General features: G+C 44.0%; 5 protein-coding genes and 1 long non-coding RNA gene across 15 annotated transcripts; 2 read left to right on the top strand and 4 right to left on the bottom strand.

The window, feature by feature from the left end:
- Positions 1-27,307: 27,307 nt before the first annotated feature.
- On the bottom strand, positions 27,308-36,651 carry pcdh12 (protocadherin 12). 3 transcript variants are annotated; one of them, XM_037263032.1, is made up of 6 exons: positions 36,428-36,651; positions 32,433-35,982; positions 30,459-30,553; positions 29,903-30,054; positions 28,551-28,703; positions 27,308-27,930 (listed from the first exon to the last, which is right to left on the bottom strand). In XM_037263032.1, exons 2-6 carry the CDS (start codon positions 35,259-35,261, stop codon positions 27,704-27,706), a joined length of 3,456 nt encoding a protein of 1,151 aa, XP_037118927.1. In that variant the 5' UTR covers positions 35,262-35,982; positions 36,428-36,651; the 3' UTR covers positions 27,308-27,703. The 3 variants fall into 3 exon arrangements, with proteins under 3 accessions (XP_037118927.1, XP_037118926.1, XP_037118925.1); XM_037263031.1 differs by having other exon boundaries at positions 28,551-28,706; positions 30,459-30,550; XM_037263030.1 differs by having other exon boundaries at positions 28,551-28,706; positions 36,428-36,650.
- A 1,073-nt stretch (positions 36,652-37,724) lies between these two features.
- gm2a (GM2 ganglioside activator) lies at positions 37,725-39,918 on the bottom strand. Its single transcript, XM_037263043.1, has 4 exons — positions 39,702-39,918; positions 39,270-39,422; positions 38,551-38,733; positions 37,725-38,109 (listed from the first exon to the last, which is right to left on the bottom strand). The coding sequence occupies exons 1-4, from the start codon at positions 39,906-39,908 to the stop codon at positions 37,954-37,956; spliced, it is 699 nt and encodes a 232-aa protein (XP_037118938.1). The 5' UTR covers positions 39,909-39,918; the 3' UTR covers positions 37,725-37,953.
- A 334-nt stretch (positions 39,919-40,252) lies between these two features.
- Positions 40,253-51,582, bottom strand: shtn3 (shootin 3). Of its 3 annotated transcripts, none has more exons than XM_037263039.1 (17): positions 51,270-51,582; positions 49,551-49,611; positions 47,817-47,911; positions 46,910-47,090; positions 46,659-46,756; positions 46,466-46,547; positions 46,200-46,294; positions 45,447-45,593; positions 44,960-45,113; positions 44,639-44,825; positions 44,283-44,353; positions 44,027-44,124; positions 43,880-43,897; positions 43,751-43,813; positions 43,553-43,679; positions 42,343-42,625; positions 40,253-41,663 (listed from the first exon to the last, which is right to left on the bottom strand). In XM_037263039.1, the coding sequence occupies exons 1-17, from the start codon at positions 51,366-51,368 to the stop codon at positions 41,534-41,536; spliced, it is 1,989 nt and encodes a 662-aa protein (XP_037118934.1). In that variant the 5' UTR covers positions 51,369-51,582; the 3' UTR covers positions 40,253-41,533. The 3 variants fall into 3 exon arrangements, with proteins under 3 accessions (XP_037118934.1, XP_037118935.1, XP_037118936.1); XM_037263040.1 differs by having other exon boundaries at positions 43,880-43,894; XM_037263041.1 differs by lacking the exon at positions 43,880-43,897.
- A 519-nt stretch (positions 51,583-52,101) lies between these two features.
- On the top strand, positions 52,102-56,433 carry thoc3 (THO complex 3). Its single transcript, XM_037263042.1, has 6 exons — positions 52,102-52,320; positions 53,884-54,040; positions 54,396-54,600; positions 54,674-54,835; positions 55,250-55,350; positions 55,700-56,433. The coding sequence occupies exons 1-6, from the start codon at positions 52,141-52,143 to the stop codon at positions 55,858-55,860; spliced, it is 966 nt and encodes a 321-aa protein (XP_037118937.1). The 5' UTR covers positions 52,102-52,140; the 3' UTR covers positions 55,861-56,433.
- Positions 56,434-56,550: 117 nt separating this feature from the next.
- LOC119129673 lies at positions 56,551-57,395 on the bottom strand. Its single transcript, XR_005099295.1, has 2 exons — positions 57,342-57,395; positions 56,551-56,999 (listed from the first exon to the last, which is right to left on the bottom strand). It is a non-coding gene; the product is annotated as an uncharacterized LOC119129673 (long non-coding RNA).
- A 39-nt stretch (positions 57,396-57,434) lies between these two features.
- LOC119129668 (diacylglycerol kinase theta-like) lies at positions 57,435-66,382 on the top strand. 6 transcript variants are annotated; one of them, XM_037263035.1, is made up of 25 exons: positions 57,436-58,125; positions 59,654-59,733; positions 59,810-59,909; positions 60,522-60,607; positions 60,720-60,848; positions 60,974-61,136; positions 61,284-61,373; positions 61,459-61,559; positions 61,699-61,898; positions 61,984-62,074; positions 62,157-62,211; positions 62,285-62,346; positions 62,602-62,752; positions 62,822-62,860; positions 62,942-63,057; positions 63,716-63,867; positions 63,954-64,102; positions 64,211-64,386; positions 64,460-64,560; positions 64,678-64,824; positions 64,886-64,997; positions 65,075-65,227; positions 65,434-65,561; positions 65,592-65,775; positions 65,905-66,382. In XM_037263035.1, the coding sequence occupies exons 1-25, from the start codon at positions 57,927-57,929 to the stop codon at positions 66,019-66,021; spliced, it is 3,081 nt and encodes a 1,026-aa protein (XP_037118930.1). In that variant the 5' UTR covers positions 57,436-57,926; the 3' UTR covers positions 66,022-66,382. The 6 variants fall into 6 exon arrangements, 5 of the variants coding, with proteins under 5 accessions (XP_037118932.1, XP_037118931.1, XP_037118930.1 ...); XR_005099294.1 differs by having other exon boundaries at positions 57,435-58,125; positions 64,886-65,007; positions 65,434-65,775; positions 65,905-65,959; XM_037263037.1 differs by having other exon boundaries at positions 57,435-58,125; positions 64,886-65,007; positions 65,592-65,996.
- The last annotated feature ends 2,869 nt before the right edge of the window (positions 66,383-69,251 follow it).

Here is a 69,251-nt window from a genome sequence, read left to right as displayed (position 1 = left end):
CAGTCAAGAAGAGAAGAGGACTATTATCCCTTCTTTGACGAAATGACCAGAGCACAGTACAAACACACTATTGTCGGTCAGTCCTGTTGTTGGTTTTGTTGTACCATGATTTTCTTAAAAAAAAAAAAAAAATTTAAAAAAAAAAAATTTAAAAAAATTTGTACCCATGTATAATGCGCACCCCAGATTTTAGGACAATAAATTAGTTAAATTTTGCGCATTATACACGGAAAAAAACGGTATTCTTTTCATACTTGTGTAAAGAGTTTCCCTGGAATGTTAATAAATGTTTCAAATGTAAATTTACTGTATTTTAGTCCTAGTAGTCTTTTTACATTCAAGGTGAAACTAACCAACCTGTATACGCGCAAATATTTTTACATTTTGATGCCCAAATGGATAAAAAATATTTCACTTACAGCAATGCAATACTTTGTCATTGAAAAAAATATGTGTTTTAATAAACATTACCAGGAACACCTAAAAATAAATCACATTAGATTAGATCATCAAGGTCCCGCAAGGTACCTAAAGTGAGGAGGGGGAGGGGGGAAACTGCCTGTGGCTATTGAGTGCATAAGAAGCAATGAGAAGATTTTCTTTTGCTTCTTTCAAGGAAATTAATAAATCTGTCCAGTAATGACAGAAAAAAAATGACTAAGAATCGTTTAAGTAGCACGAGGAGACGGGACAGCTTTACAATCACAAAAAAAAACTCTCAAACACAGACACACACGCTCACGCTTTATCCTTAATGGCTGCGCTTTTGTCCTTTATTGCACTATAAAACACTTTGTGACACACTTATTTAATTAAAAGCACTAAAGCGCTAAATCATTCAGACTTTTGATGAATCAGGTGGAATAAAAAGAGGCCGGCGAGGGCAGCGGCAGCGGCGGCCCAGCATCCAAGACAGATGACATCACGCCAGGGCAACACCCGGCAATGGCCAATCAATGAGTTAATGTTATCCTGAAATGATGACATATTTTATGATGCATTGTTTCATCTGCTAGATTTCACTTCACTGGAAAATTGTACCCAAGTCGTGGCAATATGGCCTTAATATGAAAATGATATGATTCCAAACAAATAGTTCTCCCTTTTTGGGGTTTGCTTTAGTTTTCTTCGTGACAGTTTTTTTTCCTTATTTTTTTTCTTTCAATCACTGCCGTGTACGTTTCTATTTGTCAACCAGAATCCAAACGTCACAGCCACCGATGACTATATTTGTCAAGTACGTTTTTTCAACGGCTCAGCAATGATGGCTCTCTTGATCCATGTCTGTGAAATTCATTTCTTTTGGGTCAAACCAAGACAGATTACTAAAAAAAACGTAAGAAAAAAAAATCATTTTGAAGCAATTTAGCGTGACATATTCATGTAAATTTCAACAACCACCACCTTGTAATCACAAAAAAATGGCTTTGGTTTAATAAAAAAATAAAAATAAATAAACATTTTCCATTTTACTGCAAATGAATATCGGCTCCAAATATTGGTTATCAGCCTCCTTGGCTGCATATGATCAGTGTCGGGCTCTGAAAAAATATATTTGTATTAACACAGCGAAACAGGAACATCTTGTGAAATCCAAACATGATTGTAACGTTGTTGCAGCATCAATAGGGCTTTGCTGGTGTTCTATTCTTCTCCTCGCCTGATCTGTGGCTGTGTAGGCGGCTAGTAATGGTAGGGTTTCGTGGGGGTGGGGTCGGCGGTGGGGGGTTATACTTGTTGTCGTGACTCGGGTATAGGCAATCTTTGTATCGGCTGGAGCAGCTCCAGGCCCCAATGGTGAGTGACTCACATCATTTCACACTCATTCACTACCCAACACAAAAAAAGCGTTTTTTCTTTTAAAAGCGTCTCGTCGTCTTCCACTCTGGAACGCTCGTTGACCTCGACATTGCTCAACTCATTGTTCTTATCCACAAATGTTTTTTTTATTCATATCGTGTGTGTGTGCGTCTGTGTGTGTGTGTGTGTGCGTCTGTTTGTGTGTATTTCTACTTTGCATGTTCATGTGTGCTGTTGCGTTATGACTAAAGCGTGTAGTAAGTTCAACTCAAAGGAATACGACATACAGTTGCGCTGCTTCAGCAGATTGACGTCTTGACATCCTCAGGAGAGATGCAACCTAGGAAATGCTCTCGCCGAGACCGCATCCATCTAATGCACCCCCTCCACTTCCCCGCTCCCCCCTTCCTTTGCCGTTTTTGATTGATTGATCGGACCCGTCTCTTCTTTAATGAGACAGTAATAGCCCACGGTCAGCTCCGGCTCCCCAGGCCTCCTCAAATGCACACGGAATATTTTTAACATGCACAGTAATCGATTGTCCAGAAGAAAAAGGTGTTGTTGTTTTTTTTTGACTGATTGTTGCTCGCTAGTCTATGGCGCTCGTCAAAGATCACATGACCTGGAGGCAGTCTTCTACGAGCCCCATAATGCACTGCAACTGACAACTCAGCCCGCTCATCACCCTGGCGACCGGCTCAAATCAGCTCAGCAAAGAGCCAAAAGACAAGGAACAGATCAGCACACGCCTCTGGGGAGTAAGCAAGAGAGGAGGAAAGATGGAGTGAAGATGGAGGTAGGCAGGGGGGGGCGGAAATAGGGAGGGACGACCACTCGAACCGCATTTCAATTCAAATGAATGGAAATCATTTCCGAATTGAACTCATCCAACCTTGTTTCTCAACACGGTCATTTATCATTTTAAACCATTTCACCCTCAAAATGTTCAGTTCTTTACTGACATATTGGGAAAAAACATAATACAATAAATCTCCTCCTCCATCACGGGGGTCATGTTAATAACTAAATGAAATGAACTGTGCAGTTGTCACTTTCTGTCAGGATAAAAAGCAGAATGGAAAAGGATTGGACACTAAATGATCAACAAAAACAAAGCTCAGATGAAACGTGTCCTTTCATTCTACTTCTTTCAAATTCAGTGTCAATCAAAACAGTGCTGCGCCATCTAGCAGTTGACAGTGGAATTACACTAAAAAAAACAAAAGCAGGACAAAACAGCATGACAGACTTGAAATAAAATCATAAAATAGCGATGGCGGGGAGATTTCTACACATTTTGTTTGTATCGCAAATCCTAAACAATAAAAAGAAGAAGAATATTAATATTAATAATAGAGGTTCATCTCTGCCTCCCCCGCGTGTAGTCACGTGTTGCGATGACATCAAGGCAAGCGCATTTTTTGCAACGTCCTCTCATCAGCAGGAAGCAAGGAAGCCGCTGACATTTGTGTGGACGACCCCCCCCACCCCATTGCTCCCACCGCCCACATCACCGCCTACCGACTGCTTCTGCGGAAAGGTGAATTGTATCGGAAGAGGCGGGAAAAGGGGCCTGCGGGGTTAAACGTGTAAAAGATCGCAAGCGGCCAGGGGAGTCTGCAGTGTGCCGGAAGCTTCTCTCCGTGGAAAAGGTCAACGTGTTTAACATGAGGAGAGGCAGGAATAAAGCGCAATGGGCCCGAAAAGCAGCTCACCCGTGACGTCGTTCAACATGGATTGGAAGCGCTTCTCACAAACGAAGCCCGAGTTGCTAGATAGGCCAACGATGATCGAAATTGAATCTTACTCAACAGTGGGACAACATAAGAGTTTGGCCACAATGGACAAACAGGAGGTCCGGTTTTCCCAGCAATCTTCAGGAAAACAAAATCACTGAGGTTGTATGTCAAGACAAATGCTGGCACTGCTTTTCCCACTCCTTGTCCTCTTTGTCTTCCAAGATTCAGACCCTTCCAAGAATGGTCAAAAATGTGCCAGCGGCGAACGTCCGTCTGTCCGGGGACCTCATTAGCTGCTTGCCCCCTCGTCTCTGGTGGGTCGATTGGTGCCTGTGTCTTTTAAGGGCAACAAAGAGACGAGTGGTCGCCAGTGAAAGGCCGAAGCGGTGACCGGAACCGGCAGAAAGTTGGATCCCAATTAGATAATCAAATCAAATATCGCACAACTCCAAATCTGCCTCACTGTACATTGTCAATTTCATTTTAAGATTCTCTTTAATTCTTAAACTGGTCTTGCCCTACCCTATCCCCAAATGCTTCCCACCTTGACTGATAAGCAAACATATTTGTGTTAATTTGGGGGGCGGGGTCATGAGAGTGTTAGTTGTTTGTGACATTGAATGCTTATTTTATTGGCCACAGCAGAGCGGTAAGATCCATTAACACACACACAAACACGTACACTAGCGCATGCACGCAAATGCACAAACATTTCCAAATCCTACGAATGGCATTTGAGTTTGAAAGGCACTTGTCACAAATTTCATGTGTGTGTTTGTACAGGTGAAAATGATAACACGTATGTATGTGCGAGTGTGCGTGTGTGGGTCCGCAATGTTTTGTGCGCCTAATTGAATGAATGAATGAGTGTCAGATTGAAAGGTGCCACAGATCTTCTAATTAAAAAGCAGCCCAAGATGCTTGCAGGCCATTTTTCTCCATAAACAGATTATGAAAATTATTTCTGTGTATCTGATTAGAGACATTTGTTTTCCTTAATCGGCTTTTGGCTCAATTTAATCTGCACAAATGAAAATAAAAATCACATGACTTCACTCACTAAGACAATATGGTGCAAATGTTTATGTAATATTAATTATGGCATAAATATTCAACAACTAATATGCATTCATTGAATGTGATGAAGCTTTGCTACAACACTTTGTGGACATTCAATACAGTGCTGCCTTGAGATACGAGCGAGTTTTTCTGTATAATGACCAAAAAATGGAGGTCTGAGCACTGCATTGTGGCAGTGACTCAATAAACCAGAAGCCAAAAAATAATTTTATGAGTTTCACATTGCCTCCGCTTGCCTAATGAGTACTTTGAGGAACAAATATTTGAACACAAACACTGAAGCAACACGTGGACGGACAATAACCAACTCTCACAGGTGCGTATTCTTTATCCTCTGCCAAGACAGACTCATTTCTATTTAGTGTTATTATTTATGCATGTTTTCTTAAAGTATAGTGCTATTACCTTTTTTGTTTGGATTTTTGGGAGGGGATGCTAAAACAGGTTAATTGATGATTTGAGATACAAGCATGGTCACGGAATGAATTGAACTGGTATCTCAAGGGATCGTCATATGATGTAAATATGCAGACTGGCGGATATAATTCATACATATTATAATTTAATTTTTTTTTCAAGTGTCCATCCAATTAATATAATGTAAATACGGACCAGACCAGCATGCAGGTAGGCGAATGACAAAGATGATCTTAAAAAAGATTCCAAGAGGAAGTGGAGGTGTGGATGACAGCAGGTGATTCACGTGGAAGACTGACACCAGAAATTTGCTATTCCGCCAGATTCATTTCTTATTTTAATTCCTGGCGGCGGGCGGCGGCGGTAGGAGGGATGGAGGCCAATTAGCGTTAAGCGTCTTCGCTGTCAGCACTGACAGACGAGCTCCTGTGAGGAACAGGTGAACGCCGCCGCCATTAGTATTAACTACCCACCCGCTGCACACCCGCTGGGAATCCTTCAACACTGACTTGGACTATTGACGGAGTGTTCGCCTGTCAGTCCGCATGAATGTTTAGCTGCCACATGACTGGCTAGCGGTTTTAGCCCGACTAACTCAAAACAACTCAAATCAATTTTATTTATAATGCACTTTGAAAACACCAATGATTTTTATATAAAATGTGTATGAAAAGTAATATAAACAAATAAAAGAATAGGATATGTGATGTAGAAAATGGATAGATGGATAAGAGTCCAACATTGTGTTCCTGAAATCTGATTTTGCATCCAATTAGCATGCGAGCTAACAGAGAGCCGTGCCGTCCGCCGTTAAGTCGGGGGGCTTTGGTGCGATCGCGTTCTTTCCACTCATCTTTGCAAACTCCAATTCATCATATTGCTTCCCGCTCAAATATATAAATTGGCTAAAATAAAATTCTGGAAGACAGGAGCAGGGTTTGTTTTCACACCTCTGTTTTCATCTGAACTCGACCAAGTAGCAAGGAAAGCGCTTACCCACAAGCCACAGAAGCGGACGCAGCTTGTCGTTAATCCTTCGGATGAGCTTGACTCAAATTAACTGACTCGCTTGATGCAACACAACTTGTGTTGCTGTTTTTTTTTATCCTACTGTAGTGTAGTCAAACATGAATAAAACATTTAAAGCAATATTATGCGACTTCTTCATGGTTAAAACAAAGCCAATTACACAATTCAAAGTTAAAACAACAACATTGCCTCCGCTATCTTGGCTCTAACACATAAAGAAAAATACCATAGACGTGCTAATGATTAGCTTGTTGTTGTAGAATACATTTTTTCTCTCATTAAAAGAACATGTTGTTTTCCTGGTGTGCTGTAACAATGCCTGTGAGTATTGTGATATTATCTGTCTACATGTGTTGCTTCACTGTTTGTTTTGTAGCCATCACATACATCACTACCTTGATGCTAGCCCATCTATAGTAGTGTTTCCCATGATGAGTTAGCATCGAGCTAGCAAGTCGTTCCATTGTCAAGCAAACAAATAAGATTAAGCATTTGTTTATTTCTCGTGAATCTATGTGTGACCTCACATCCTGCTCTAGGCAGGAAGTGGCCTGGTAGCGCTTGCCGCCGTCGCAGCCGCTTCACTCCCTTCCAGCTGCTAATGGCCTCCCCCAAAAAGTTCCCCATTATAATTGGCGGTAAGATTGACAAACGGGTGTCAGCCGTCAGGCCTGCCCGGACGGTAAGGCGGGCGCCGCTGACAATAATTCAAATAAATCAGCTGCCAGGCCTTGGCGGCCCTCCCTCCAACATGGCAGCCGCCAGCGACGAGAGAGACGAGGGCGACGAAGCCCTTCGCGACACGTTAGCATCGCGAATGTTATTAGCGACAAAAAGCTGCCAGCTTGCCTCCACGGGGAACAACAGTCGTCGTTAGACGCCTGGCGTCCAGGAAGCGACTGGGACACGGGTGCCGTGACCAAATTGAGCATATGCAAATTAGGCAAGTGGGATGATGATGAAGATCAGCTTCCTCATGTGATGTGTATTGCTTTATTTTATTATTGAGTGACATCACTTTCCCTTTTCCTGACACTTTCACCTTGAGTTAGTATGATATTCCGATTTCAAACGTTTATAATTGTAAGAACTTGCAAATTGAAATAATTAAGAATTAACAATTACATTAACATACAAACACTTCATTATTAATCGTAATAAATATTGTTTTTAATTGTTTTTTATTTTTATCAACAAATACTCTTAGCATGCTGTCACATGACTCCCGAGGCCTGTAAATGTTAGCTGTTACTATCAATGGTTGGTTTTTCTTTTGAAAAGAGAGTAAATATGAGAAGGCAACATTGATTCTTTTTGTGTGAGAGAGAGCAAGATTTTTTTTTTTTTATTGTCTTCGATATGAAGGTCAGACACTAACCTTTGCACAAGCACACACTGCTTGTGTGCGTGTTGTGACATTTCTTCATCATCTCATTGGAAAGCAATCCACTTTAAGGACATTTCAGGTGGAGTGTTTTACAAGAGTTGATCGCCAGTCGACCTTCTTGTCCATGCGGACAGAAAACAAAGAAATAAAAGAAAATGTTTCTGTTGTGCATTTCTGATTTTCGTAAGTCATCAAATTTATTTTATTGTGTGACAATGACAATAAAGATCTATTCTATTCTATTATTCTAAATGAATCATCTCATTGACTCGAGTTGTTCCCCAATGAATGTTGCACAAATTAATCCTCAAAAGTCAACTTGACACGCCAAAATAATATTCAGAAGACCCAAAAAAAAAATCAAAGAAGTCAGCCATTTTGGTTTGAAGTGACCATTTTAGGCTCAGTCCATTGAGTTGTATCCCCGGGAGTCAGTCTGACTTAGTAACAAGAAATTTGGTGGTCATGAGTAGATGTCCAAAAAACTCAAGAAACCAAGTAGGTCCAATCTGGCTATCCCCAGGCTTCCTCCAAAGACAAACATGTCCACCAGAGTTTGATTGCCACCACTTTTGAACCCTGTATAGTGGACAGATGGCCATGACCACATTATGAAACATTTGCGTTTTGGCCGTAATGTGTGGGCGGCAGTTTCCCAACAAAATCTGCTCACTCGTATCGAGTCGTCCGTCTGCCGCACCTCCCAGTTTCTACTTTAACTTGAATTGATTTATTCAAGTACTTTAAACTATTTTTCTATGTTTAATTAGCACTGTGCAAAATGAAGCCCTGACGTGTTTGCTTCTCCGCTATCTGCTTCTGACAGCCGCTCTCGTCCTCATCGTCCCGTTCCCCTCGCAGCTGGATGGTGGCGCTGCCGAGCTGACGAACAAACAAACAAAGCAGAAACATCTGCTTGGGACGCTCACCCACATGTTTTATTTTGGTTGGTTTCCCGGAGGGGAGGGCCCGTACATGGGCGGCCATGTTGTTGAGGCCTGGTGGGGCCACAGAGACCCTCCACCAGGACATGTTATCACACTTACACACACATCAATATAAAAATACAGTATAGACTCACTGCAAAGGGATGCAGCGTGACAGTCACTGTGAGCACACACACACGGACACACACACACACCATAGGGAGTAAATGGGCTGTCGTTGCCATGGAAACAGTAGTCCCTCAACATCCAGAGAGCCTTCAGAGGAAAAAAGAAGTGTTTGTCTCATTTTTCATTTGTGTGTGTGTGAGACTCTCTCTCGATCACACACTCATACATTGTATGAGTGAGGGTGTGAGTGTGCGTGTGTGTGTACGTGCGGGCGTGCGCGCGTGCGTGCGTTCGTGCACGAGTGCAGCGAAGGCCCCTCTACGATCACAAAGAGCAGCTCTCATCCACGAGAATCTCATTTCACGCCCTGGCTTGGCATCGTGACTTCAGTGTGTTATTGTGGTGTGTGTGTGTGTGTGTGTGTGTGTGTGTGTGTGTGTGTGTGTGTGTGTGTGTGTGTGTGTGTGTGTGTGTGTGTGTGTGTGTGTGTGCGTGCCTGCGTGCGTGCGTGCGTGTGTGTGTGCGTGCGTGGTGAGATTAATCCCAATAAAATGAAAGATGCCGTCAACGCAACACAAGTGGAAGACGTCCAAGTGAAGCCTCTTCATCTGGATTGAAGAGCTTTGGTGTTGTTGTAGGGAGGTCCATTAAGTTTGAAGAAATCTATTGGGACACACGAGGAGTGAAAAGGGAAGGGAAAGTGTGTGTGTGGAGTCGCGAGATACATACAGCAAGTGAAATTAAAATTTCGGGACACTGGAGAAGTGAAGAGGATGCTGACAAAAGTATTGAGAGACAAAGATGGTCAAATGTGAAGAAAACCGTGGAAAGAAGTCATTTGATGCATACAGGAAGTGAAAACAATGTCAAAAGTATTGGGACATATTGGAAGTGGAAAGAAAATGTATTAGGACATAAAAACAATATTGGGACGCACGGGATGTGAAACAAAAGTCAGTCAAACGTATTGGGACAGGTGGAGTCGTTTGTTATTAAAATGACCACGTAGACTGTGAATAAATATATTTGCCTAATGAAGCTTCTCCTGGAGGGGAAAAAAAGCGTGTTTATTTCCTCCAAAAAGTTCATTTCTTTATTTAATGAACAGCTGGTGTGAGTGCAGCCTCCTCACTTTGTCAGGAAAAATAAGACAAAGTCTGCTTTTATTGTGCTGATCATGGAACACATGACGTGTGCGTGCGTGCGTGCGTGCGTGCGTGCGTGCATGTGCCTGCGTGCGCAGCAGATGGACGCTGACAGCACAAGTGTGATCCGCAGCAGATTAAACAGCTTCCAGCATCATTGCCCGTTTCTGCTCATTTTGTACATTTTTATGGATTATTTTTATTTTATTTTTTTATTTCATTACCGGCCGCCGGCAGCTCTTTGCATGCAAACTATTTTGCATAAAGTATGTTCATAATTGCACTTGAATGACATTATTTGAATAAAAACACATTCCAAATGCACATCAGTCAAGCCCACAAGCATTGTGGATTAGAATATTTGGAATAATTCCAATATTTGTGGTGGTAGAATGCAAGAATGTCGTGGGTTTTAAAAATAGTTAATGTTGGAACAGGGACAGGTCACGAGAGTGGAGACCTTTCCCAAGGCCAAATTAGTTTTTAAGAGCTATACAAGTGGATGGATGGATGGATGGATGGATGGATGGATGGATGGATGGATGGATGGATGGATGGATGGATGGATGGATGGATGGATGGATGGATGGATGGATGGATGGATGGATGGATGGATGACAAATTGATGAATTCATGAATGATGATGATAATGATGTGATGATGATGATGCTGATGATGATGATGAGATGATGAATGCATTCAGAAATTTATCACAGATAGAGGAATGAAAGGGGGATAATGGGATGAATGGGCAAATTAATGAACGAGCGAAAGAAGACGATGCCCTAACGTGGCCAATGAACTTCTTGAATCTTGAATCGTGAAATGATAGATGACGTTAGACGATTCACAGGCAGTCTGAAACCGTGTGTGTGCGACAAACCGCATGGCCCGATTCTCTATAAATGTTTTGTGTTTTTGCTTTCATCGGCAGGACGCAGATACACTCGTTAATGAGCCTGGCTTGTTAGCATCATTAGCACAAATGCTAATTACATTGTTGTTGCCGTGCGCGGGAAGCGAGTGTCGTTGTGTTGCCGCGTTGTTGTGTTGTGTAAACGGGATGAAAGGATCTCGCTGCTGCTGGTTCACATTTGGTGTAATCACAGCACTTGAGAGCAAAGCTTCACGTCTTTTCAATAACATTTGAGTAGTGATGGAGTCATATTAGTGAGGCAGTCATAGTGACATGAGTCTTGCAATATGCTTGCACGGGAGCCATATTGTGTAGTAGTGAGGAAGACTGCATCTTTGGGACAGAGTGTATTATCAAGGGAACCATATGTTAGGAAGGTTGGTGGTGTACTAGAAAGGGAATCACATAGTTTCTGATCAAGGAATTCAAACTGTGTATTAATGAGTGAGTCATACAATGCATTAGCAAGAATCATAATGTGGACTAGTGAGGTAGTCAAACTGTATGGAGTTATACGTTGTAATTTCTAGGAAGTCATATCGAAGATTCATTAAGACACAGGTGTCAAACTCAAGGCCCGGGGGCCAGATACAGCCCGCCACATCATTTTATGTGGCACGAAGACAATTTGTGCATCAAATTTGTGTGTCATTACTAGAATTGCAAATTGTCTTCACTTTTAATATCCTTTTTTTAATATTTGACCAGTTTTTACTCGTCTGATTTGAAAACGAGTTATTTGTCAGTTTGTTTTGTAGCTTTTACTGTATATAATATGAGGTGCTCATACATTTATTTGGGTTGACAGTCTTAATGGCCCTCCGAAAGAAGCTATGACTACAATGCGGCCCGCGAAAAAAATGAGTTTGACACCCCTGCATTAAGAGTATTGGTGAGGTAGCCCTACTTTGTATAGGTAAGGGAGTCATATAATGTATTGGCGAAAGAGTTGTGCAAAGGAATCATACAGTGTGGCATGAAGGTGTCTTGATAGTGAGCAGTTTTGCAGTCATTTTGTGTCAATGGAATCATATAGTGCTGTCGTTGTTGCGTATGTGAGCGAAGTCCTACACACTGAGTGTGTAGGGTGTATTAGTGAGGGAGTCATATGGTGAGAGTTGGTGTATTCATACAGCGTGTTAGTTGTGGACCGTGCGAGACCAGCTCTCCTATCTCCATTGGTCGCAAAGACCCACAGTGCCCCCCACAGGGTGAAGGAGGAACAGCAGGAAGACAAGCAGAACGCACCCGTCTGTGAGGAAGATTCATTTTGATAATAAACGCTTTGCTTCTTCCTGGAGACCTCAATAACCAAGTGCAGATGGTTTATTCCTTAATCTGTTTTACAATACAGTGCCGTTTGTCTTTATTCACTTTAGAGCTTATTCAGATGGTCCTGAACACGCCCGACGTTAGAATAGCACTTTGGTAAAGTTAGCCGTCGCTACTTCAAAAACGAAGGCAGTGCATTCCCTTATTTTCCCTAAAGCTGTGTAAAATGTTTTAGTGTCTTTTTTAACATCAAAATGTACAAATGCAAATTTGATTTTTTAATCTTAAAGAACAAGTAAAGTCAAATTTGTTCAACCCTTTTCTGACTTTAGTCATGTGTTTTGCAAGCTGAGCCATGATTGGTCAGTACTTGAACATGGGATGTCCTTTTCAGTCGACAGGAAGTAGCAAAATGGCCGCCTCATAGATCGATAAAACCAGGTGGATTTTTCTGCTTAATTCATATTCCACAAACCAAATATTCATCATATTTAGCCTAGTGAGACTTGCCACCTAGGGCGTATATATTTTTGGAAAAACAAACTTTGACTTGACTTCCTCTTTAATGAGAAATACAATGAACTTGAACACATTGAAATGCATATAATCAAAATTTTCAACCACACAAAGAATTTAACACATTGAAACTATTTTTAAACATTCTAAATGTGTTGTAGTGTATTTCATAGAAGTTAAGTGTTTAAAAATGGGCTTAAATGTCTTTTACTACATTTCAGTGTATACATATGTGTTTGAAAAAAAAGTTTCAATACATTTTAGTGTGGTTAAATGTGTCTAAAAATGTCTGCATACGCAGCGGAAATGGTTTATTTCTAAAGGAGTCATACTGTAGCGCGTATTAAGACTAGTGGCCATGGGATTAGCCAAAGCTAGCAATGTAAGGCTAACTGTAAGTGCCAGTTTGAGCGAGCATGTAATTTAGTGCATTCTGCTTTCCGGGATTTTAATAAATAAGGATCACCGTGAGTTAGTTGAGAAATCATACAGTCAGTGTGTGTCAGAGTGAATACTATGCAATTAAATTCCAGATGAAATGGTCTGGCAACTGCGTTATCTTCAGCTCAGTTGGTTGAGGCCTTTTGTGTGGGGACGCTTCGTGAAGAAGTGCAAACCCAAATGACGGTGCGTCACCATGGCAACATATCGGCCCAAAGGCTGGCCCATCCTCCCGGAATGCTCGCCTCCTCTCATCTGCTGTAAATTAGCGTCACACCATGATGATGAAACGGCGAGAAAGTGGAGTTCACAACAATGACAGACGGCCAGCGCCCACAAAACAATGGAGAGCATAAGCTCAATTCCATAATTTTTACCCATTTATTTCCTGCACTCGATTCTCCTCATTAGCGATCTTTTTTTTTTTTTTTGTCCAATAATATTCCAACCTATGTCATTCTAACCTATGTCATAATCTAGTCAGTCGTGCATACCATTGAAAATCAATGGGGCGCCCTCAAAATTAGTCCCTTTTCCCTCAACCATACTCTTTTGGGATACGCATAAATTTTCCCCCGGTGTCCTGAGACATCCCATACAAAGGAGGTCCGTGGATCAAAAGGTTTGAAGAAGTCTGAATTAAGAAGAAAACTCCAGCGATGACTGACAGCGTCAGATTCTTTTCAATGCGAATGAAATAAACATCCTGCAATAGGACCCGCATTCCTGGCAAGGCCTTCAATGTCAGCGGCTTTTCTTGAAAAGCTTGATGAAAAGAAAACCAAACCAAACATCACACTTTAGATGCCCACCCGCAACCACTTGGAACGCTTTAAAACATGAAAACCAGGCGCTGAGTGTCCTTGTCAATGTGTTTTTAATTAACTTCCAGCATTTTAATTGACTTGATTTAAGGGCCTCTGAGTATTTGAGGCCACATTTAAGTGTTAATTAATTAAATTCCCCCGTGAATCTGCAACTTGATCATCAGCGCGCTTGTTAGCCGAAGACGGTAAAACTTCCCCGATAACGACCCACTGGTGTATCCGTTACGTGTAAACATTAAATTATGAGCAATAGTAGAAAAAGTAAATTGCAATTAGAGCAGTTTGATTGATCAATGTATTCCAGAATGTCCGACCTAGACTAAATCAAACAGAATCCAAAACAACATTTCCTATTGAAAATACTGTAAATCCAAATAATCCGTTCAAGGAACCTCTTAAAGGGAATAAACAAAACGTGTTTGTTTTGTTTTTAGGATTTTTGTAAATATTCACATTATTCATCTGCAAATTTTATAACTGCCTCTTCTTCAGCTCTATTTATTTTGACAATTGATTTGACAGCCCACTACTGACACCCACAGGTCGGTGGTGTGCCAACAAAGAAATGAGGAGTTGAGCGGTATCTTTCTGAAAGAGTTGGGAAAATTGCGTTTCTGGTTCAAAAAAAAAAAAAAAAAGGCACCGTGAGACCAGTGACTTTGGCGTTATTAAATCACACTAAAATGTTTATTTGACTGTTATTGCCTTGATTGCAGCATTTTTGCTGGCACTTTATACGAAACTGTGGCTCTGCTAACTCCCAGCCAAGGATGTTTGAAATTTTACTCTGTTCTGGAATGTACTTGAAAGTACAATAAATACATTGAAAAGACATTGTAAGAGCTTTGCAGCAGAATCAAGCCCTTATGTATGAGTCGAACGGGGGCATAGCGGAAGAGGTAAGCGATGACGGGTAAATTGCAGACAAATGATACGTCTTTGCTTGCTCTCTGACAGACCAGTGGTAGACGAGCTACAGTTCAATAGCAGGTCTGTGACTGTTCAGGGGCATGTTAGCGACAAGTCAATGACATGTAACATGTTAGCTACAGGTAGGTGGCAGGTCAAAGAGAGGTCAGCTCCCTTAAATCTTAAGTCTTTCAAAAATTGCAACTGATGACTGTACGGGTTGGCCAAAATGGGAACAACATTTTTTTTGTGTCAAATATGGATGAATGATGACAATGGGATGAATTGATTACAAAACCTTTTTTTTTTTATTGCCATCCTACTTCTCATATTTTTAAATGGGATGTGTCTGCTCAGCGCCTTCCAGCTGAAGGATTGGACAAAAGAACGGCTTTGAAAGGGGATGAATCGGGATACTTTCAGTCTTATCTTCTCGCACACCAACAACTCGCTCTTCTTTTTTTTCACTTCTGGGAAGCGACGACAAAAGGCCCGTCCGTGCCTTGTAAAAGCAGGAGAAGAAGAAGGAGAGGAGAAATGACATCATGGTGATGAGCGATTGAGTGGCTAATTGTGTGGTAGGAGATAAAGACGGAGCCACCAATTCCCTCTTGGTTATCTGCTCCCCTCGGAGCCACTTTTTAGTTCGGAGAGGGGAGGAAAAAAAGCTTGTTATAAGGTGCGAGCGAGGAGGCACAAAAGACGTTTATCCTGGCGAAGTAAAGCCGACAAAGGGAAGAAATCTCGGCCCGAGCTAATTACAAGCCAGGTGATGAAACAGAAGAGCCGAGAGAGAAAATCCCGTCTTTTTCTCACCGTGGAGAAGTTGGAGTGGTTTCCGCTTCTCCTCTGACTTCGTCTCGTTCAGATGAACGAGACGAGGGGTGCCAAAGAGGGGCGTCTTGAGGAAGGTCGTTAGCGGACGCTCGTCTTCATCGTACAACTCAAGTGTCGCCATCAAAGGAAAGCCTGGGTTTCTTCTCCGGCTGTCAGTCTGCCGCCAAAGTGGCTTCCAAAGACTTAACCTTGTCTACGCTTCTTTTTTATCGACTTTTGCAATGGAATAAAGGCCATACTTGTGGGAGAGGGGAGCTTACTGGGTGGGGAAGTGCTCTGGTCGGTCAGTTAGCAACACTGCCGTCTATTTCAAAGATCATTTTCTTTAATAATTGATAGTTGTCTTTGTTTCATAATGTCTAGTTGATTTTTTGTTGCTGACAAGCCAGTTGTACGTCAATCGCTGACCAGTGGCAGCTAAGTATTGGTCTTTGGCGGGTTAGTGGTTAGTGACAGGTAAGTAGCAAGTCAGTAGCATGTTAGCGACAGATTAGTGACAAGTGAATGGCATGTCAAGGGCATACGCTTTGTTTTACATTGCGGCAGAACGAAAAGCTGATTTGAAAACGAGGCGCCGCAGTTAGATGTTTGTCGTGCGCGTTGCAGCAGCCGGGACGACGTCCAAGGAGAAGATGTCTTTGGCATGATGCGCCCTTCGTAAAGAATGGACTTTTGCTCCTGATTTATGTGCTCCTTCATCCTTTCACGCTCGGCTCCGCCTCTCCAAATAGCAATTTGAGCAGGATTATTTTGGAAATGTCTGCAAGCGCCAGCCAAGAGCGAATCTAAAGTACTCCTTTATTTTTTTATGATTCGGCTACAGTGGACACATCAGCGGCGTCATAATCAATCATTCAGATGGATTTAGCGGAGAGTTCTCCTCTAAGGACATTTATTTATTTTTCCGTCTTGCCTCGAGTCATGGAAATGTAGACACAGACATGAAATATAAATGTATACAAGCTGCAATATGCTTAATGCAACAGTCATTAGCACAGCGTTTGAATTGCGCAATTCAATGTCGGTGACAGCTAGCTAGCTCAGTGGTGTGACAGGTCAGGTGCAGGCCACTGGCATGTTAATGGCAGGGGCGGTAACTACAAATTGGCACCGGCCATTTCATATTAATGGCTAAGTTCATGTGACTACCCCATTCAGGATACTCTGATCGCCCATTCCGATCAAGATTTTCTTCCGAACCATACGGGTGCTTTATGTCGATTGTTAATCCAATCATTGAGCGTGAAAAAACTTATTCCGACATTTCGGAACAAACCGCCTTCACGTTGCATGTCTGGGAAGTCAGTATACAGGTTTTCGTTATTCCCGGAGACTGCCGGATTCTTCAGTTTATTATCGCATATGGAAGAATTTACAGCTCGCATCGTGTGTAGAAAATTAACACTCGCAAATACAAAAGTGCAGTTTGGAGGATAGGTTGTAGCTTCATTTGGAAAAGTGAACTTAACTGTGCAAACGAGGAAAATATATGAAATGTAACGTTTGGAGTATAATTGGACGGAGTGATGTTTTCGTTGACATGGAAGTCGCAAAGGATTCTTCTACTAGTATTTACGGCATATTTGCGCCTGTCAAGGATACATCTTTTTTGTGTCTATGAAAACAGAGCATACGTATTTAATCCAAATTCTGATTGGATTGAAGGCATTTTGTCCATGTAAACGTAGCCAATGACAGGTCAGTGGAACGTTTCCTGGCAGGAATACAACAGGGTACTGGTCAGTGACATACTACTACTACTATTTTTTTCCCTTGTACTAAGCCAATCAGTTTTTTAGGGAAACACTGTGTTGGCATACCATAAAAGTGAAACTTGAGTCAAACAGACTCGAACTTATTTGACTTCAACAGCACCATCGACTCTACCTGCTGCTGCTGCCAGTAGGCAGAGGCAGCGCCGACAAGACTACGAGTGGGAGCGAAAAGTGGCATGACGCCAGGTGGCGTGCGCCGAGCCACTTTGTCATCTGCGACACACGGGAGGAGAGTCTCGACATGTTGCCAGAGCCACTGGCGCGGCACCTCAGAAAACACTCTGCCCCGCTAAATAAATGCCAACCTTCACGCTCTTCGTGCGCTTGGGAAGAGCTGGAGAACAATGTCAGAAGATTACTAGCAAATCTCAGGTCAGAATGACAAGGCCATGCCACCGACTGGTAAGAGGAATGTCCAGTGGCACATCACTGACCTGTCATTGTCAAATTAGTGTGGAGTCAATGACAGTTCGGTGGCTTGTCGGTGACAGATTAAGTGGCAAATAAGGTTAGTTATCGGTTAGTCATCGGTAGATTGGAGGTATGTCTACAACACAGGTGTCAAAGTGCTGTTAGCGATCCGGATCATTTTAATCTGGCGTGTTGACCGAGGTAGACATCTGAAACAAGCCATATACAGGCCCTTGAGGACCAGACTGACTTTCGTGGTCCAGTAGCTTGTCTCTTGCAGGTCATGTCGGACTGAGGAATAAAATTTACGACTCGGGCGATTGCGTCAGATCAGCTCAGATGATCTCTTAAAGGGGCATCAGTGAAAAGTCCGTATGGAGTCGACGGTACTTCGGTGGCACGTTACCGGGACTCTTCTTTCTGTCAAGTGGCCATAACGGTAAATGTCGGGTGAGCCCGTTGTCAGAAGTCTTGATAGATTCTTAAAAAGGCATCAACCTCGACCATGTTGGAGAAAGCGACTTGGATGCAAGCTGCTGAGGCAGCAGAAAATAAAAAAAGGAGGCCATCTGAGAAGGAATGTCAGAGGAACACGCCGACTGAGCAGCTTTAAAATTAAGCTTGATGAAGTACGTTGTGCATATGCGCCCCCTTCACCACCACAGTCGCTACACTCAAGCATACGTGCTAAATCATGTGACTGAATTGGCGCAGCGGCCTACATGTTAAAAATACAAACGCAACACAACTGCTGACGACGCCTTCATTCTACAAAAAAAATAATGACCGTACGACGCCCCCTTGCTACTATTTGTGATGATGTCTTTAAAAATGTAATCAGAATAAAGAAAGTTAACTAACTAAAGTTAACTGACGAGAGTCAAGCTTCTCAGTTTATAATGCAAAAATTGTTTAGTGGATTATCATTGAGAAGATAGTGGGAATGAAATGGCAGGTCAGTGCCATGTAGCTAGCGATGATGTCACAGGCAGGTCATCGGACTCTCAGCGGTATGCGTGGTGGACAGGTCATTGACAAGTCAGCTAAGTGACAGTAAGTATGAGTCAATGGTGAGTCAAAGGCAGGTTACCTGCCGTTTCCGTGTCGCTTGCAGGTCACTGTGTCACATGTCACTGGTAGTAATGTCAGTAATGCTGTTTCCAATACAGCTTGGAAGTTGAAGCGAGTCAACATTGCAACTTCTCATAGAAGATGTTAAATATGCTAACTTGGATGCCCTGCGGGGTTCGTGAGTAGGGGGGGGAGGTACCCAGCGGAGGTAAACATGCCTGAGGCTGCGTGCACACGTGCGCTGACATGACGTGACCTTTGCAGCCCTCTGTGATGAACGTCACCGGTTGAGCGTTTGACCTTTTCCCACCTTGATGAAAATAATCATTTACTTGGCTCGCTGGTTGAGCGCCGCCACAGCCGCTGCTTTTAATGCGACAAAAGTTAGAAACGAACTTTTTTTTTTTTTATGTCAATAATACACTTTTGTTGTCGTCATGAAACTTCTCGGGGCATGTCATTGTCGTGATAAGTGGCAGGCTTAGGATAAGTCAGCAACAAGTCAGTGGCAAACTGACAGATGGTAAGTGGCAAGTCCAAAAAAAGAGACAATTTGACATTTAGCAGCTATTTTAGGCTCATTTAGGTCCACTGATCTCAAAATGTATTTTTAAGTCCTTAAAACCAGTTTGACTTAGCAACATTAAATGTGGTATACATATTTATTATAAGCAGACCCACAACAAATTCTCAAGAACCCACTGTGGAAAATACACACAAATTATGCCAAGATTCATCGGAATCCCCAACTGGCAGAAGTGTAGACATGCAAGAAGTCTGCATATTTGATTCGAATCCCCCATCTGGCGCGCCACTCAAATTTCTTTCGCTAAAACCACTGTTGAATTTATTGTTTCTTGTGTTTCTTTCCCCGCCGCTGTCATAAAGCATAAGGAAAGACTAATATGTAAAAGAATATTCCTGCTGTGATCTGCGTTGGCTGCAAGAAATAATTCTCTTTATTTTCAAACAACGGGAGAGCGCAAGAGGACTCATTACGGCGGCGAGGAAGAGGCGAGCTGGGCGGCGGAATCAGCATAATGGCGGGGTGTGTTTGGGAAGATTGCGTGGCCGCGTGTAAAATAAAAGTGCTATTTGCCGCCTGTCTTCAAAAACAAAAGGATAAATATGTTCCATTTTCCTCAACTTAGCTCTCATTTCACGCTGTTTCTCTCGCGTTTCATTTCACGCTCGGCTTCAGCCTATTTATAGATGACGTGGTTGAGGGAGGCCATTACTCCACGTGTGTGTGTGGGGGGGGGGCAGTGTCACATAAAAATCACATTCCAACACAAATTGAGTGAAAGCTACATTCAGATTTGAGAATAATGTGCTGCCTAGGAGCGTCATCTTTGGTGGAAGTATAAAAAAAAAGAAAGAAAAAGTAAAAATGTGTCAGGTGTGCTGAAATGTTTCACCTCAGTGGAGGCAATTCATTAAGCAACTTTCACTTCATTTTCTCCTCAATGTATTCCCTGGATGGAAAACAACAGAATGCAATTAAAATAAGTATAATTTGTCAATGAATCTGCATTTTAAAACTACAGTAGCGTACTATGGTCCATTATTATTTCATAAAGCAAGGCTATTCAATTATGAATTCAGTTTGGTCAGATTTCCAAATTGAGTAATGTAGACGGGCAATACACATTAGTGAATCGACGCTTGCCATTGTCAATTTTAAAAAAAAAATTCTCAGTATCTTGCCAAAACTCCTGCATCCATGATGCAAAATTTTAAAAAAACACACACAGCAAGCAGGTAGGATCACAAAATCATGATATCAGCGAGTATTCCGGGGGGAACAGATTCTGCAACTAAAAAGAAACCAATCCTGCATATGTGCAATTTACACACACACACAAATACACACACAGATTGGTCAGCATCTAATAAGATAGCCTAGCTAGCATTACACGTGAGCGGTCGCCTTTCGGGGGCATGTCAGGAAGGGATGAGCGGCACAGGATCGATACTGGATTAAGCCGTTCCGTCCACTTAGGCTGACATAATAGCACTAATGGATTCCTTCGGGAACACGCCGGGATTGGCCACCGTTCCGCGGCCGTTGATTTATGGCGGTCGCCGCTTTTAAAAGGGCTGTTTAAAAAATGAGACCTTTCATAATAAATACTTTCCCCCAGTGCCATCAATCCAACTCGGGGAAGCATGAAGACGGGTGTTTGGCGTCGCCCAACTTTTGGGACGCTCAAGCCGGGATTGCGTGGCCTTTTGACTGGAATCTATTCGTTTACCTTTGGTGTCTGCAAAACTTTCCTGTCTGGGTGATAGTAATGCGCCGTCGTATTATGTCGAGATGACTTTAAACTCATCATGAGGCATTTATATCTTGTCATGACGAATAAACTCGTAATGATGACTTTTATTGTGGTATGATGACTTCAAATCTCATCTTGTTTTTTGTCTTGTACCAAAATGATGTCAAATCTAGTGAGATGAAAATGACGTGGTTTTGTTTTTTTCAAGAACAAAATTAATTTGAGAAGGACTTGCAAAATGTATAACTTGTTTCATTTGACTTCAAATTCTTTGTTTCCCAACCTTTTAATGACTTGCAATACAACTTTACAGTAAGAAGAATCCAAAATAAAAAAGTATCCTGTTGTCTGTCGCACCTGTCCATTGTGTTTTGCCTTTCTCGCTCTGTGACCTTTCATTTTGTATGAGGATGGCAGCACAAATCTGTTATTTAAACGATAACAGGCGGGGGGAAAAAATGAGCCTTCCTTCCTTGTTGACACCCGTGAAGGACCACAGGAAGATGACCCCTGGCTAAAATTAATTCTCCAGTGGAAATGGATTTAAAGCAGTATCAGAAACGGCCTGAAATGGCAGCATTGCACCATCGTTTACAAGATGACGCGGAGATTCTTGAACCCCAACTGACCAAAAAAAATAAAAAAATTGACGTTATATTTCTATTTCTGTATTTGACAAAGTTCAAATCAAATATCCAATTTTGCCATCAAGGTCATAACAGACGGGGAAAAACCATTCTACTAGTATTTTTGTTTCATAGACATTGCATTATAATTTACATAACAGTCCACAAAGTCAAACAACTCGAGGATTGTCAACATTGCCCTGAAGATTTCTGGATAGAAAATATAGAAATGATTGGACCTGACCGATTATCAGGAGAAATTCTTAACACACCTCAAACCATTCTGAACACACGTCATCATTTTAGAACAGTCTTCAAAGATGTTAAAAAATAAAAAAGTCGGACCTTTGAATGAGACGAAATTGGGACTAAAACGTTGTTATGTGTGGACCTGGCCTAACTCGCAGATGAGTAAGCTAAAAAAAATACCTATCAATGCTAAAAGTAGTACTAATACTTACAGAAAACTAACTAAAGTATTCTGTTGATTTTTTTTCTTCCTTTTGTGCCACTAACTAATCAAAATGAAAAATAAAGTGTCAGAATGTTTATTTGTGGAAAAAGTCAAACACGCGGCATATTCATCTAGTAATAGTTTATTTTGTTCCATTTTGCAAGGCGATGGTGTAAAAAGGCCACGCGACCGGGCAGACGCGGCAGAGGCTTTTTAAAATGTCATTTTCTGCTCGGCTGCCTGGCCGACTTTCAAGCAAAACAAACACCGCCATTTAAATCACCGCCGGCTCAAATCAGCGCAGACGCACGGCGGCAAATGTCAACGCTACGCGGCACAGCCGCGGGGTGTTTGCACCGGAGAACACCTTCGCACCTTCGACAACATACCGACACTCCGATCGTTTCAAAGGAACGTCGCTTTGACACTCACCACTTCATTTTCATTCTTCCAGACTCGAACGCGATCGCAAACATTGGGTTGGAATCCACAAAATAAAACACAACATTCCAGATGAACTTCAATATTTTGGAGTGATGCTTTTGAGTGATGTCCAAACACACACCCCGAAAATTGAAATGTCCCAACTCAGTGCACCATCATGTTTTGTGGTTTGTTGGAAGCGAATTCAAATAAATTAAGAGTTTATTAGTTTTGACGAGGAAGAATCTCTCTCATTGACATTCGTCTGAAATGCGCAACATATTTTTAGTCTTTCCCAGAACATGTCGAGGCTCCGCTGAGAAATTTCTGTCTGACATAAATGAACAAAAAAAATCTCGATACTTTGTCTGAGCTGCTTTTGTTATGACAGAATTCTATCTTTTTTATATATCTATATATATACACACACTGTGGTTTAGCAGCATAGCAACAAGATAGCTTCATCATGAGGTCCTCAAGACTACAACATTTCTAAAGAGTAGTCACAGTCTTTACAAGTTCTTTTGAGTCCTCCAAATAAATCCTCTTGAGATGTTACGAGTCTCCAAAACTTGGAACAAGTCTTCACTAGTCCTTAGGATTTCTCACAGGTCCTCCAAATTATTAGTCATGCTCAAGTCAATTCAAGTATTTGAAACACCACATACAGTACATTGTCCTGTATCATTCTTTTTAAATCATATAAACAATCAAGAAAGAAAGGTCTTCCATCAGCACTGTTCATGTTCTGCATATATGCTTTACACTACTATCGATATTCATGAATATTGATTTTGATATTAATAATGATATTTATGTTGCGATCGTACGTTAGCCTGAGGGCGATTGTGAAGTTTCTCTCGTGGTTAATGACGTTGGCCGAGCGCTGGTGTGATTGATGGGTGGCATTTCGGCATCACGAGGTGTTACGCTTCGCTACAAGGCAACGGGGAAGCGGCCCAACCTTTTAACAATCCGCAGCCAGCCGTCCGTCTTTTGTTCTCATTAACCCACCAAATGAGGTCAGCGAATGGCGGGGGCGGCAAATATGACAACACAAAGACGGTGGCACGAGGAGGGCAAGGCAGGTACGCCAACACAAATGATGGCAACACAAAAGTGCAAAAATGGCAAGGCAAAGACAGGAACTTGAAGACCACCACAAGGTGATGCCTCGAAGATGGCAAAACAAAAAAGTAAAATGAAGACGGCAAGACAATGACAAGAACACAGAAATGGCGATGCAAAAAACATGAAGACAACAACATAAAGAAGACAACGCATATCAAATAATATCAACTTGACCATTGGTATGCTTGGAATCACATTTGCTTGTGATTTAGGGCTACTTACCTTGACTTGACTTGACTTGACTTGACTTGACTTGACTTGCTTGCAAAGACCCAAGTCAGATATGGTCCAACAAGTGAAACGAGATTTTTTTGTGACTGGTTGTCCGGATATGTTGCTCATCAAGCTGACGGGTTACAACTTGCCGACTTCTCCTCAGCTGTTGTCTCTTACTAATCTGGACAGGCAGATCACATGGCTTTATAAAAACAAAATGGCGGCAATGTCACCAACTTTGGCCCCAGATTGTCTTGATCCCCCAAACTGCCTTTGGAGGATTTATTAAAAATAAGAATCTGTTTAATGACTTCTCAAGATGTTTTTTTTGTGTCTAATCACAACAGACATGCCTACCAAATTTTATCTCATCCTGTCAAACTGACTGTGGAATCTGAATTTGCATGAATAACCAAAATGAGCCTAAAATGCTCGCTTCAAGCTCTCAGCATCAGGGGCTGAATTTTTCGATGGACCTTTTGGATTTCACACCTGCAAATGGAAGCGTCTCCCTCCACGAACACAGCTGCAACAATTTTGCAAATGTGAAAACCTCCAAATGTTGATTTATTTGGCCTGAGATTGGTCAACTTTCCAATTGGAAGAGAGTCTGGGCTTCGGCAACGGCCGGCGCTCTTCATACATGTGAGCATCCCTTCATTTGTCTCTGTCGCCTACTTTTGTTTTTCCGCATCGCCTCGGCCATCTCTCATCATTTGGAATCGGACCCCCTCCCACGTAGGCCTCCCAGCTAGAATGGAGGCAGGTCGGAACCCCATCAGCAGTTGACGCTAACGCAAATCACAACGCCTACCGCTTATTAAAGCTAACATTCGGATGGGCTTTGTTAGCTTGTGCAAAACATTCTGATTTTCATCATTATTTTGTCTCATTTATCGTCATTCTGATTATTCTAGTGCCAAAAAGTAGACTGCCGGCGTACTGTATGCACCTCCTGGAGTTCATCAAAATCAATAATTCGCATTTTGCTTTGACTTATATTTTTGCTTTTTAAGGCGTTTGACCCTGGGAGGGAAAACAAGACTGACTGTAATGGTCTACTGTCAGACGTTTATCTGCAGGAGGCTGCTGTCCTCTGGTGGTTTGATCTGCAACAACATGAGAAGAAAAAATCTTCCAATAAATGTGATAAATTCTCCAACTTAATGTGTTGCGGTTGTTGTTTTATGAAGTCAGCTCTGACAGTGTTCATCTAGAGTGTTGAGTACGTTTAAAATCAAGTGATGACCTTTTCATTGTGTTGCTGCAACTTTGCTGTAGTTTTGTTACTTTTTTTTATGCAAACATTCCTTGTCGAATTCTGGGCTTTAAGTTGGTGTATCAAGATGATGACAAGAAAATTAAACATTACTTTTATTGTTTGGCTAATATTTCTGTTACTTTTACTTGTGTGCCGCGCTGCCGGACTCTGAACTTCACTAGCGGACTGCTTTTAATCAGATTTTTATTACATTTCTGCTCATATTCCAAGTTGCTGTGGCACATTTAATACCAAAGCGCATTAGCCGCGAGCGCACGTGTAGGCTGCCAGAGAAGCAAAGTGTTTGTTTTGCTATTTTTCGCTCGCTCGTTCGTTCGCCTGCACTCTAAATCTTTCTTTGGATTTCCAACTAACGTCTAAGTGGAAGACGAAGCAAGCCGAGTCAGCGTTTGTTGAATATCGAGCTGATGTATGGAGGCCTAGTCGAGCTTAGCGCGGGAACCTTTTCACCTCATCATCAAGACAAATGTGCGACGGGGGCTAAATATGCGACACACCCTATTCAACATGGCAAATGGCAGCGTGGGAGAGAGGATTTGTCCACTTTAACAGCCTTTCCGTTTTTTATTATATTTCACTTAGGTTGCCATGACAACAAAGCTCAGGCAGTATACGAACACCATCTCACATCAAAGCCTTCTACATGCCTACAAATTTCCATCAGATTTTGTAATTCTTTCTGTGACGCTTCCTTTTTGACATTGTTGTCCGTTTTGTTTGTCGTTTTCGTTTGCTGTGACGGTGGTTGTTTTTGTGGTTATTTTGTTGTTGTTGAGGTTGTTTTGTCATTGTTGCCCATTTTGTTATCTTTAGATTTCTTTTCAAGGGCAAGTTTTTGTTAAGTTGTCCTTTTTTTGTGAACATGGTTTTGGTCGTTTTGCCACTGTTGGACTATATTGTATTGCTGTGAGTGTTGTTAATGTTGTTGTCGTCATTGGGTTTTTTTCTCTATTATTGCATTTATTGTTATATATATTATTTGTGTGGTTTCATTTCAGTTCTTATCATAGCTATTGTTGTGATTTTTATGTTGTCTTTAAAGTGGGTTTTGTGCTTATTTATTTTGCTGTCGTCACCTGTTTTAACCTTTTTTGTTCATATTGTCATGATGGTTATACCTGTTTTTGTCATTGTTGCCCATTTTTGTTTTTGTCAATATCACGCTCATGATTGACCTTTTTGTTTTTATTTCTGTGGCTTTTTTAAAAATCATTTTCTTTGTTATTTTTCTTTATTGTCATTTTCAATATTTATCTTAACTGGCTGTTGGCATCATCTGTCAAGATCTTTTGTTCATAATTAAACGCAAATGACAAAAATAAAAAAGAAATAATAATTAATAATTAATCGATAGTCCAACGTTGCAGAGCTAAAATAAATAAATAAATAAATAAATAAATAAATAAATAATCTGGAATCCAGAGGTTTATCCACGGGTGTGATCCATTTAATGACCAATAGAGGGGACCAGTGCACCAACCAAACGCTCACATACACCAACACACACACACGTTTCAACATCATTTTCAGTTTATTGGAAAGAAACATACAAACATGTGATAAGGAACCAGAATTATGTACAGAGTGCTTTTCCTCCCATGAACAATAGTTTGTAGCATTTCAAGTCTGCTCATCAGTCAACATGAGTTCTCAGCAGGTGAACATCTGCCAAGCTGCCCCCTCCCCATACATAAGCCCCCCACAGCCATACATAAGGTTTACCTCACTTAATAAGCCATTTTAAAACAAAAACATCAATCTGGTAGCCATTGACCTCCTTTCATTTAGCTACTTCCTTTCTCACACTTCCTGTTTCCCCCCTTTCATTGTATCCACCCGGCAACTTTGTCATGACAATTTCTCATTTTGTCCTCAAAGACAAAGTCTTCTTCCTTTATAAAATCAAATTTGATTCAGTGTTGACGCAAAACAAAACTGGGTTCCGTAAAAACCCCTGCTCATTTGTCAGTGCAATTAGCATTTGACATTAAAACACTCAAACGTGTCAAAATTGCCTTTTTTTTTTCCTAAGCTGTCATTGTTTGCTTGGCAGTTTGACTTCATGTTTGTCACTGTGCGGCGATCGCACAACATAGAATCACCCAAATTAATATTCAAATACGAAATATGAAACTTCCAAAACAAAATGACATCATAGTCTTGCTTTGGAAATTTGTACATTACAATGCATGATTGGGATTTTTGGTTGGGTCTATCGTTTTCGATACTCAGAATTTGCCATTTAACAGAGTAACTATTCTACATGATTTTTTTTTTTTTCAAGTCGGGCTCACGTAGCTAACAAAATTTGATAAACATCAGGCTGTCATGAGATGATCTCCAAAAAGGTCTCTAGAAGACACAACTGAAAAGATAGAGCAAGGCAGCCATTTTGGTTTTGAAATGGCTACCTTCCCTTTTTGTTCCCCAGACTGCAAAGGATATGATGAATAACCAAAATCTTTGTTTTGGTCATATTTGGGCGACAGTCAAGGCAAATTTGGGTCATTTAAGCACCATCTGGACACACTGTGCATCTTTTTACCTTTTGGTTCGGAAATGTTGCAGTCAAGCATATACAAATCACTTAGTGGTTTAAATTAAAGAACAAAATGAGATGATCAGACATAAGACTCACTTCATGTGATTTCTTTGGCTCCCAGTGTTAAAAGCGTCCAGGATGCGAAGCCAGACCTCGCATTGGGCTGCTCGTAGCGGGCATAGCTGGGTCCGCCTCCAACGAACGACGATACGCCGAGGACAGCCGGTAGAGGACGTCGGCTCGAGGGCCAGGGTGGGCGTCGGCTTTCTGCGTCATCAGCATTTCAAAGAGTGTGCTGACCTCCGAGAGCAAAGCCCCGCCCAGTGGGCCGTCCTTGTCTGGGGTTTTCCCTGAGAGAGGTAACAAGAGGAGTCCCATTTGAAATGTGTTTATGGATGTGTACATTTATCATTTATGATCATGATTATTGGCACACTTAAAGATGAAAATATAGAAATGCCTTACAACCAAACACAAAGACCTTTGTGGCATTTTGAGACTATTTTGTGGTCCAACTCAATAAAAGTCTACCAAACTAGTCTAGTGCTTTCTAAACTGACTTGTGTCTTATCCCTAAAATGGCTGCTTTAATCCAAAATGGCTTCTTGCGTCTTTTCAGAGAGTGCTGCTTGAGGCATTTTTTGTGGGGCTAGTCCCAATAGATATCCACCAGATGCATTCTTTAAGTGAGGTGCTGGCACTAAGTTTTATCATAAATGTCAAAAAGATTCCTAAAATGGCTCCATCTAACCAAAATGGCTGACTTCTTGTGTTTTTGGTGGGGTTGTTTTTGGTTGGTCTACTCATGACAGACATTACAAGGGCGACATTGCTATCTCCAACTGGCATTGGTTGTTGTTTTTTTACTTATTTCCTAATGTGACAATGCAGTTTTAGAGCCAGAAAATTAAAAATATCATCAAATAGCATTACGCGACACAATGATCGGCACAAATTTCTGTTGTGGTACCAAAAGTGGAGAAGGAAGATGAGGAGTCCAAGGCGTGACGCGGCATCAGCTCGCTGTCATCGGATGGCGGTTCGTTGGGCACGAAGACATTGTCATGGTAATCTCCCGAAAGGGTCACAGACAGACGCGCCATCCACGATGGGTCGCTGATGTCTTCTGTAAGAACACGAATGTCACGTTATTGCTATTTTTGTGATTGGTGTCTTCCGTGCTTCCTGTTTGTGTAGTTGCCGTGACGACAGCCTTGATATCTTTTACTGACTCAATGCTGATATTTCTTTTTCTGTTCTATTTTCATTTATTCTCTGTTTTAACAACAACTTTCAAATGGCAAACAGGAATCGTTCCAGATGATGTTTTCAAAAGAAGTTCAGTTGCCTCCTTTGTTCGAACTCAACCACGTGCAAGCCATTAATGTGTGCATGCGCGCACACACACAAGCAGTAGTTAGGGATCTGGCGCCCCTTTTTTCCTGTCTTTGTTTAAGAAGTTTAGATCCTTTTGAAAACCTTTTAAAGTTTTAGCTGGGGGGAAAAAAACAGAGAAAAACATGGTGGACCATCCGGTTAGCATGACTATCTGGCGGCCCACAAGTTCCAGTTTCAACCTGTGTTTTCGGTCGGTTTAATATCTTCTGCAGTTTTCCTTGTGATTTTTAGTTGTTAAAATATTGATTTGGCGCTTAATGTTTTCTTGCTTCACATTTACTTCCATCTTGATTTTTAATTTTCATTCTCTATATTTAACTCTTCAATGTTTTTGAGGGCAGTGGGTGTTTCATTGGGTTTTTTTTTGATCGACTTGATTCTTTACTCCATCTCACCCGCCACCCTCCCCCACCAGACTTCAGCCGTACAGAAGATGGATATTGCATTAATTCACTTCTTCTCCTCCTCTTGAAGTGTAACTAAATCCCCACCTCGCAGGAAGGAAAAGAAAAAAGTCAACGGGCCCAAAAGGAAAAAAAGGGAATTGGAATGTTGGCGGCGGATTCAAAGAGCCCACACCAGCGCGCACACACCTGCACACACGCACACTATATAGGTACACGCACACACACACACACACACACACACACACACACACACACACACACACACAGTGTTTGTCCAAGGTAATTCCCTCCTTAAGGAGCCTCAGGGCTCAGACCATCACAATAGCAGGAAGACAGAAAAGCACACACACATTCACATGACTCACAAACATGCTTATTAACACAGATAATTTGAAGGTTGAATATGAACGTAAAATGCAGATCACAACACAGGTCACATTCTGCAAATAACGAATTAAGTTTACTAGTTAGCATGCTAACTAATTAATGCTAATATAATACTCATGCTTGAACGCACCAGAGTGATTGAGCAAGTTATGCAGTCCCTCCTCAAGTTGGGGGTCGATGGGCGAGTCCCTGCCCGCGTCCCAGTCCATGTCCCCTGCCTCGCTCTCGCCATGCCCGCTATCCTTGGTGCTTTGCCAATCAGGACAGTCCTGACCTGCATATCTATGAAGCGTGCACACACAACCAAAATACCTCAGTTAAAATTCTGTTGTGTACAGTTTTTGCTCAAAATCAAGAGTCAGGTGATGTCTCACTTCTTGTGATTGTTTGACTTCCTGTTTGTCCGTTATGTTTATTTTAAGCATGGAAAATGTCTCGCCCACACAATCACACTCATGAGTCTTCACAAAACTTCCAGTGTTTATCTTTGCAATACTGCATCATACTGACGGCTGTCCCTAATTCTTCCACCACCTTATTCAGTTTCATGAGATGGTCAAAATGTTGGGAACATACCCCGAAAGTCGAATACTCCCAAAAGTTGGTCTAGGATTTGCAAACTTGTCAAAATGTTGTGCTTTATTTGTGTGCAAAGAGGAAGAAGATGAGAGAGGATACAGACTGACCTCCCAGCGGCTCGGTGAGAGTATTTGTTTCCGCGGAAGTTGGTCCGAGGCTGCAGCTGACCTTGACGGAGGAGCGACAGCAGCTGCGAAATCTGCTGCGAGACGACACAAACATCAAAATTCTATCAACAGCAAAATAATAAAAGAGAGGAGAGTGTGTTTGGGGGCTGGGATGTATGCAAGCAAGTTGTGACTCCGGACCTCTACTACATACAAAGTACTGGCTCTTTCGTGACATGCGTAAGTCATGCGACATTATGACTTTCATATAATTAAGTCTTGTAGAAATCCTGTAAGCTGTGTGTGTGTGTGTGTGTGTGTGTGTTTTTATTACATGTGTGTTTTTATTACGGGAGAAGCAGCTGCTGATGTCCATCATAGAGAAGGTTAATCTCTCAACGTGTGTGTGTGTGTAGACAAATATATGACTTTGTGTGTTTTTGCACGTGTGCTCTGCAGGAAGTGACCTGAGCATAAAAAAGTCTATTCTTTTTTTTTTGGCTGCCTTCCTTCCAGGATGGACGCTGAAATGTGTGCATGGTCTGTGTGCGCGTAACATGCAAAACTTCCTCTCCAAGTCAGAGGGAGGAGGCCGACGTCCGAAGCAGTTCTTCTGCCAAATAGGCCACCAGGGCGCGTGAAGAGTGATGCATGCTGGGTAGAAACACTAACTGCTTCCTTTTCCTCAAGGTGATGAATAGTTCTATAAACGATGACTCTACAGATAAACCTCTAATGTGGCAGCAAGAGGCCCGCCCTTGCTACTAGCAAGTGCGACCTACTTAGCACTACTAATGACGACTAGTATTAACCACTACTAACACTGTGGCTGCTGACTACTACTGACAACTTCTGACTACTCGGCTGTTGACACTACTACTGACTTTAATGATGTGATGATGTGATCAGGTTTTTTTTTTCATCTCAAAATATGTTTCCTGATCTAAATAGTTCTCCCTAAATTTGCTCAAGTGGCCTAAAACAAAGTAAATTTAGTGTTTAAAAATAATAGCTTTCTTATGAATGTGACTGGCTTCAAATCTTTTCACTTGTTTGCCTTTGTAGCAAAAGTGACATTTTGCCTCGTTTTGTCAAAGCGGAGCGATGGTGTTAACTTACAAACACGCACACACATTCATTGTGCATTGATATGTGATCTTGAGTTGAAAGCAGTCTCTGGAGGCAGATGACACTGACGAATGATACACAAGAGCATGAATACACTTTCTGCTTTTTGCCCATCACACTCATCACTCACCTAACAGACACACACAGCCTCACTGATTTTTTCCAGGCTCCTGTTTGATGACTTACTCAGACACGAGTGTGTGTGTGTATGCGTGCATGTGTGTGTTCCTTCCAATTCTCTAATGGACTTCAGATTAATTTCAAAGCCTGCGGGGGACGGCGAGAGAGGGAGCCAATGGGGAAGGGGTGTAAGTTAATTAGCGACACGCTAACTGTAAGCACATGTTGAATCCATATTGGCAATGGCGGGCCAACACAATTAATGCACAGACTAAGCCAGAGAGTAAATAAGACTGGCATTAAAAGGACATTGAGAAGATTTAGGGAAATTATTAACACAAAGTCAGGTCAGGTCAAGTCAAGTCGTAAAAGTCAAAGTAACTGGAGCCCTGCCCACGTCCGATTGGAATGAAAATTGAAGGCATGTGATAGATGGACATCACGTAGTTCTATCTTAGTACTGCCATACAATGTTGCTCAGAAGCACAGCATAACAGTACGCATATTCACAAGGCAGTTTGTACGATTTGCAAGACAACAACCTATGGGGAACGTATCATTAGCATTAGCATGTTAGCACTCAACTGACTTTGGGCAGTAGGTGGGGTACACCCTGAACAGGTTGGCGGCCATGACACACATATGGTCACCTCTTGCCATATGTAACTAAAATCATGCATGTCAATTAGGTTAGGAACCCCCCAAAACAGAGACTTGCGGACTCACTTGCACTTCCGGAGAAGCAGACGAGAGCTCGATGGAGTCTGCGAAGGCCGCCATGGATAGTCGCACTAGATTCCGGAGGATCTGTCGCTGTTCCGCATCGCTGGACCCCCGACTCTCCGACATTTTGGGTCTCCTGAGGGTTGCCTGAGGCGTGGAAGCCGTCGCCTCCGCCGTCTTCCGCTTCAGCGTGCTTGAATGGGATCCTGAAGAAGACGCTGACGACGGGTTTCTTGCCTTGCGAAGGGTATGATAGGAACTCGCCGGTGTCAAAGGCAAAGCAGCGTCCAGTTGGATGTTTCCGGGCTTTCGCAGTGTTCTGCCATGAGGGACATCGCCATCCAGGTGCGTTTGGGGATGGAAGCTCGAGTTCATCGTCATCGGTGTCAACTCAAAGTGTTTCGCTGTACGCTGGTCGTGTGATAAAGTGAGTGGTGTCTTCTCGCTCTCATCCAGTGGGATTTCCTCTTTGCGCTCTCTCATTACAGGAATCAGCTGAATGTCAGACTTTCTGATGTTTTTCTGTGGACGACGCGGGTGGCGGGTATACGTAGACTCGGCCTGCCTGCAGTTGTAGGCCCGGTAGTCTCTTTTGTCGGGTCTGCAGAAGGTTGTAACCGAGGCAATGGCGAGAAGCAGCAGAAGGCACGTCGCCCCCAAGCAGATGGCCAGCATCATGGTAAAGCTGAGCCGCCCCCGGCTCCCAGCGGCTGAGTTTTTCAAGTGGTCCTTGAGGTTGATGAAAGTCACCTCCAGTGTGGCCTTGGTGGAAAGGCTGGGGGTCCCCATGTCAGAAACAGAAATGTCCACCTTCACGGTTTTTCCAACCAGCTGGGTGGCGTTAGTGGTATTGACAAACAGTTGGCCCGTGGATTGGTCTAACCAGAAGAGGCCATGGGGATTACCGTCGGTGATAAAATATTGGAGTTGTCCGTTCAGTCCCGAGTCGAAATCTTCAGCCTTTATGGTAGAGGCAAAAAAAACATCGAATCCTTCTCGGACTGAGTGCTTGATGGGCGAAGGGGTTGTTCCGTCCTCGCCGATGCTACCCAGCTCTGCCACAACCTCCCCATGGTCCACGTTGATGGGAACAATGAGCTGAGCCACGCCATGATTGGGTCGAGGTTCCTTAATGACCGGGTAGTTGTCATTCACATCCTGGATGTCAATTTGAACCGTGGCTGTGGTCCTGAGGGGCGGGTGGCCCTGGTCCACAGCCTCCACCAGAAATAAATACGAGTGGTACTTCTCGTAGTCCAGAGGTTGAAGGACGCTGACAATGCCGCTGGTCGGGTGAATGGAGAAGGGCTGGGTGGAAGTCTTTGCGTCGCTGGAGTTATGAAGGTGGTACAAAACTCTGCCACTGAGCTCCAAGTCAGCATCATGCGCGTGGACCTTGAGTGCACGGTAGCCTGCCACGTTGTTTTCCTTTAATGAGGCTTTGTAGACGGCCGAGGAAAACAGCGGCGCATTGTCGTTTTCATCCAGAACTCGAACGGGAAGGTGTTTCACGCAGGACAACGGTGGATCTCCATAATCCTGCGCCACCAGCGTGATGTTATATTCCATCACTTCCTCTCGATCCAAGACACCTGCAGTTTCGATCATGTAATTTTCACCATGGATCTTCTTAATATGGAAGGGACCTGAACCGTGTTTCATCATGGCTGTCACTTTCCCGTTTTCTCCTGAGTCAGCATCCGAAACCATCACCAAGGCGAGGAAGGTGCCCGCTGGCAGACCTTCCAGCACCATTGCAGCAGGGGAACTGGGATGAGTCCAGGTCATGTGGATCCTTGGTGCGTTGTCGTTGACATCCACCAGCTTGACATGGAGCTTACAATGTGAAGGAATGGAGTTGGGTCCAAGATCACGAGCCTGGACTACCACTTCATGGGACGTCTGGGCCTCGTAGTCCAAAGGAGCTCTGATGCTCACAGCACCACTATGTGGATCCACAAAGAAAAGCCTCTGAACATCTGGATGCGAGTGCTTACTCAGCGAATACTCCACCTCCCCGTTGGTGCCCTGATCGGGGTCTGTGGCTTTGAGGTGGATGATTGTTGTCCCACGTTCTGTGTCCTCAGGTATCTCCACTATGGGGGCACTTTCTTCAAATGTAGGACTGTTATCATTTGAGTCCAAAATATTTACTCGGATTAAAGTACTCCCAGACCTTGGTGGGTTCCCTTTGTCCCACGCCACCAGGGTGAGCTCAAAGGTTCCTTGAACTTCCCGATCCAATTCTTTGATTACCACTAGCTCTGCCTGTTTGGTCCCACCTAGCGCAGAAGTTACATCCAAGGCAAAATGCTGGTTGGTGGACAACGAGTAGGTTTGAAGCCCGTTGGCTCCCGCATCTGGATCCACTGCAGACTCCAGAGGAATCCGCATCCGTAAGACGGCCGTCTCGGAGATCTCCAGCTCCTGGACGGGGCTGGCAAAGCTAGGGTTGTGGTCATTAAGGTCCATCACCTCCACGTGAACCCGCAAGCAGTGCACCGCCCCGCTCTTCCTGTACAGGACGCTAAAGGCCACTTCGCACTCGTCAGCACTGCGACACAACCGCTCCCGGTCCAACTGGCCTTGGGTGGAGACCTCGCCATCTCCGGCGTTGATGGCAAAGGGAAGGGCCCACCCATGTTCCACAATCTGGAAGTTCTCAAAAGGACCCACCTGATCCAATTGCAAGAGGTCGTCCACCAGCCGGCCCACCCGGGTTCCTGCAGGTTGCTCTTCCCAGACGCGGTACTGGATGGTGATGGACGACGGCTCAGAGCAGCGAACCCTCCAGCCAAAGTTCAGAACCAGAAGGATATGAAGAAGAAGCATGATGAAAATGTCTACTGAATCATCCACATCCAAAAAATAAAAAAAACCAAAATGAAATAAAAATGATCAAATCATTTTTCCGAGTTGCAGAACAACAATCTGAGTTATGGTAAATTTTGGATTCAGGTATACGTCCACCGTGCTCGAAGTAGATCTGCTAAAATCATCAAATAAGATGGAAGGAGAAGTGATGATCAGATGGTTTTTTCCAGTTGTAAAACAAAAAGAGTTTTGTCTGGTTTAGTTTTGGTCCAGGAGCAAATCATCATTCCCGTTTTGATCACCGCTGGCATTGCTCACTCCAACAGCTGCTTCCACCATCTTGCCGTACACTTCATCATCATCCTCACCGCTGGAAAGTTTTTCTCTTACTGAGGAAGTTTGGAAGTGAGTACCCACATGCCGACAGGCTCGACCAATGGGAGAGGAGGTGGGGTGGGCAGTATGTAAATGAATCCCAGGACAATCCACCCCCGTCTCCGAGAAACCTGACACCCTTGTACAGTCTCTTCCCAACCTGAGCGTGATTCCCAAAACTTTCGGTCTGGAGTGTATGCGACTTGAGGACACTTCCGGTGGTTATGGATGGACCTTCCTGTCGTGACTGTTTTAAATGTGTCCATTGTGAGTGGCATATTTCTACCACCCCTGTGGTACAATTACAGCTTTCAGATTCTCTTCACATATTTTGTTGTGTTGCTTGTGGTCTCAGACAGCAGCACTGAAACACATAGAAGAACTTTCAAATATGCATTCCTGCTTTAGCCACAGTTGTATTTAGCAAAGATGTTAGCATTGTGTGGCCACTGCGAGGAAGGACAGCACAATACTATGCGTCGCTGCACCTTTTTTGTTTAAATGCCTGTTGTTGTGGCAATTATTGAAAACTGTTGGCATGTCATGTCCATTTTGCTATCAATCTGTTTCTTTGGTTGCTTTAAATATAGAACGTCTTCTTCTTATAAATATGTTTAGTTCCAAAACATGATCAACACTTAAATATAATTAGTCGCATGTATTTATCACAATTTATCTTCACATGATTTTATTTTACATTCACATTAGATTCCTGCCACACTTGTGTTTCATGATTTTTTTAAGTATTCACCCGTGTACGTTTATGCATTGTTTATAGTAAAATGTGAACAGCCTCTGAACTCGTTCACCTTTTTTTCCCTGCAATTGTTCTGTGCCGCTGATTGCGCGCTGACCCCTGGACCCGTTTGCTTCCCTCCACATCATCGCCTCATCACCCCCCTCGCCACGCCGGCCGACTCCTTCGGCCACTTTGACTCCCTCACCCATCTTGGCCTCCCTCAGCTCCTCTGCCGTCTTTCTTTTCTCTTCCTGTGAAGGAAGTGGTCGGGTGGCGGTGAAGGCCGTAGAATTGGGAGGATGGGGGTGGGCGGGCACGAGACAAAACAAAATGCATTCTTTCTCATTGTACACATTCTTAGCAGAAATGTACAGTTCTTTCGTGTGTGTGTGTGTGTGTGTGTGTTGTGGAGACAGGAGTTTATATGTGTATGTTTGCTTTTCGCTGGTGATCTAATCTGATTGGCTGACAAATGACCAACTGGAATGTACACCAGCTAAATCAACGGATGACATCAGATGTAAATAAAATAAAATACATCTCGACGTAATGTGTCTCCATTGTATGCATCACAAGTATGCACCCTATATTTCCTTATCACAAACGATGGCTGATGTATTTTGTTAGCCCCTCCCGCTCAAGTGTTGACAGCCAACGCCAACACTCCATCCTCCACAGACTGGTCTACTCTCCTCAAACAAACAAACATTAAGCCAGGGGTCAAAGGTGAAGCCTTCGCTTGGTGCTACGTTACAAGAGCGTGCTAGCAATGCGCTAACATGAGAACATTCACGAGTGGGAAACAAAACGAAATGTTATATGGATTATTTGATTGGAATTTTACATGATTATGTTTGTCAAATGACAATGTGATCATTTCAGGATTGAATGAAAGTACTATTAACAACATTATTATCTTGTTCTCACATTTTCTGGCACAATATTTTCACTGCTGTGTCATTACGTTCATTGTCTGGACAATGTTTACAAGAAAACATTCTTAGATTACATGGATGGATGGATATTTAAAAACATTTTTTTTGTGTATTTTGGGAGATTTACACATTATTGTCATGAGACAGGAAAAACATTTGTGTGTTGTGTGTGGCCTTCATTGTTTCTTCCTGTCATTGTGAATCTTCCTGCGCAGACCAACACACGTCAGCACTCACTTTCAGTGTGTGTGTGTGTGTGTGTGTGTGTGTGCACGTGTGTGCCTGCGTGCGTGCATTTGTGTGTGTGTTCGTAGAAATGTCAAGTGTATACGTTATTCAAACATTCTCATTTTTCTGCCCTCTAGTGGACAAGAAGTGTTAAGATTAATTAATATGAATCTTTTTTTGGGTGAAATAAATTATCAACAAATATTTTAATGTGGTCATATTTATTTTAAAAAAAACATCCATCTTCGAGTCACCAAATCCCACAAAAAATATCATAAATGGAGAAAAAAAGATGAGTCCAGAGCGGTTTTAAAACACATCTAATAATCTAATAAAACCACAAATTAGTGGTCTTTATCGTTAATACACATAAACATAATCTCTGAAGCAAAGAAACATGCATTATTATTTATTGTAAAAGATGCTTGTACGTTTATTCTGAGTGAAGAGACAGCGCTACCTTGAGGCAGCCCAGTTCCTCGCCACCGCCACCCAGCACCCCCTGAAGACGATAATCTCCGTTCGTGAGCCACGATGGAACGTCCATGAACGGCAGGAAGAAGTCCGACTGAGGCAGAGCGTACGAGCCCTGACAACAATAAAAACAACATTTATATTTAATACAGAGTTGCCGTTTAAATGTCTATAAGGTAATCTACTCAGGGCCTACTGACTTCCTGTTTCAGTCTTCACACTGATGATTGTTGCGAATTAGACTTGTGATTGCTTGGAATACTGTTTTTTGATATTTTACATTCTCCTTAGAGTGGCACATGTAGAATAAAAATATGAGGAGTTCTTATTGGTGCATTTTCTGAGTCATTTTTAGAATAAATCACTCATTGATTTTATCAGTGAGCCTGTGAGCTGCTGTTTTGGTTAGCAACCGAGTTGACAAGAGAAAAGAAATTCTCCATTGGCTTTAAATCTGCTGAGCAACAAGTGACACTCAAATCATTAAACGGGGAAATTATAAGCACTTTGATATGACAATCGAATCCAGTTGAAGTACTGGTGTAGAGCCACTTACAGGTTTAAAGGGGCAGCGGCAGGGCAGTCCGTAGGTGTGCAGCGGTTCCGGGCAGTCTAGTCCAGGTGGTATCAGCTGGTTCAAAATGTCACAAACGTCGGCATAGTGACAACTTCCCAGCTCATCCAAGCACGGAATTTTCACCCAAAAACCTGCCACCTCCTTCTCCAAAGTTACGTTCACCTGGGCGGGCCACAGAAACATGCGCATGAGATTCCAGAAACTGTTGTCAGGATGTTTACAGGTGTTATTGTTCAAAGTCGCATTTCAAAACATTCAATTTTGCATTGCAGCCATAGTGGTGCTCACTGACTGACTGTTACCTTAACAACCTGCCACTTGACTTGTTAAATAATTTTACAGCGCCATCATACAAGTGTCACATGAATTCTTGAGTAGATAACAACATGGCAGGTTTCAAACAAGGCCTTAGGTGTCAAATTAGAAGTTGAAGACTAAGTTAAGGTTAAGGTAGTATCAAGCCTGGGTTAGGAGGTGAAAGTAGGGCTTCAAGAATGGGCTCAACTCTCGCAATAAATGTAAAACCCAGGTCGTGGTAAAAGTTCCCCCAAGGATGGATTTAGCTTGTAAGGCAACCACGGGCATTTGAGCCACATTAAAAAAATTACAAACAAACTTTGTTATTTCAAACCAAATGACTGAATACGCATTTGAGGAGGTCCACTCGGTGTGTGTGTCTATGTGTGTCCAGTACTGACGTTCAGAGGGGCACGGAGCTCCACGGACGTGGATCCGGATGCAGATGCCGTCATGTCTCCGGGGATGCTGATGGGGTCCGGAGACACGCTCAGGGTCCTCATCACTGCCGCTGCGTCTGGGTTACCACAGTTCTTCCAAGCAAACCCTGAAACCTACACACGGAAAGGCTACGGTTGAAATCAATACAATGAACACTCAGTTCGCTACATCGTCCAATGAGATCTTTCCAAAAAAACGTGCTAAAAGACAATGGACACTTTTGATTAAGCCATCAATCTGCTTACTATTAGGAGAGCTAAATAAATAAATGAATGACTGAATAATTTAATGATTAGATGGATGGATAAAAAGATTCATAGATTGATTGATTGATAGATAGATAAATAAATAAATAAATAAATAAATAAATAAATAATTTGAGTTGTTCTCACTTCGACTTTGTTGATTCGCTTCCAGCCGTGCTGCCCTTCGGTAAAAACTCCAACCCCCAGCATGCTCAGTATGACGAGGACCGTCAAAATGTTCTTCATGTTTGGGTTGTTACGGTGAAAAAGAAAACAGAAACCAGCAAACGAACAAAAAATGGACAGCAAACGCTCGACAGCCCGGCAGCTGTTTACTTCCGTGTTTGACATCATCACGCAGCCGACAGTCATATGATCAGTCACGTGACGTTCGCCATCGAACTTTTCACGTGCACGCTATTACATAGTTTACATTATTATTAGGACATACATGCACACCCAAAAATCTTCTTTATTCTCAGTCAGTGACTTTTTTCCTTGTTGATTATTATTTTTCTTTTCAGTGAGCCACAAATGAGCACTAAAATGGACCACTAGAGAGCAGCACCGTTCCGAGTGTGTTATTTGCGCAGCCTATTCCAATGTCCTTATTTGGGATTAATGCAAACTGAAAATACTGGGGACATCCAAATTTGTCTCCAAATATTTGCTTTCTTCTGTCAAACAGATGACACAAATTGTAGCTTGCATTGCAATTTATTTCAAGTAATGGTTTACATGAAAATGCATATTTTAAAAAGAAAAATTCAACACTTCATATATTGATGTATTATCCCAAACACACGCACACACACACAAACATGACATCAAGAGTAACCCAAAATAAAGTGTAATTATTAGAAAATTGCAATGGCAGGAGAAGCCACGTGTGGGAGGCCTGCAGGAGGCCCCGATATGCATAGGAGGCTCTCGGCAGGTCCAACCAGACAAATCAATTTATAATCACTAAAACAATTTGCTGAGTGATTTTAGTTACTCCATATATGACAAAATCAAAGGGAGGGAATGCAGACATTGTGGCAAGATTTAAGACATCACTTTTTTGCAATTACGGTTACACATTAGGGTTCCAAACAGAGGTTAGAGTTTTAAAACAAGGAGTAGCGATTCAATCCTTGCTTTAAACAAGGATAAGATATCGATATAAGCGCTTCTAGTCTAGATTTAGGATTGTGAAGAAGGGTTAGGATTTTAAACTTGTTTTTCAAATAACTCTTAGCGTTTCAAAATGGCCTTACTTAGCACAATCTAACACTAAGTGCACAGTTGTGCAACAAAGAAAAGGTCAGCCTGCATCACACTCAAACCAAACACGCCTCACATGATTTTTTTTATCTAAGACATGAAGATCAAATATTTTTAAGGCCTTTTTTTTTCAAGCCAGCATTCTTTTCATTGGCCAGCGAGGGGAGGTGGGGGTGACATCAAGTTGTGATGTGATGTCCGATTATCGTGCTGACAAGAGTCACGAGTAATAGCAGCTTATCCCCCGTGCTTTTGTTTTGAGCTGTGTGTCCGAATGTCAGTTGTGATCTACCAGGAAGTAGTTAGCATAGTAAATAAATCAAAGTAAAGGAAGTATATGTGCATTATGTGACAGTGAGTGCATCTCCATGTAAGGAATGTGACTAATCAGGCTATCATTGTTAGCTTGTTAAAAAAAAACATGGTTTTCTTGAATAAATGCACAGCAGTGTTTGGATTATATGTTTGTTTGTTTGTTTGTTTGTTTGTTTGTTTGTTTGTTTGTTTGTTTGTTTGTTTGTTTGTTTGGTTGTTTGTTTGGTTGTTTGGTTGGTTGTTTGGTTGGTTGGTTGGTTGCTAGCATATGAGCCTGCTAGCCTGAGCCAGAGCTAACCTAACCTTATGGATTTGTTGTAAAACGGGTACAGCATCAGCGTCTGTGCATTGTATGTCATTTAAACGTGCATATTAGGCAAACATCCTGAGAGTGTCCCCTAGTTGTTGCCTTCAGCGTGTTCACCATTCATGTTACCCACAACAAAGATGGTGGCCTGCGCATTCTCACTGAGATCAACACCGTTGGACCGGATTGGCCTTTTTGCTGTGTTGGCATCCATTGTGACACTGCGGAGCGAAAACAAGTCACAAGTTAATCATGGATTCTAGAATTAAATTGCGAAAGTGAAACACTCATGACTTAATAAAAAGAGGCTTTACGTCCGCATGCAACAATGGCCTCCATTGTTTTGCACGAGGATTGTTTTATTTCAGAGGAAATGTAGCCACTGAAAAGCCATTTTGCAATCAGGTGAACGGCATCTCGGTATACAATTGGGAGCCATTGTTTTATTTTACGGAGAACTTTGGTACACTTAAAAATCCTTGTGGATTAAATGTGAAAAGTCTTCAACAACCACAAAGAGTGCAGTTGCCTCCAATCTCCTTTATTATATTACCCTAACCTAGATGACTGACAATCTGGAGCATGATGTCAAACTTGAGGCCCGGGGGCTAGATACGGACCCCCACACCAATTTATGAGGCCAGCAAAGACAGACTTCATGTGTCAATGCAAAAATTTGAAATATTGCTAGCAATTTATTAGGTGTCTGAACGGTTTTTACTAGTCTTAAAACTAGTTATTCATCGGTTTGTTGTGCAGCCTATACTGTATAAGGCGTTGACAGTCATAATGGCCCTTGGAAGGAATCTACGACAATGATGCGGCCCGTGACAAAAATAAGTTTGACACCCCTTGGTCTAGAAAATCAGTATTTGTTAACAACACGCTTTGGTCATCCACCTGTGCTTGCAGCCGTTTTGGACAAGACGGTCGGCCGTTTCATTTTCCCACACGGAGGAGCCAGATCGTCTTTCCCGCCAGTTTCCCGGTTTTTCCGGGCTGCTCTTCCTCGCCACCACAGGTCCAGGAGCGGAGCCTCGCCTCTCCCCAACCGCCCCTGGGTCCACCGTGGAGTTGGATGTTGTGACAGAACCGTCCGGGTCTTTTCCCGACTCGCTGCTGGTGCGTCTCCCGTTCAGACTCTCGCAGGACGACACGTGACTCATGTGACCATCACGCTCGTCTGATCAGGAGAAAGGTTTACACAACATGAACGTTTGCAGTCAATTACTACGTGACAACATGAGAGCCAGTGAATCAACAATAACATGAGTGTCTAGAACACAGATGTCAAACTCAAGGCCCGGGGGCCAGGTACAGCCCGCCACATCATTTTATGTGGCCCGCGAAGACAAATTGTGCATCAAATTCGTATGTCATTATTAGAATTGCAAATAGTCTTCACTTTTAATATCTTTTTTTTTTAAATATTTGACCAGTTTTTACTCGTCTGATTTGAAAACAAGTCATTTGACACCCCTGGTCTAGAATCTTCTTGAACGTGACATTATGAGAGTTCTGAGACTCAAAGGCAGCATCAGAGCACAGTCGACTACATTAAAAAGGCCTAAGAGAGTCAACTAAGACAGCCTGAAAATTGAGTACATGTCAAATTGCCAATAAAGAGGTATTTGTATTTTCAATCGTTTGAATGTACCGCTCGAATAATTTATAGAGTGAATGAGCCAGCAGGGGTCGGTTCAAACATGAAAACATCAATGAAACAATGACAAGACTTGACTTTGGTCGCCCTCTACTGAGAACATGCTGACACCGCAGGTCACATGACCTAGCCTGAAGCCTGAAACTAGTGTGAAGCTAGCGTGCTTAATTGTCAATGTGACGCCGGCGGGACCTTGTTTGAACCCGCCAGCCGGGTCAATGAGCTCCATGAAAAAAACGGATTAAAGCTCGCTCAATACATTGAACATCACTGTTCACGTGTAATGAGAGACTCAACAATGACACGGAGCAAATTTCAATTAACTACATACAACATGAGAGCCAAGGGAGTCAAGCACAATATGAGAGCCTACAGAGTCAACTACGACACGAGAGCCTGGCCCTCGAGAGTTAAACAGTAAATTCCAGTAATTTGAAGCGGTTGTACCTCCAGATCCAGCCTCTCCTGCCTTATTACGCCTTCTTCTCAGGATAACTTCCAGCTCGCTGTCTTTCCTCCCTGTTGGCGATGGCGCCTCCTGAGAGCCTCTGCTAGGACTGCGTTTCACCGTCTCCTGGAGACGGAGACAAAGTGGCTAGTTTGTGGGCGTTTGTATGTGAGCTTGTATGCGTGATTGCGTTCTACCAGAATGCCTTTGAGTTCATCCATGGCGCTCTCCTGAGGTTTCTCCTCGCTGGCTGGAGGTATCTGATCGACAGAATGAACAATTTGCCACTTGACCTACTTACCGTCTGCATTCGTCAATGTACTCACTTTGACAGCAACTCTCTGCTGCGTCGTTAAAGTTTGAATTTGAGGGAAGACAAAACGACCATACATGAATGTTGGACAGAAAACGTCAGCATCTTATTGGAACTCTAACGACAACAAAAAAGTCTCAGAAATGACAGAACTACAAACCTTGCTGTCCTGACTTTTAACGGGCCGCAGCACCACGCCATGTTTGATTCGCTCCATCATCTCATTGACAGCCTTCACCTTCACGGCGTCATCAGATGCTAAAAAGACATCCAGAGGTTTGTTACCATGTTCGATTGAGCTCGTCAGCATTGTCAGCAGAAGCTGAAAAGACCTTAAAATTAGTTCACGTGCTAATGCTAGTGTCATTCTAGCTAGTAGTTAGCTTGTCAACTACAAATAGAAAGATGGCCGCTACCTGCTGGTTGCTCCATCTTCAGAGACGTTTTGGAGCCTTTGGACGTCTTCCTCATGATGGCGATTAGAGAACTGGAAAAGTATATTCTAATGACACTTGATTGTCACTTTGGAAACATGTTATGTCCAGCTTCTGTTTCAAATGACCAGCTCATCAGCAAGTTCGGTACGAGCCTGGTAATGATATGGATCTGGTGTGTGGTGGTGGAGAGAAACATCTAAAACATGCAGGACCGGAGTTTGTTTTCTGTTGCATAGAATTAAATTAAAGCATGAGTTTTGATCAAATCGAATACAACATGAGAGCCTGAGTGTCAGCTATTCCTAAACATTTGGCTCATCGCGGGTGCTCCTCACCTGAGAGGGTTGCATCTGGATGGGGGAGGCGGAGGTGGAGGAGGAGGCGGCGGGGGTGGCGGGGGCGGTGGTTGAGGAAGGGGCGCGGGGGGCGGAGCCACCTCAGATTCCATGGGACCAGGAGGGAGAGGAGGCGGGGGAGGGGGTGCTGTGTCGGTAGTCATGGTGACCCTCTGAAGCAGCTGGACTGCGGACGAGAGCAAGAAGATGACATCTGCTATTGGAAATAATTGACATAGTCATTTAGAAGATGGAACACAGGACATAACAATATAGAAGATGATGAAGGAGGGATGGGTTGGGATGACTGTGTTAGTATACTTTGCATTTGCAGCTGTTGGTTATCCTTCTCCGCCTGTTCAAGTCGTCCCTCCACATCTTTCTTCTCCTCCTCCAGCAGATCCACTTGTCTATGCAGACTTTCCAAGTTCTTCTTCGCGATGCTGTCGTCCAGCTCGGCCTGCAGCTCACTCACCTAAATACACAGATAGGTGGTCAGGACGGGTTGCTCGTAAATCGGCACCAATTGACCGATAATGTATACATCTAAGGATGATTTCGTTTTCAACGTCGTTAAGAAGCGTGTTTTTGGAATGCGGGAGAACCCGGAGAGAACCTACAAGTCTGCACACCCATGTTCACTAGAACTTCTGAATTTCACGTGTGTTCTGCCTCCCATTTAACATCATTGATCAATTCAACCCGATCTCTCATTGACAAGACGGTGTGCAAACATACGCAACCACATTATCTCACTTGTTTATCCTGCTCACTAAGACTTGGACACGAATGTACTGTTGATCAATACCTGTCGCTGATGCTGCAGCCGCTCCTCCTCCAGCTTCTTGGTGAGGGCGGCGACCTCTTCCAAGGCGCTGAGCAGCTGCAGGGTCGGCTCAGCGCTCTGCAGGAGCAGGGCGCTCTGACGATTGGCCTCCTTCTGCTCCACCAGCATCTGCGGCAAACACGTACACGAAGCAGCAGTAGCAAGATGTGAGCATAATTTTGCTCCTTGCGGCTAGCCTGCAGATGAACTGGACCGGCACATTCTTGCCAGCATTTAGCGCAAAACAATGGCATCATATTTTTACACAATTGCTACATTACTGTATTATTGTCTGTGTTGCTCCACTTATTGTATTTAAACACCTCAAATGATTATAGGACTGAAAAATGGATGCTGGTTTTGTTCGCCCATCTATGGAATTTCACATTATGTGTTAGCATTAAGCTAGCAGAGGTTTTGGGGTTGTTTTAAAGACACAACATGTAATTCTTCAAAACACATGGCGCTCATATCTTTAAGCAAAGCAAAAACATCTGGCAAACAATAGCTTGTTTCTCAGAAACCTCACAACTCGGCTGACTTGTATTGCAAAGTGCCACTGCAGACTTTAAGTTGAGGGAAAATTATGCAAATTTGCCATATTGGGATGTCACAATGAGGCAGAAGTACACAAGATGTATTTTCACAAATAGTCAGCTAATTAGAGATTAGCTAGGTTGTTTAATTTCACACATCTGTGGCATTTTGTTTTTGTGCTTTTGGTGGTTTTCTGACCTGGTGCGCGTACGTTTCGGCTTTGACGCGAAGGCTCTGCTCCAAGTCCAGTTGCTCCTTCATGTCCTCGTACTCCTGCGTCGCCATTGCTGACACTGCCCACGCACACAAAATTCGCCATTTAGTAGAGAAATTTGGTGGGTCTCCTCAAGACTGAGCATGCCTACCAAATATTGTGTTACCAAACCCATAAAATACTTTTGCCGCCTGATTTCCACAACAACCGCGTTAAATGATTAAAAACACTCGGCCGCCAGGTTACTCGCCTCTATTGAAGCTCTCGATGGTTTTGCTGTGCCTCTCGACGGCGTGGCGGAGGTCCTTCGCATCTTTTTCATCTCGCGCTGACTGCCGTCCGTCATCGTCCGTTATTTCAACATCAAAAAACAAACTATTCTATTATGTTGGAGCAGAAAAAAAAAAAAAAATAGTCAGTGAGAAGGCGGAAAAGAGGACGACCTTGTTGATGAGCTCCTCGATCCTTCTCCGTTGGTCGTCAATTTGGCACAGGAATTTCTTTTTCTCCTCCAACATGCTGCTCACCGCCTCGCGTAGCTCTGAACACACACACACACACACACACACACACACACACACACACACCTTTTGTCATCTCGTTCCACTTTTTTGTGTCCCGATACTTTTGTTCACATTTGATGACTTCTTCAGGTAATTTTGTCTAATTTGCTTTAGATGATCCTGCATTTCACCTTTGACCTGCTGCCGGTATTGCTCAAAGGTGTCGGGCGCTGGGTCATTAATGTCGTAAGCTGTCTCGCCATCGCTGGTCTCCATAGCGACCCCGTCAGAGATACTGGGAAGTGGCTCATCAACACATGGCGCCCGTGACGTCAGGCTTAGGTACTTCAATTTCCTGTTCTCGCTGTTCAGCTGTCGGAGGGGTGGCGCATCATATGTGTCAATCAATGTGACATCATGAAACATTTGCGTTCATTCCAATTGCTCTAATGACATTATGATGCCGTTTACAGCCACTAGGGAGCGTATTTGAACGGTATCGGGCACATTTTCTGTTATAATGCAAGTCAGTCTACTGGATTTTTTTCTTAATAATGAGTAACCAAAATTTATTTTTAAGTTAGTTTACCTCATCTAATAATTGGATGAATTTGGAATAATATTATATAATGACAGAAATAAACATTAATCATGTATGTATGTTTTTTAAAATTTATATTTCACATTATTCAACATGTTTATTGATACATTTAGTCAAATCAATTTTACCCAAGCATTTTTTTTTTCAATTTGGCATTTAAGCATATTGTATGAATGTTAAGTTTCATTAAATGATTTGTCCAAATGAATATGTACTCAAAAAAGAATTTTAAATTAATGAATAGTCTTATTCCACTTACTTGTTTTAATAACAATTTTGTTCGAGCTTCATCTACAAATGGCCTTGAGCGCAAAAATATGCCCATCCTTGACCTTACATCTGGGAAGGTGCGAGTGCCGAATGTTGCGGGATGCGGTTTTTTTTTTCTTTCTTTTTTTTTTTTGCTGACACAGCAGAAGATGTCATGCTCATTGTGCCGACTCATGCAAAGCGCAGATAATCCTGTTGAGGATTATTGCAGGCAGGGCTGGGCAAACCTTGGTGGCGAGCGCCTCTGCATTCTCCCGACACGACTTTTCGATCTCCAGCTGAGTCTGCAGAATGCTCACCTCCTCGATCACCATCTGAGACACTACCACACACATACACGCACACGTCATCTGACACGTTGTTGACATTGTTTCATACTCAGCTGTGATCCTGCAAGGTTCTCTTCTGTTTGATCAAATTTTATCGTTTTGGACAGAGGTGTAGCCAGGAATTTTTCCAGTAGGGGCGCACGCCCACAGGAAAAAAAATCGAACATCACCCACGCCGTTCGCTGATCGCTAAAACAACGTCCGGGAGGCAAACGGTGAATGGATAACATCGCGCACATAGAATAGCGCAAGCACATTCGCGCAAGACCGAAAGAAAAAAATGGCATGAAAGTGAAGAATCGAAAAAGCTCGATTTTGTTTTGTTTTTTTTGTTTTTTTTTCAACCGGGGCGCAGGGAGTCCTAACCGGGGCGCCGCTCGGCTTGGCTACGCCTCTGGTTTTTAGAATTTGCATGTGCGGCAACTTTACTAGGATGTTTTCCTGTTACCTTCTTTGCATTGCTGTTGTGCCATGAAAGAAATTGGTTTGGAGTGTTCAGTGTTGACCAATCAGAGCACAGACGATTTACAGTAGGGCAGGGCCTTAAAGATCCATTCATCCGAGTTTTGAGAAAATTATATTTTGTTTACGATTTCTTTCACATGAAAGATAATGGAGGAAAATCAGTCGAGAACGTTTATTTGTTCCATGACCAAAAAAAAAGTCATTGTGACTTTCATTTGGACGTCATTTATTCATGCGTACCGCCATGGTACTGTTAGTACCGTTAATTATTCAACTCTTCTAACCTAAATAATTCAGCACACGAGAAGAGGAGCGGGATGATCATCCACTTGAGGTATTTTCACGAAAGAGACCTTATCACTTTTTTAGAAAAAAAGAAAAGAAAATAATAGCATTGACATTGACAGAAGATTGACTGGAATGTTTACAAAAAATAATAACTATTGTTCTTAATTTTGTCCGGTAGAGAGTGGACTCACAAGCCCTTAAAAGACCTTGTGAAATACAAGCACTTATATAGTAAATTAAGATTATACTTCAATTTGAAATCCAATAATAGCCTTAGTTTATGTCAAGAAATGTAATAGAACTGTCTTGATGTGATTTGCACAACTTGTAATGTCCAATACATACGTAGAAATCATACTTTATCCACACAAACATGCACCACAAAGTCATAAATACATTTTGGTAGCAGCAAATTACTAATGCGTTCTACGTAGGGATATAAATGATACATACGTGAAGAAATTGCATCTTCACAGCAATATAAGAGGAGTGACATGGATACAGTTCAGCATTTGTATTGGCTATTGTTACGAGTATCGAGTGTTTGAGAATACGGCTGATATCGGTCCGATACTGATACATGGCACTCGCCCATCCCTAATTATGATGAAGGGAACAAAAGTATTGACGCGTATATACTGACCTGTGTGGATTGTCATGACAAGAACGGCAACGAGTGAATGCCTGCAACTGACACGCTAAACTAGCGGTTGCCGTGATAACTACACTCCAGAGTCCCGCCCACTCTTTAGGTGTATGTGTTATGGTGTCAACTAATCTAGGCAGAATGTGTGTGTGTTCGTGTAGTTGATTTTAGCCTAGCATGTTAGCCTTGAAGGTAAGATGAGTTGGGGGTGGTGGAGGGGGAGTGAAACTCACCCCTCTTGATGTGCTGGAGTTGTCTCTCAGCCTCATCCCTCTGCTCTGTCAGTCTGTTGCGCTGAGGGATGCAGGCGTTACACAATGTTACGCGTCATTACACAAGAATACACGTTACAAAATGCCAGACAACAATGTGCTAACTCCTGAACAGCTCTGTTACAACTTCTTGTTCACAACTTTGTGTTGTTGTTGTGTTGGGGTATGTAACATGATGGTACACAACATTCATTACGCAGTGCTACAGAAGGTTATCTCCTGCTTTAGCCTAGCAGCTAAATGTGAGTGTATGCTAACTTGTAGGTGTGACGCTATGCCAAGCTGACAGCATCACAGGGGAGGTGAAATATCTTCGCTTAAATTCACTTGCTGCCCCATCCCCCCCTCCACACACACGTCAGCAACTGCAGGAAGCACTTGGCCCACTTTGTAGGACTCATCTACCTGCGGCCTTTCACATTGACGGGTAGCATTAGCAGCCCTCAAGAAGGCGAGAAGAACATGTTATCCATGTTACCCACACTCGAGGTTACATTCACTATTCCAAGCATTCAGGATATCCGAAACATGGAGAGTAATGAATTTGAAAGACTGCATTATATTTCGGCAAACGTTTAACTTTTGGTACAAACATTCAACATTACAAACATTTATTGTTTCAAACTTTGAATGTCAGAACTGTTACAAACGAGAAATTCCGCAAACACCGGCGTTAAAGATTACGAACAACAAACCAACATTTGATGTTGACAACATTCAATGGACTTTGTAACATTTGATGTGACGAACATGAAACACCTTTACAAACGTCAAACTTTAAATACTAAATACATTCAAGGTAAAAAACATATCCAAAACGTGTACCATTGGCAACATAAAACATTACGAATGTTTACAAGTAGGGAGGCTCGGTGGAACACTGGTTAGCACGTCCGCTTCACAGTTAGGAGGGTGTGGGTTTGATTCCACCGCCGGCCCTCCCTGTGTGCAGTTTGCATGCACGTCTGATACCACTTTTCAGTCTCAAAACGACATGACGATTTATCCAGCAACCAGGAGACCACTCTCTGAACATGCTCCATAAGATTGTTCATCAAAAAGTCTCAGAAGTAAGGCTAAAGCATCCATAGCTGTCATTTTTGCCATCACTAAACATAAAAAACAAACCATCAATAGAGCAGGAGAAAGAACCTGCAATTGTAGCCAATTAAAGTAAAAGTGAAATATGACACCCCATGCTATGGTTAGTGGTCACTTGAGGTAGTACTAGTAACGCTTAGATTTCCTTTGTATTTTGAAAATTTAATGATGGAATAATCTTAGAATAAAATGTACCGATTTAGGAAAGGTCAGGGACCTATTGTTGCATAGATTTATTTTTAAGCAAGTTATACTGTTGCAAAATTTGAAAAGAGTTAAAATCACTGCCTCGGTAGTTCTAGTTTTGATACACTGAATTTAGTTCATTTGTGATACAAAAGGTTTGCATACCGTTTATCTGTGTGTAAATGTACTGAGTGGACACATTCATTTAGGGAGGGGTCCTAAAAGCCAGAAAAAAGCCGGCCGGTGAAATCCTAAATCACAACATAAAATCATCCTCCAACGCTAAACACGCCACATATTTACTTCACACACGTGAGATGGCTTTCGTTTGAAGCCATTACCAGATTTTCGTCTGATGAACGAATGACTGAATGAATGATTTGTTGCTTTTACCTCCGTCTGCATGTGCGCGTCCTTCTCCTGCTGCTTCTCTTTCTCCTTCTCCTCCTCTTCGCATCCTTCCACCGGCGACGACGACGAGCAGGAAAGCATTGATTGATTGCCTTATTTTTAGGTACAGCAAAAAAAAATCCAAGACTTGGATGACGTGTAGTATGAATGTGTTAAAACAAACTCGGTTCCGCCGCTCCAGATGTCATTATTTGTTCTCGTGGAGGAAGGATGAGGATACTCCCAGGACCGCTGAGGCTGGCAAACAGGACAACCCCCCCCCCCCCCCTTCACGCACATGCGCAGGCACGCACACGTACACGCGCACACACACGGACGCACGCATGCGCACACATACTCTGCTCCCTTGCTCTTCTGACATCATCACTAACCTCCCCCTTTTTTCCTCATCCTCGAATGCTGAAGTATCCAGCAATTGTTTATTTTTAGTCTTTTACGTTGTCACTATAAATCTACAGTAGAATAATATCAGTTTATTTCAACTTTTCAATCATGAGAACGATAATAAAAAACAACTGATAGATGATAGCGGTAGTAGTAGTAGTAGTAAAAAAAATCAAGTCAGATAAGTACAAGTCGATTGATTAAACAATCGTTCTGTTAAAAATTATTACTTTTAAGTGGGTGGATAAACAGATCGACTAAAAATAAAACTATATGAAACAGATCAAGATGTTGTTAATACTCTTTTGTACAACAAACAGAAGGATACATGTTAATGAAGTCATAATGAGAATTTGTTGCCAGTGCTGAGGATGTATGCGTTGACTCTCCGCTGCGTCAGGGGGTGCTCAAACTTTAAATGCCACTCGAACACTGTCACCACTTCCTGTTTCCTCTACCGTAGACTAAAATGGCGTCGCGCTACTTTCAAACGATGCAGGAGACTTTCAAAACGAACAACAAAAGTCGCGAGTTCCCAGCGCATTCAGTCAAAATCCACTCGGTGGCGTGGAGCTGCGATGGCAGGAGACTGGCGTCGGGGTCTGTCGACAAGACCGCCAGCGTTTTTGTCCTGGAAAAAGACAGACTGGTGAGTTTGGCCTCGGCCACCGTGTCGGGCTCAATGAAAGCAACCAAAACCAGACCAGACACTACTTACTGAAACGTTTATATTTATGGCCGTCATATTTATCATTGGCTATGGTGAATTTACTTGCCTAAAATGTTTGACATATTTTAAAACTAGTGACAAGAGGAATAAATTTCTTTAACTAGTCGTAGTCCATACGTTAATTTTTCCGGTGTTACGGTACGACTCGCTTCCATATTAACTGGCTAAAGCCAGTTCAGTAATCTTGTGTTTCGTGACAGCAGATTCGTTCGTCACAAGCAACATGGAAATGGTCAGACTGCAAAACTGTTCAAATCCTCAATAAACACGTGGAACAAAACGTCCCGTTTTCATTTTCGATTGGCTGTGCGAAATTGGGAAAGCAAAAAATGTAAAAATATCGTAGAAAGCGGGGTTCGAACCCCTGATGCAAAGTAATAAAGAACCACCGAAGAGCCGGTCACTTAACTGCTATGCTGCAATACCCTTACTCGGAATGTGACAAATTACAAATTCATAATTAAAACCAATTTACCCAGCGAGGCTACGAGTTGACCTGGTGCCTAGGATGTATACACGCCCGTGTTAACTGGCTCCTCCGAAGCAACTTGACATGGTCAAGTGGCCAGGCTTCACGACATCCTCACAGTGGATACTTTTCAGATATATAAGAAACGGGCCAAAGGAAGGTTTCACCGCTGAAAAGATACATTTGCACAGCCAAGAATTAAACGTAAGATGACGCAACTGGCTTTGCCCTAACGGCCGCAACAGCATTGGGGGAGCCCATTAACATGGAAGCGAGTTGAAGCGTAACACCGGCATGACGTAATCATAAATACAGGCATCAATTTATATTCTGTGCAGACAAATTATTTCACCTTACATTTTAAACTTCAACCGTGTTTGAAACTCACAACCCAGCCTTGGATCCCTATTGAAAACCCTACATATTGGCTTGGAATCCTCACATTTAGTTAGCTTTGCTTTAAACCTATCGCTGCACCCTGCTTTAAAACCACAACATTGTTATAAAGCCAAATTTGAAACCCTGAATCACATTTGAAGCCCTGGTTTGATGGCCTGACCCTGGTTTTAAACCCAAATCCTAGACCTAAACCCACATGTTGACTTGAAACCCTAATTTATGACTGAAATTTGGCCATGCAGGACTCATCTGGAATCCAACCCCATTTTTCTTTCCGTATCCCTGTTGAGTGCTTCTTTAATCAGTCAGTCCGCCAATTTGCTGCAGTCCGCCGACTGCACCAGAACGACATTGCAAATGACAAACAGTTCTCGATTGCCATATAGATACTGCGAAATCAATAGAAATCCCATCAACCGATCAAGCAATCGCATCAGAAATCATTCCGTCGAGTGCCGTGTGCGTCGACAGACAAAGGTCTTGCTGTCAGCTGACTATTTAGAATGGAGTTTTTTGACGCATGTTTTCCACCACTGTAGGAATTGTAGCCCACTGAGTCGATGACGCCGATAAGCACGCAAAGGCTCCGTCATGTCGCGCGTTTGTTTGTACAGGTGAAGGAAAACAACTACCGTGGGCACAGCGACAGCGTGGATCAGCTGTGCTGGCATCCCAGCAACCCGGACCTCTTTGTGACTGCGTCGGGCGACAAGAGTGTCAGAATCTGGGACGTGCGCACCACCAAGTGTACGGCAGTTGTCAACACCAAAGGTTGGCAAAAGCGACAGCAATACAAAAGCACAATATGAAGTTTCTGTTGAACCCTAACTTGAACTTTACCAATGATCTGATTCGTCAACTTGGAGCAAAAATAATCATGTCTGTGTGGGAAGTCGTTGAGCAAAATAATTGTTTGTGCCAGCACTATTGTGATTCTAACTTTCAGTTGAAGACACGGGGAAAAAAAACAACCCACACACACGCAAAGAGGCCGTGGGCCCACTCGGTCGGCTGGACTTGGTTCTTGACCATAAGTCAGACTTAACCCTAACCCTAACACCCCCCCCTTACCAGCACACGTTGACAGTTATGTCCATGAAAAAAAAAACTTCTCCCCCTACCACAGGTGAGAACCTCAACATCTGTTGGAGTCCGGACGGTCAGACGGTCGCTGTGGGCAACAAGGAAGACGTGGTCACCTTCATAGACGCCAAGACACACAAGACCAAAGCCGAGGAGAAGTTCAAGTTCGAGGTGAACGAGATCTCCTGGAACAACGACAACGACATGTTCTTCCTCACCAACGGCAACGGCTGCATCAACATCCTCAGGTGATTGGCACAAACGAGACTCGGTCGGCCAGTCCGTCGGTCAGACTTGCCTCTTGACGCTCTGTCGTTGCAGCTACCCCGAGTTGAAGACCATTCAGTCCATCAACGCGCACCCATCCAACTGCATCTGCATCAAATTCGACCCGACGGGCAAATACTTTGCCACGGGCAGCAATGACGCGCTGGTCAGCCTCTGGGACTTGAGCGAGTTGGTCTGCGTGCGCTGCTTTTCCAGGTGGGTTGGTACGCTCCATTATGACTCATGGAACAGAGGACGGCAGAGTGACGGATTCCGAACAAATGCATCCATGAATGTTGAATTAATTTCAATATCTTTATTCCATTTTAAATCCACAATTTTGTCTCAAACGTGTATGACAAAGAAGAAATCCAGAAAACCAAATGTAAATGTATTGAACTAATGTAAGATGACTGACGTATTCTCGGACCGTTAGGTAATCTCACATGTTGAAATGTATTCAGATGTAATTGAACAAGTGTCATCCAGAATTGCTGACATAATCCAGAGCAATCTTGCATCATTTAACCCACGGTGATGCGGTGGAACGTGATCTTGCTTTTGTCCTGTAACCTCAAGTAATAGTGAGTGTGATTTGTAATGTAGTTGCGTTTCCAAACGTGATGGCAGGTTAGACTGGCCCGTGAGGACACTGAGCTTCAGTCACGACGGCAAGATGCTGGCGTCAGCGTCCGAGGACCACTTCATTGACATCGCCGAGGTGGAAACAGGTTGGTATATCACCCCAAGCAGACGTGCTAACGCTAACTTCTTCTTCTGTGACACAAGAAGTCCACTTTTGCTCATCAATTTTTATTGGTTCTTTGTTGAAGCCTTATCTAAAACGTATAAAACACAAACGTCCTGTTTTTTCGACTGAATGTTTGCTAGCCTAGCGTTTTTTTGCAGCCGACTGGCGTGTTAAACCCGGCTTGTCGAAACGCCGATAATTGGTCCAGCCCTGCCCTCGACCGTCAATTATCGCCATGGGCCCTGGATAAAAGTTTAGGCCTTGCTTTGCAACGTGCGGAAAATGTGATGTTTAAATTGAGAGTGTGTGTGCGTGTGTGCGTTGGACAGGCGCGAAGCTGTGGGAGGTGCAGTGCTCGCCTACATTCACGGTGGCCTGGCACCCCAAGCGCCACCTGCTGGCCTACTCCTGCGACGACAAAGACGACAAATACGACAACAGCCGCGAGGCGGGAACCGTCAAACTCTTTGGCCTCCCCAACGACTCCTGACGTGACCGCGACCGCCAAACGGCCCATGGAAAGCCCTTCATCGCAATGTTTTTTTTCCCCCACTACCTTTGCCCTCCTTTTACCTTTTAGTTCCAGCTGGCACACAAAGTCCACACTCACTCGTACAACGGTTGCGTCGTCACACTGGTCAGGTGGATTTTTTGACTGCTGCCACTTGTGGCCTACGAGGACAACTGCAGCTCCCGTCCTGTGGGGGCATGGGTTGAACTGTGTGCCGCTGTTCTGCTAGTAACATTTTCAAATGTCAACCAATTGCAGCCAAGGCCATTGTTCTACTACTGCGGCAGTACCTTACTCGCTATGTGTGCTACTGCTACGTGACACAATTATCCTGGTTGGCTCTGGAAGTGTGTTTGAATCTATAGATGGCAGCAGAGTACTTCACCAGTATGGTCGAGTTGCACGTTAGCAGGTCGGAAGTGGCACAGGTCGCCGAAGAAACGCTCACAACTGAGGCCTAAGCTGTAACGTAGCACGTTTAGACAATTGGTAAACATCCAGACAGGAGACAATCTGTCGTTCTACAGTAACTCGATTGGCACCCATCTCGCGTGTCTTCGGCACTGGCGCAAAAAGGCAAATTTCCAGAAGACTGGTTCAATCTAAGAACGTGGCTTTCAGCACACTGTGGTAGCACACTACGGTAGCACACTACACACCAAAGATCTCTTCTGTGACAATTCTGATGAGCTGTCCCATGCTAGGAAAGTTAATCCTGCCACTCAAGTCCATCAACAGCCATTTGCGCGAGAGGATATTTCGGCATGAACCGTGCAAGCTGAAAGATCGAGTGACTGTGCGCATCTCCATCAATGGGGTATCTGTTGTATCCTTTTGTCCTGAGACCGCAATTAATTTCTGGATATTGAGCACAGAGGCTGTGGTGTGCACCACGCGGACATTTTCACAAACATTATACATTGGATTCAAATTAAAATGTACTGGTGCCGACTCGTTGACATAATAATGCAAAGACGTGTTGTCCACAGCCTTCGTGCCCCCTTTGCCTTAAACAGCGCTGACAGCTGCTGCAACGTGCCAGAATCTTCTGCTGGGCTAAACCAAAAGACAGCTGGAGGGTGTTTGTTGTGATGCCCCAAACATAGAGTTGTTAAAGCCTACAAAATAGAGGATGCCTTTTAAATTATATCAAAATATGCATTTATGTGAGTTAGAACAACTTAGAATATATCTATAGTGTATATATATATGTTTTTTAAAATGGCCAAGTCTGCCTAGTGATAGAGCCGCCCTTGCAAGACGTTCATATTCCACACAAACCAGAAAAGAAAAACAGTAAGCAGCGTGGCACAAGAGCAAATATCTGAGGAAGAACAACAATGGAAATTTCTAATTTGCCACAATTATACGTTTTCTTGGTCTGCCTTAAGAAAAGTTCCAAAGATTTTGCTTAAAGTCCGGCCCGCGGGCCAAATCGGGCCCCTGGTCAGATTTCATACTTGCGGACGAACACTGACATCTGGTGGCAATGTCTCCTAACTTCATTTCAGCGCTCGAGACAAAATCAAAAAAGCAAATAGTCTTAAGTGACGTCATTTTACCGCGTCTGGTGCCACAAGATGTGTACCAGTACGTAATGTGCTAAAGACGACGAAGAAAAGTGGCAAAATACCTCAAGTTGGAAATAATGAGGAAAAGGAGGAAGAACGTAACGTATTTTAACGTCTCTTTCAACACTGCAAAGAAGGCGAAAGTACCAGCTCGTTTTCCACTTGTTAACTTACGCGTGCGCCGTAATGAACGCCGGCCGCGTGCACGCGCATTACATTACGTGACCACGACTGAATTCTTGAAGTGACACCATACGCCGCGCGTGCCGGAGACCCAGTAGCGCGCGCGTGAGTGTGAAGCAAACAGGGCGGGACTCACGCCGGCGGCACGCGACGTCGCAGGTCGATCCAAAAGAATCCCCTTGTGGACCCAAAATTGCTCGTGTTGGACTGTTGGCTTCGAACGTGATGGCCACGGACATTTATTTTGTTTTTTAAAAGCGTCGCGCATGACGTGACGTGGTTAGTCGATCCATGGCGGACGGCAGCCCGGCTCGAGCGGAAGCTGCGGACGGCAGCTGGAGCGCGACGGCGAGTCCACTGCGGCCCGAGAAACGCCAGCAGGAGCCTGGGGCTTTGGGTCACAGCTTCAAGAGGGTGACGCTCACCAAGCCCACCTTCTGCCACCACTGCAGCGACTTCCTGTGGGGGCTGCTGGGCTTCCTGTGTGAAGGTACAGCACAACATGCCGAAGACAGACCGCCACAACCAGTTTACACATTTCTCAAATGCCTTGACTGTCTTCACGGTTTTTTCAAAGGTCCCTCCTAAAGTCTTCTAATTGCTCCCCGTTGTCCTAAAACGGGTGTTATGTTGGCTGTCAAGGAAGATGTCCCCTCTAAATGTTTTATTATAGTGTGTTTCGATGTCCTCTTTGGTAATGAGTGTAAAATGTCAAAAATGAATTGTGTGACATTGTCAAGCAGATTTTTGAAAGTTGATCTCAATGACCTGAATGATTTTCTTTTAATGAATATTGAGAATGTTATGACTCTTTCAAAGCAGTGAAAATGTGCCGAATTCTTCCCAACGTCCCCACGGCTTTAATAAATATTGAGATTGTTATGACTTCATCTTAATCCAATTTATTATTGTAAAGCTTGCTAAAAACACAAATTAACAATATTTAACAATGAGCAACATGAAGTAAACAGTAAAGCCAAGGGGCCAATTGATTATATGTTCAAACAGCAACCTTTCAAAACATTTATTCACGATAAGAAAGACATTTACAAAAATACAATCTTTTTTTCCCCCTTTTTTTTTTTTATCCATATTACTCGCTTGTGTGGTGGCCGCTTGCTACAAATGGCCGTCCGCTCATACGGACAAAGCTTCTAACGGAGTCTATCAATGCCTTCAGATGTCTCTCCTATAATTACGTCTTCAGCATCTGCATTCATGTTCCAACTGCCCCTTTAAATATCAGTTGGACAATTTTTTCACATTGTAATTGGTAACTCACACGTTCTGCATGCGTTTTCTATCATATACCTGTCTTCATAGGAGGAGCAGAAGGTGAAAGTGTGTTTCTCTATGTGAGAAGCAGTTCTCATGCACTTCTTCTGGTCGTCATGGAAACAGAAGTCTTTGAGTGTGTGTGTGTGTGTGTGTGTGTGTGTGTGTGTGTGTGTGTGTGTGTGTGTGTGTGTGTGTGTGTGTGTGTGTGTGTGTGTGTGTGTGTGTGTGTGTGTGTGTGTGTGTGTGTGTGTGTGTGTGTGTGTGTGTGTATCTTTTTTTCACATGATACAAATTGATTGTTGAAGCTGTCACTTGCATAATGACCCTCGACTCTGTTGGCATAGTGACAGCAATACGTATGTTGGGCTTCAAATATATGTTGCCATGGGAACATGGGTGGTTTCAAAATGTGCATTACCTGTTGCAGTTAATGTGTCCTTAATGTTTCCTGTGTTGCCGTGTCAGAATGTGTTAATCTAAATATGTCTGTTGTCATGGTGGTTTGTGTTGTTTTAAATGGGGTGTTGCCATGGCAATCTGTGTTATTTTAAATGTCTTCGGTTGCCATGGCAATATGCCTGTTGCATTTGAAATGCACCTTGTGTTGCCATGACACTTGGTGTTTTGATTAAAATATGGTGACATTGTGCTCTGTTCTGGTAGGTGTAGACTGTTTTAAAGCTGTCATTTACTTCTATGATGATACAAACTGTATGTTCTCTTTTTTTTCTTGTCATCAGCGTGTAACTTGATGTGTCACGAGAAATGTCTGAAGAGACTTCGCTCGCTATGCTCCAGCATGACGCCCTCTGCAGTACGGGTCAGTAGCAAATTATTGTCATTGTAGTGACATCACATGATGATGCCACCTCCGTGTCCACGCTACCCCTTTACAGGTTCCCGTGGCTCACTGCTTTGGTCCGGACACTCACAAGAGGCGCATATGCTGCGTGTGCAGGAAGCAGACGGAGGGAAATAATGCTCTTCGTTGTGAAGGTCAGCCTGATGCGAGTGGCTCTGCAGCCAGGGGGTGGGTGCACAGGGGGTTGTGAGAGAAAAAAAGAGCTGCAACTATTCATCAATTAATGACTTGATGAATCTAGTACTTCTTTTCATGAGTCGTGGTGGAGTGATCCTTCGAGCTAAGTTCAGGGTCACCCATGGCAAACATAGGCTGGATGAAGCCCGACTTAAAAGACCTCTTACGGTGGTTACAACGAATAGATTGTATTGCCACCACGCTGGTGAGGTATTGTCCCACCGGAAGAAGGACCCGGGGGACGACCCAGGACACGCTGGAGAGACTATTTCTCTCGGTTGGCCTGGGAAGGCCTTGTGATCCTCCAGGGATGAAAGTGGCTCGAGAAAGGGAAGTTTGACCTTCCGAGCTGCCCTCGTGACCCAACTCGGGATAAGCGGTGGAAAATGAATGGAATTTAGTATGTTTGTGGGGGCGTGGGTGGCTGAACCTCCTGCCAACCTAGGTAAAACTGTCTTGATCCGCCACTAATTGTCAATAATTTGATGAATTGTTCCACCTCAACATATTTGTTTGTCCTGGATGCTAAGGGCACTTGCTAACAAGAGATGCTATCCTTCGGCTTTCAGTGTGCGAGCTGCATGTGCACGCCGACTGCGCCGCCTTTACGTGTGCCGACTGTCGCTTTTGTCACGTAGATGGCACTCGGCAGCAGGTCAGTGACCGCCGCTCACCGGGGCAACTCCCAGCACTGGCGACAAAAGCCCCACGTCTGTGTTTCATTTGGGCAACGAGAGCTCTCCGCCCACTTATTTGGTGTATTCCAGCAGGGCATGTTTCAGCACCACTGGCGGGAGGGCAACCTGGCGTCGAGCTCACGCTGCCATCTGTGCCGACGCTCCTGCAGTTCGTCAGACGGGCTGGCGGGGATGAGGTGCGAGTGGTGCGGTGTTACGGTATGAAACGCCTTTCCAAAGTTGTGCCAATGGGTTGAAGTCATCAAGTACTTAAGTCCAGAGTATCGTTGCTCTTTGTCGGTAGACGCTGTTGTTTTTTTTGTTTTGTTTTTTTACCCTCACAGTGTCACGCAGCCTGCCACCTCAGGGTGGCGCCGGTGTGCACCCTGGGCCGTCTGCGCCTCATGATGCTTCATCCCGCCTGTGTGCGCCTCCAATCCAGAAACTTCAGCAAGCACCACTGCTTTCGCATCGTGGAGGGCGGCAGATGGCGAAATGAAGGCATGAAGCGTGGCTCTTTAAATGTCACTTGACGTTGCGTTGCACACAAGATTTGTCGTGATCCTAACTAGCCATGAAGTCTCCGACTCAGAAGCAGGGAAAACAGAATTACGGCCAAAATTTGACACCTTTGTCTTCATTGTAATATTGTTCAGTCAAGCTTCATGACATCTCACACAGATGACAGCGATGACGTGACCAACGTAGCCTCTAAAGATGGTCAGCCAGCAGCGGCCGAGCACGGTCAGTAGTTGCCCGGCCGCACTTGCGGCTTAATGTCCGCATGGAATATGCAACAATGTTAATTGATGTAGGATTTGCGGTACAGGCAAACAGTTTCTTAAGGTCTATGATGGCGACGACGCCCTCAGGCGTGGTCACTTTCGTCTCGTCCCCATCGTCAGAGCCACCAAGAACCAGGAAGTTCTGGTAGGAAGCGCCGCAGTCAAGTGTTGTGAAATGTGTGTCAGTTAGATGTCATTTTAACATACCAGTCACATGCTCAGTGACATTTCAGTCACGCGTCACTGAACATTTCAGTCACGTATATATGGGCTTTACGGCGCAGGAGGCGGCGTTGCGGGCCTTCTACCTGCCAGATGACCCTCAAGATGTCCAGCTGCAGGAGGTGGGCGGACTTGAGCGCGTCCATAGCGGCGACATCTTGAATCGTAACAGCGGCTCACTGAAGGGCGGTGGCGACTCCTGGATGCTAAGGGCCAAAGGTGGCCGTGCCGAGGTCATCAGAGTGTATGACGGAAGCGGCAGGTCAGGCTGCTTCTTTTTCAAGGCGCCGGGCGCGCTCGCCGCCCTCTGACAACAGGAAGTCAATGACTGCCTGTGTGCGTTCCAGTTCTGGACCGGATCACGTCAGTGTGTCCGTGTCCGAGGACAGCACGGCTGCGTCCGTCCTCGCCGAGGCCCTGGAGCAGCTGAAGCTTCAAGTAGGCGTTTTCAACCTAGAACCTTTTGCGACAAGAAGGCCGCTGTCACGTGATAACATCAAGGTTCCGCTGTGTTTTACAGAAAGATGACACAACACAATGGGACCTTCTTGAAGTGGTCATGAGCAGCAAACAAGGTCAGTGACGCCTGACCGCTGGCTCATCTCCAGGTACAAAGCACACTAAAGGTCATGGCCTCTGTGTCCTCAGTGCAGAAGCAAACGCTGATGCCGCAACAGAACATTCTGGCTAAGCTGCACGACATCAGGAAGGTCAGTCGTGGAGTGATTCTTTTTTGCTATTAGCAACAGATCGCATTAGCATGGATCGTCTTCCTCTATTCACTTGTGAAGGTAAAAGTAACGATGTGAGTGAAAAAATGTCAATGAGATGTCAGCCATAGGAGGTTTGGTCAATTATATGACATGATTGAAATTGGGTGTCAACACCAGTTTGCATTAGCATAGCTCTGCTAACTGTAGGCTGTCATGTGATATGTTCTGCATGTCTGCGCGTTTGTTTCCCAGACGTCTCTGCGGCAGATGAACCGGACTCGTTTCTATGTAGTGGAGAGGCAGAACCAAGCGGTGCGTGTGAGGCTGCTGATCGGAGGGCTGCCCCCCCAGCTGTCCAAAGAGCAGTACTGGCAGCTGTTGCAGGAGCAGCTAGCCGTCAAGAGTGAGCACGCGCGCACGCACGTACACGCCACGACGCCGACATGACAGCATCACTTTGTCTTGTCTGCAGCTCACCTGGCGGACATCAGCCATGTGTACCCCAGCCAAGGTGAGATTGTCGCAATAGTAAATGTTAGCACCCTTACATGTTCCGTGTGTGCGCGCGCGTGTGGTTGTGTGCGTATGTCAGGCGCGGTGGCATTGCAGTTGTCGTGCTTCTCCGAAGCTGAGCGCGTGTTCATGTTGGCCAAAGACGTGACCGTCAAAGAGAAATCGCTCACGTCGCTCGTCATCCCGGAGATCCAGGTATAGTCATGTGCCCCACTTTATTCAACATTTTCATTTAGGTGTATTGTGCATATTGGGATTTGTTTTTCGACACGAATCTTTTATGTCCTGGAAGTAAGCGGGAGCGCAAAGTGACGCGCATGTGTTGAATAAAGCGGCGGGCCTCTAGTGGCAAAAAATGGGAAATACAATGAGCCATGTTGGTCTGTTGAGAACATTGCCGTCAGGCATGGAGACGAGCATTATTTTGATAATCAATCTCTCGATTTGCCAGCATAGAAGTCAGGGATGTATGTAGCCAACATTTATTTTGATAATGGATCAATCTGTCGATTTGTCGTTTGCTACTGATTGATGGTATTGCTGAAAATATCTTTTTAAAGTTACATCCACTGTGTTTAGAATGCAAAACAATGTGTTACTGTGTTGGTCCATGACGTTCGTCAGCCGCTTGCCTCCAAAAGTACCGTGAAAACCCGGAGAAATAATTGAAATAGCCCATCGTTCGGTGGCGTGGGCGGGGCAATGCTTTGGTCAGAGCAGTGACCGTCTCATCAGCTGTCAGTTCTGATTTGGGGGGGGAAGAAAAAAAATCGAATCAAACAAAATGCCAATGCCAGTATACATCCAAACGACACTTCTGGGTGCAGCTGTCGCTGTTGATGTGCCACTGCAGCTCAGCCAGCTGGGTGAGGATGTGCGGCCCCTGCTGGTGTTTGTCAACACAAAGAGCGGCGGCCTGAAGGGCAAAGAGCTTCTGTACGCCTTCCGCAAGCTTCTCAACCCACACCAAGTCTTTGACCTCTCCAACGGTGGACCGCTGCCGGGGTGACTCATTGGCGGCATTGTGATCAACCTAACATTTGAGACGGGAAGCAAGTTGCAAGTTGACGGTTTTGCGTGCGCGTGCGCAGCCTCCACACCTTCCGGGATATTCCCAGCTTCCGGGTGTTGGCGTGCGGGGGCGACGGCACAGTGGGCTGGGTGCTGAGTGTGCTGGAGGAGCTGCGACACCAGCTGGTCTGTCGGGAGCCGCCCGTTGGCATCGTGCCTCTCGGAACAGGTCGTGCAGAGTCTCTGCGTCTGTGGGTGTATGCGAGTGCACGAAATGAGCTCTTGTGTGGTCCACATGGACAAACTGGGCGTTCAAATACGACCGTTCCTCCTAAAGGTAACGACCTGTCCCGTGTCCTGCGCTGGGGCACTGGCTACAGTGGCGACGACCCGTCTCACATGCTGGCCTGTGTGGACGAAGCGGACGAAGTTCTGATGGACCGCTGGACCATCCTGCTGGATGCGCAGGAGCTAGCCGAGAACAGCGCTGACGGCCGCCTGGAAGCGCCCAAGGTGTGCCCGCCTGCTTGTGTCGAAGCACAGCATTCGCTGCAAACGTACTGCCGCGTCAACCTTATCGTCGCAGATCGTTCATATGAACAATTACCTCGGAGTGGGCATCGACGCCGAGCTCAGCCTGGACTTCCACCAAGCCCGTGAAGACGACCCTGAGAAGTTCAGCAGCAGGTACGGCGCAATCATCACGTCACCAAAAAAGTGTTTTCCAAACGGTGACCACCGCCCGCCCCCAAGCGATCAGTTCCCGTCAGCCTTTTTTTGGGGTTTGGGCCCATTGGCTGCCAGGTTCCACAACAAGGGCGTGTATGTCAAGGTGGGCCTCCAGAAGATCAGCGCCACCCGCAGTCTGCACAGGGAACTGCAGCTGCATGTGGACGGACGCAATGTTGCGCTGCCCAACATCGAGGGCCTCATCTTCCTCAATATTCCCAGGTGAGGATGAGCACGTACCCCGCAACCCCATGACCTCACTCTGTGCCTCGCACGTCCTCAGCTGGGGCTCTGGTGCCGACCTGTGGGGTTCAGAGGCGGACTGCCGCTACAGCAAGCCGAGCGTGAACGACGGCCTGCTGGAAGCGGTTGGCGTCACCGGAGTGGTTCACATGGTGAGCGGATGTGCGTGTGGGCGGGGGGCCGCGCGGCAACCGTCGCAGCTCAACGGACATCTTCGTTCTTTCCGCAGGGCCAGGTGCAGAGCGGCCTGCGTTCTGGCATTCGCATCGCCCAGGGAACTTACATGCGCGTGGCGCTCAAGAAGGCTTTCCCCGTGCAGGTGGACGGGGAGCCGTGGCTGCAGCCTCCAGGGCACATCATCATCTCCGCCGCTGGACCCAAGGTTTACTCACCCGCATGCCTCCTGACACAAACTCTTTTGAGAAGCATTACTTTGGAATGCATGACCTGAGTTTGGATTTGGGCTCGATAGATAGTGTAAAACTGTATTCCGTCAATTCAATACAATGTTTCTCAATCGTAGCGAAAAGGAATGGTCACGTTCAGCAAAATAGGGCAGTTTGGTGATCTCTGGTGTCCTACCTCCAGGTGCGCATGCTGCGAAAGTCCAAAGACAAGCACGGGAAGTCGCCGCCGGGTGGCGGCAAGGACGGGCACTCGGGAAACGCGGCCTTCTCAGAGGGATGCTCGGAAAGCTCGGCCTCCTGGGACGGGCGCTCGGGAAACTCGGCCTTCTCAGAGGGATGCTCGGAAAGCTCGGCCTCCTGGGACGGGCGCTCGGGAAACTCGGCCTTCTCAGAGGGATGCTCGGAAAGCTCGGCCTCCTGGGACGGGCGCTCGGGAAACTCGACAGTAGTCGACCAAAGTGACGCCCAAACTGAAAACGGCTGTCTGGATTCCATACCGACCGACTGGGACGACATCTGCTACATCGACAAAATTGACCTGACTTGAAAGGCGTGCTCAAAGGAAGTAAATCGTCGGACAATGAAGTTGTAACTTTCAAATTCACGCGAGAGAGAAACAAGTGACGAGAGGCGAAAGAAGACGAAATACATGTGCGTAAATGAGAGGGATCCAAGTGGAATGGTGAGGCTACAGCCAGTGGAGATGCAGAAGGTAGAGGATTTGAATTACTTGGGGTCCAGAGCAACGGAGAGTGTGGAAAAGAGGTGAAGAAGCGCGTCGGAGCAGCAGCGGCGGCCCTGAGCAATTTGTTGCCCGAGGCAAGATTTTCCCTGGATTCCCCTGGCCACGTGGTGTGCGGTGTATGTACCAGACACAGACTCGCGGAGGGCTCGACTATGGGGCTTAATGTCTCGCAAACATTTCCACAAACATTGTACATTGGAGTCACAAAAAGATGTACTCGTTGGCTCCCTGCTGTGGCCAAAATGTTATGACTAGGGTACAATTATGTAGCTAGCCATGACTAAAATGCCATTTCATTTGAAATAAAAAGGAGCTCATGACTATCAACAAGTTTATTTAAATCAAATGTATGAGTTAGAAACACTGAGAAAGAAAATAATAATTTAAAAAAAATGTATATATATATATATGTGTATATATATATATATATATATATAATTTAAAATGTATTGATTGATTGATTTTGGCTGTTACAAGTATTTTACGTTTAGTACGAATTTGAGTTATTGATCTGACTCCAAATTGCGATCAACACTTAACACAAGAGTTGCTATGTCCTAAACCAGTGGTCCCCAACCTTTTTTGCACCACGGACCGGTTACGTGTCAGAAATATTTTCGCGGACCGGCCTTTATATAAATAAATATATTTATATATTTATTACTTAAATATTTATATATATAAATAGGATGAAATAAAATGATACGACTGGCATAAAAACGAATATAAACCACATAAAAATAAAACGTTGAATTAGTGGGAGCACCGAGCTCTTTTCTCAGAAACGAGCCGTTCCCATCTAGGCGTAATCGGAGACAATGACACCCGAAGTGGTTAAGGTTTGTCTTTAAATGCAAGATGCTTGGTCTCCATGTGCCGAAGCAGGTCTGAAGGCTTCATTGCCTCGTTAGCTAGCCCTTCGCCACATATGCGGAGTGCACTTGGCGCGTCAGAGTCACCTGTGGCGATAAATCCATATTTTAAGTAGGACTCCAGAAATGTTCTTTTAAATGCAGCTTTCCTTTTCTTAGAAGTCGTAGCCTCTTCTTCTTCAGTGTCCTCATTGGACGTTTTTCTCTTTCCGAAGAAGCTTTCCAAACTTCTCTGTTTCTTGCTCATTTTTGCTTGCCTCGCGGGCTTGACTGTGGTGACATGTCACGTGACCGAGACGAGCGCCCTGTGTCAAGAGTCCTTATTTTTCAGATGCACCGACAGATGTAATTGGGAGAGATTCGCCAAATTTTATATATTTTTCAAAATAAATTCTTACTCATTTTTGCTAGCTTTGCGGGCTCGACTGGGGAAACGTGTCACGTGACCGGGACGAGCGTCTTAACCTGAATGAATTGATCGTCAATGAAAAGAAAAAAAAAAAAAGATTTTTTTTCCTGTGCAGCTCCGCGGCCCGGTACCAAGTGACCCACGGACCGGTACCGGTCCGCGGCCCGGTGGTTGGGGACCACTGTCCTAAACCACACCCTGGCGCACCTGACAATTTTGCAAGTTCGTTCTGTCAAAGAGAAGACCGGTAGATCAATTACTAGGCCGAATTTACCAATTGTTTATTCCTGACAAAGCAAACTAATACAGGCGCCTGGGTCCTTCACACTAAGATTGGTGTGTTCTTGTGACCATCAAGAGACAACACATTTTTCCGGGTTGCCCAGTTATAAAGAAAGACAATATGAATATTCAAGCAGGCAAAACATTGCGTGATGATTGGTCGATGGCCATCTCCTCCTCGTCTGGGTGTTATTGCTGCTGAGTGCAGGTGTCTGGCGGTTAGGTACGAGCACCAGGGCGAGATGTTATTCTCCTTCCTCGCCGGCCTCGAGATGTTCAAATGAGGTGTCCTCCCTGTCTGGGACATCAACACTTTGTAGAAAATAAGTTCATGCAGTGGCCTTCACTTTCCTTAGCGCCCATCATGCAACTACTGAAGATTCTATTGATGTGATTAGGAGTCTAGCGCAGCCTTAATAAAATATGTTTGCAAACTGCCGAAAGCACATTTCCCTTGAGTATATTGTGGACTATGTCTTGTCACCGTGGGCTAGTGGGAACGTAATTTCGATTTCTTTGTGTGCATGTGAAGAAATTGACAATGAAGCAGACTTTGACTAAGTAGCATCACTATGTTCCTCGCTCACTGACAGTGACAGCTGAAATCTCTGCGCTAGCTGTTTTTTCGTATCCTTGCCCTGAACCACGACGTCGAACAATCTTTGTTTTCAGGTCGCTTGCCGGTGGTTTGGAGCCTCCCACGTTGCCGCTCTGAATTCAGAGGAGATGCAAAGAGGAGAAGAGCTTGCAAGTGGCCGGCCGTCCGGCCCCTCCATTTCATGTAAAGAAGAATGGTCCACATGTTCTCGTCCAGCAGAATCGGGACTCTCGCTCACTGGGAGCCTCTCGAGGCTGTTGTTTCTGCCAAAGGAGGATTTTCTCTGGCCAAATGGATGCACGCAAGCGGCCTACTTCATTTTGTTCCATTGCACACTTTCTGCCAACTTCATTTCACGTCTCAAAGATCACTGTGTCTGATACATTGAACTGAAATGAACAACCAATGATTCCTCCAGGAAAATCCTGAAAAGGATCAGGGCTGCCCAAACCTCTGCATACGTGACGAAACAAAGGCAACAAATGGTGTGTGTTTGTGTCAGGATCTCGGCGGACGCATGACTCCCGCGGCGAGCAAGCATGAGAATGGAGATTTGCAGTCCATCACTTTGCCAACAGCAGTCATGACGATGATGCAACCTTGCCGTGAAAAACACTTGCGGGTGGCTGGAGGGGGGCCGAGGGAAGTCGAGGCCTTCAGCTTTGCCTTTGTCCTCTGATGCAAAGGCACAGGGCAGTCAAAGGTGCGGACCGCGGGCCGGATCACAAAGCGAGCCATTCGTTTGAAGGCTTTGAATTCTGACAATGTCGCTCACGCTGGAGCGAAACGGACGTTCTGTCTTTATGAGTGCGATTCCAAACGTTGACATTGCAATATTCTAATATGTATACATAACATATATAATATAAAATACTCTAATATGTATACATAATATAACATATATATCTAATATATATATATATATGTACACACACACACACAGACATATGTGTACACATGTAGACACATATATAAATAAATATATATATACATATATGTATTGCTTTTTATGTATTTATTTCTTTAGAATCCACTTCAAAGAATGTGTGTCAATACTCATTTTATGTTATGCAACCTCTGCACAAACGATAAC

This window comes from Syngnathus acus, chromosome 10 (genome assembly GCF_901709675.1).
Source record: "Syngnathus acus chromosome 10, fSynAcu1.2, whole genome shotgun sequence".
Classification (NCBI taxonomy): domain Eukaryota; kingdom Metazoa; phylum Chordata; class Actinopteri; order Syngnathiformes; family Syngnathidae; genus Syngnathus; species Syngnathus acus.
Note: the sequence above shows the minus strand (reverse complement) of the source record. Positions and strands in the feature narration are given on the sequence as shown.

Coding starts and splice junctions, on each gene's coding strand:
- thoc3 (XM_037263042.1), top strand. CDS start 52,141: ATGGCGTCGCGCTACTTTCAAACGATGCAGGAGACTTTCAAAACGAAC. Junction 54,041..54,395: donor GGCAGTTGTCAACACCAAAG/GTTGGCAAAAGC, acceptor CCCCTACCACAG/GTGAGAACCTCAACATCTGT. Junction 54,601..54,673: donor GGCTGCATCAACATCCTCAG/GTGATTGGCACA, acceptor CTGTCGTTGCAG/CTACCCCGAGTTGAAGACCA.
- gm2a (XM_037263043.1), bottom strand. CDS start 39,908: ATGATGTCAAACACGGAAGTAAACAGCTGCCGGGCTGTCGAGCGTTTG. Junction 39,423..39,701: donor AGCGAATCAACAAAGTCGAA/GTGAGAACAACT, acceptor TTCCGTGTGTAG/GTTTCAGGGTTTGCTTGGAA. Junction 38,734..39,269: donor AGCTCCGTGCCCCTCTGAAC/GTCAGTACTGGA, acceptor TGGCCCGCCCAG/GTGAACGTAACTTTGGAGAA.
- LOC119129668 (XM_037263033.1), top strand. CDS start 57,927: ATGGCGGACGGCAGCCCGGCTCGAGCGGAAGCTGCGGACGGCAGCTGG. Junction 64,387..64,459: donor GCCGCCTGGAAGCGCCCAAG/GTGTGCCCGCCT, acceptor TTATCGTCGCAG/ATCGTTCATATGAACAATTA. Junction 64,825..64,885: donor ATCTTCCTCAATATTCCCAG/GTGAGGATGAGC, acceptor GCACGTCCTCAG/CTGGGGCTCTGGTGCCGACC.
- shtn3 (XM_037263039.1), bottom strand. CDS start 51,368: ATGCTTTCCTGCTCGTCGTCGTCGCCGGTGGAAGGATGCGAAGAGGAG. Junction 46,757..46,909: donor ATACCGGCAGCAGGTCAAAG/GTGAAATGCAGG, acceptor GTGTGTGTTCAG/AGCTACGCGAGGCGGTGAGC. Junction 44,125..44,282: donor GAAGATGGAGCAACCAGCAG/GTAGCGGCCATC, acceptor ATGTCTTTTTAG/CATCTGATGACGCCGTGAAG.
- pcdh12 (XM_037263030.1), bottom strand. CDS start 35,261: ATGCTTCTTCTTCATATCCTTCTGGTTCTGAACTTTGGCTGGAGGGTT. Junction 30,554..32,432: donor CTGCTTCTCCGGAAGTGCAA/GTGAGTCCGCAA, acceptor GTCGTCTCGCAG/CAGATTTCGCAGCTGCTGTC. Junction 28,707..29,902: donor TAACTTGCTCAATCACTCTG/GTGCGTTCAAGC, acceptor GTGTTCTTACAG/AAGACATCAGCGACCCATCG.